The sequence below is a fragment of the Glossina fuscipes genome, unplaced genomic scaffold (genome assembly GCF_014805625.2).
Source record: "Glossina fuscipes isolate IAEA_lab_2018 unplaced genomic scaffold, Yale_Gfus_2 1, whole genome shotgun sequence".
Taxonomy (NCBI): Eukaryota; Metazoa; Arthropoda; class Insecta; order Diptera; family Glossinidae; genus Glossina; species Glossina fuscipes.
Genome location: NW_023998415.1, coordinates 8,433,944 through 8,506,032, shown reverse-complemented (window position 1 = coordinate 8,506,032; position 72,089 = coordinate 8,433,944). Strand labels below are relative to the sequence as shown.

The window sequence follows — 72,089 nt, the reverse complement described above, 5'->3', positions numbered from 1 at the left end:
GCGTAGCATGGTGGCGGTCAGTAAAAAGTGGGGGGAGGGGGGGGGGTAAGGTATAGGGAGGTGGTAGCCGCAACCTAATGATTGTGTGCAGTATTTACTATTAGCTATGACGACTTGAAGCCGCGAACACTTGCTTGGTAGTCACGATTCTTACCTAATCGGCTGCTCATGCGGATATGCGCTGCAATTGAAGATTTCTTTTCTTAACTGTGACGGCTGTAAGAATTCCAATGAAAACGAAAGAGAGAGAAGCGCTCTTTCGGAAAGGCTTAAGTAACAAGTTGATAAAAATCGAGCCATAAGAAGTATGCTAAGTGAAGGATAAACTTATTACTAATAATACCTGTACGCGAAAAATGACTGCTTATAAGTAAAGTTGAATGAGGGCGCGCTTGGGTCGGGTTTTTTAGTTAAAAACATCAATATATTTGTGGATCCTTATGTGTGGATGTGTTTAAATGCAGTGCAGTGTAAGCTATTTTTTTTTTTTTTTTTTTTTTTCTTAAGTTTTTTATGTGGTGTGTGTATGTTTGGTAAAGCAAACAATTTTCACTTTCACCAATGTTGTCAATATGTTGCTGTTACAACAATTTGCATTGTTAACGTTAAACATATGTGGGGGCATATGATATTTGACTTTGCGGTTTTCTTCTTTTTTTTTTTTTCAAAGCAAGTATGCTTTCTAACTGCACAGGCACAGGTATTTCTTTTTGTTGGTTCCTCTTGCTTGTCCCTCTCTAAAAATGCTTTTTCTGTTCAAATCTCTATTGCTATCAAATAAAGTACTGTAGCTGTCATATTAGATAAACTTGAAGTGTTCCCGTCTTTTTCTGCCAAGCAAAGATAGATGGAGCAGAAGTGAAGGTGCCTCGATGATTTTCGTTTTTAGAAAAAAAAACCTCTATACACGAATATAATATAATATGTTCGGTTACATTATTTCTATTATATTAATTGTTTTGTGTCTTTATCATTATATGGTTATATGTATATCTTTGCCAACATTCCTTAATGATGATTTCTTCATTAATTATAAATCGTTATGAATGGAAACTTTAACAGTTGTCTCAGCATTTAGGAATTTAACCTTGTTTGGTTACATATGCATGTATTAAAATATTGCAAACTTGCTTGTGCTTGTGGCAAGAATATATATATATATATATATATATATATATATATTATTACTGACATGCAAGTAACTAAACAATACTTGGGCAACATCTGTAAATTGCTTGAAAGATTTCTAAAGAGCTTTTCAAGTTTTCTCATTCCATACAATCACTCTTTGTTACAATCACTACATACTACGTAGTTATATATATATATATATATATATATATATATATATATAAATGTATGTATGTATATATATATTAAACTGTAAATTAAAGAATGAAAACAATAAGAAGTAAATGAAACTTATGTAACAACACTCTCTATTTACAATTCTATAGAAAAAATTAAAATAATATTAATAAGAATATAACTTAAGAGAAAAAAACAAAATCATTATTAAAATAAATTATGTATTAATTCAATCAACAAAACTTATTTTTCTAGATTCAAACCTGCTTTCGAAAGCAAGGCATTTAAAGTCTCTAAAAACAAGAAATTCACTTCGCAGTAATTAATACAGTATTGATATCGATAGCTAAGAAGGCAATCTATTCCTCTTCACTTTCAATAGCACAGCAATACGAGTTCCAAAGTTTCCATCAATTTGTGCCTTCCTTCTCTTTGGCCACTTTTTTCATCCATCGCTGATTAGCGATATACCGACGCCACATACTTTTTCTGGCATTCAGTCATTTTGTGATTTAATGTTGAGTAAGACAAAGAAAACAACAAGTGAGAAAATTATATTCGGTCGTGACCGGATCTTTTATACTCATCACAGTTATCCTACAAAAAAGATTAGAAAGAAAAGGAAGCGAACTACATGGTCACACTCCATAATATTGGCTGGACGCAGTTGACTTTTTCTATTTTCAGCATAAGGGTGGAAATTTATATGTGTGAATGTGGTTGTATTTAATGGGTAATAACCAAAGCACATCGAAGGCAAAGGTATTCACACACAGTTTTCATTACACGGACATGTAAGCGTTGTAAGCGTGTCCTCTGATCGGTTTGGATCATTTTCAAATTCTTTTGCAAGTTCTTAGGCGATGTCTTTATTCTTGCGAACGCGACAATGCTTGCCACCGATAGTACGCGATCAAGTACACGGACAGAGGAATAGGCCAGCCCATCGCCCATAGAGTAAACGTTCAAATTTTTGCAGAATTATCTGTTTTAGGTGATGAGTAATGAGCAAAAAACCAATTGTTTATTGCATTTGAAAACCGGTTTAGTTTACGTTGCACTGTGCGTGCTTCCTTCGACCAATATTACCCATTTTCGGTGTCAATCTGCGTGCAACAATTTCCAGTGTTTCTACTGCATTTCCAATTGCGACCAGGACAATGTTTACGACAAACATTACACAGATGGACGGACGGACGGACGGACGGATGAACGGATAGACGGACGGACATATGTGAATCGATTCACATCCTTGATACTGTTCAAGGATGTATACACTTTGTGGAGTTTCCCTGAAACTTCCGTGTGGCCGTTGCAAACATTTTAACAAAATTAATATACCTCTCATTCTTCGGTTATGGGTATAATAAAGCGTACAGTTTTACTACAAATAATTAAAAAATTAATAAATGCTGCGTTTGCTTAGTGTTTATTAAGTTATAAAAGATCTCTTCAAAAATTTATTACCTTTTCAGTAAAACGAATCTTTTTTCTTTTTCTTTCTCAATAATAATCAATGATTTTGCTGCGTTAACGATAATATCGAAACAATAGGGGCTTCAGACTTGCCGTTTTCTTTATTTGTAAAGCTTGTGGTCATAAAAGTTGCGATGGAATTGAAAGCTAAAGCTGAGAGTGATTGCTTATTTGTATAGATTAATTTTTAAAATAGGCGTGGCCAATTCAGTAATTTGCTAAATGATTGCATCAAATTTCTCAATTATTTATAATGGATGAGTTAGTTCATCACAAACTTGCCATAAAAATTGTTGGAAACAATTCATGCTGACGGAATGTCCATCAAAGGGCAGATGCCATAGTTTAAGAAAATTTTGTATTTGTTACTTCAGCCAGACATATTTTTCACTTCCAAAGACAGGATATCCTATACCGTTTGTGGTACAAGAGCATATTATGTTTGTGAGGATGTTTAGAACACCCTGAAGGAATTGAGATAGACCCGCCTTTTATTATACGAATTTAAGCTTGTCCGTCCGACTGTGTTTCTGTATGTCTGTCTTATTTTCTTGCGTTTAACCTGCAGGCCATAATAATTCTTCTTCTTTTTTTTTTTGGTACACTGAGATGTTTTGACTTATCGACGAACGCTATTGAAAATGATTCGGATCGGAGGATCATATAATGCGGCTCAGTTTTAACAGCTGATATATAGATAACGGTAACGTGCTAGAATAGGATAGGATATGTAATGGCAGTGTTTTTTTCCCTATCTAATCTATCGAATTTTTTATGCCCTACATCACTTGCGGTAAATTTGGCCGGGTGCATGCAACAATACACAGGAAGTATTTGACTTACCCTCCCTCTTCTATTATATTAATTGAGATTGATGTCATTTTTAATGTTCTCCTACGAGAATTAATGGAGCATTGATTCAGACGAATTAGTCTAATGGTCGACCGTACTCGACAATTTATTTGAAAATGTTTGCATCTCTTTCTAAATTAAAAAAATCAATCAAAACGTATAGGAAGGATGGTAAGATGGAAGAGGAAATTCCTTTCATAATCCTTCTGTTCAAAATAATTAATTAAAATTTTTTTTTATTAATTTTATCTTTTCTTATTCTTCCTACTCGCTGTTATTTGTTCATTTAATTGTGTATAGGATAAGAAAAAAATTTATAAAAACCCGGAAAAATTAATCCATAATAAAAAATACATTTTTTTTTTCTTTTTTTTAATTTTTTTTTTTCCTTTTTACAATTTTACTTATGTTGGATTTTATTTAATAAAATAGATATTTCCCGCTTAATCATGTTGTTATCGCATTAAAAACAACATAAATTTCCATACAATATTATGATTGCAAATACACAAAACAACATCGGCATCAACATCGACAATTTCTTTTTATTCAAATATGCATTTGTCCATAAATTTTATTAAATTTAATGGCCATCACAACAATAATAACAACTAAGTTCATTCCGTTGGTAACATGTTTTCGATAAAAGCAAAATTTTGGTATTGTTGTTGTTGTTGTTGCCGTTGTTGTAGTTGTTGTTTTTCTCTCTTGGCATTTTTCTTCATTTCTTTTTTGGGCATTTCATGTCATTTACTTGAAACTAATATGCAAAAGGAAATTGATTGCAAATTAAAACCGACTTTTATGTATATTATATACGTGTGGCTGTGTTATTTTCAAATAATTAAAACCGAGATTATGAAATCTTTAATTTAAATCAATGCATAGATTTTCATGTTGTCAACTATGGTACCCCGGCCGCCCTTCATTCGAATTGATTAACGAAATAAACGGAAGCATCGTCACAACGCGTTCTTTTTTTGTTTCGCTAATTGTTATCTTCATTGCCTTATCTTAGGCGTTCGTTCGTTAGCCTTTCCTCTAATATCATTGAAAATGTATTAGCTGTCTCTGTGGGCAGTGCGCCTACCATTTAAGCTAAGTAATCATTTGAGGACATTTTTTACTTTATTTTTTGTACCCATATCTGAAGATATGAGAGTATACTCGTTATGTCATAATGTCTGCAACATCCAAAGGGAAGCCTTAGCAGAAAGTAATTTTCTTTAGTCTTTTGCCGATTACGTTACGATTATAATGGAGATGTCATTTTATACTGTCTACTTCGAAGTGATCTTGTCGTTCAAGTAAAGATATAAATGCTATTCTAGCTAACTACTGCGCGCTCCCTTATGTTATTCCGTAACGTGATCATGTCACCAGTAAGGGGTGTGTACATTTTTGCGAACGATCCCCATATTTCTCTGTTCTATCTATAAGTCAATGACCCCAATGCTTAAAATAGTGTCGATGCTGAGGAATTCTATGATAACAACACGCATAACAGTCGTCTTACTCCACTTCCACTCCACGTACTTCTCTCAAGCTTGCGATTTTTTTTTTTTTTTTTTTTGAAAGGGTTCTCTTTGCGTTCATTAAGCGATAGCCCGATAAACCGATATTTCATGAATTTTAGTTCAAGTAAAAAAATGTTTTCATAATAATAACGCTATCATTAATCAGCTCTTGAAATACCCGCTGGATAAAATCAAATTAACACTTGTTAAAATTTTAAAGTTTCTTTATAAGCAAATGAATGAACTTATTTAGTAGCAATTAATTAAAAACTATATATCAACTGGAAAATTTACTTTCAATTTTAACATCAGAATGTGCACATCTATCTACCTACCCATATACATATACATACAGGTATTATACAGGGTGTTCCAAACCGAACCGATTCATTCGAATCTCTATTGTATTGATATCAAATTTTTTTTAATAATAAATATAAAATCCTATAAACCACATCTAGAACAATTTAATTTAATTTGTGTAACGAGTAACGTATTATGCCGCGAGCAGTCAAGAATTATCTGCCGAAAGTTATAAGAAAGATATTCAAACTAATATTGTTACCATGTCGCGGCATTTATATAAAAATGTCTTGGAAAATTTCATCATAATTGTGAGCATCGAACGTATCCGAGGACGGTGTCCGTCCATTTTGCAAATATTTCCCATTATTTATTATAAAAAGGCAATGAATGCCGTTACAAGAAGGCAAAAAGTGGCAAGGAGTGGACTATGTATATCCAGTAGCGAGTAAGGTACAAATGCATTTCATTCTGATATGAATATATCGGGCAATTTCGGAACACCCTTCAAAAAGCTCAAGTACATATAACAACAAATATTCGTGGAGCACAATATTTCCTTTTATTTTGTTTTGTTCTCTTTTTATGTTATTTTTCCTTCTAAGCCAAGAAAAACTTGTTTATGTTGCGATTTTTCTGATGAGGAAAATAAAATACTAAAATACTAAAATACCAAAGTAACACACATACACACATACATACACACATACAGACAGATAAATAGTCAGCCAGACAGACACGCGCACACATAAATATCACCAAATCAAACATTATCGAAGAAAAGAAATAAAGCCTAGAAGAAATTATGTAGAGCTTTAACCGAATCTCGGAGCGTTTCTTTTCGAAAATAATTATGAACGTACAATAATCGCAAAGATCTCAACTGTGAAGATCATTTCGTCATTCCATATATTAACTCATACATAGAGTATAGAGTCTCTTCATGGGTGCGAATTTTCATATCTGCCTTTTATGGGTGGAGCAGTTTACTTTTCAACAGTCTTCGCAAAATGTCATAAGAAGATTTACATCATCGCGAGATCATGTCCTATGATGGTAATGGTCTATTGCCTCTTTCAAATATTCACATAACTGCCGCGTAATCTAATCTAAGCTTGGAGCTTAATAATTTTGAAAACCTAAAAAAATGGATAAGTCCAACGGGAAGAGAACAAAGAAACAATTCAATATCTTACGTCCATCATCAGATACATGCTTATGCTACAGCCCGGCCGAATATGATAAATGTAAGTATTTCCCGATCAAATGGATGCTTCAATGGAACACTGCCCGACTCAAACGGAGTTTCGAAAGGCGAGCATCTGTTCAAAAAGTTTTTCGCCCTTCGTCTTTCTTGCCTACTTCTTGCAATCATTGGGGAAATAATTTGGCAATTGGTTAAAGCATGTTGCAAAAGGCGATATGAACGCGGTAAGCCCCCTAAATGAATGGAAACTTTCAGCGTAGAGTATGTGCGTTTAAAAAAAAACAAAAAAAAAAAAAAAAGAAAGAAAAACAAAAACGTATGTTTGGTCAGACGTAATTAACCGCAAGATATTTGTAAATTGGTGTACGGCTGGTATTCAAATTTAACCATTTTTAGACTAGTGTTTCTATTTTTCGATTTCTTGTTAGTTTGCCAACAACAAACTACCTAAACTACCTGTTGCGATCGAGTTGCATGCATTGCACATAATATTAGACAGCACGACTATCTATCTATCCAAAGTCTCATGTATGTGATAAAACTGCTAAAACACTATTAAAACGACAACTCTTAATAGCAACTGCTTTAAATAACAATATTAATAATAATAGCAATTTTTTTGTAAACTTAAGGAATTTGTTTCAACTTATAATAAAAACAAGTTGAAAAAACAACAAATAATTTTTTTTGCTTTTATCTGTCTTTCTTCAAGATTAGACCCAATTCTCTTCTTGTACTCGAGTGTTCGAGCTTTATTGGAATTGTTTCTTAACGGTAGCGGTTTAATGATTATCTTTGTATGTGCATTGTTTTATTTTTTGTTATAGTTATTATAATCGGACATATTTATACATTTTTAATTGTTTCACATAGGCAGGCCTGCGATTTTTTCATATTACTTTAGATTGATGATTGCCGATGACGAATTTCTAAGAAAAAAATGAACCCATTTACTAACGTGCGTACAAGTGTATATATATATATATATATATATATATATATATATATGTGTGTGTGTGTGTGGATGAGTAGAGATTTCTGGTTATTGTCGCATTGCTACTAACTAATATTTTCGTGGCATAATAGGGCGACGCAAATGTCTAACGATAGCTTAATTCGGTTTTGAGAAGAATCGCAATTACTTATGTACTTCTTGTTGAATACTTATTTCAATAAATATCAATATATAACTCGTTTATAAATTTTTCTTAATCATTCAATTGGATGATGGTAAATATAGACAAGCAACTAAATAAATAAATTACACTTAAGCAAGTGAAGACACTATAGTGTGATTCGGCCTATCATTAAATACCCTAACTAAATTTGCTCAACACAGTTATTCATATAACGAACTTTCAAAATATGACTTCATACGGGGAGCGGTCAAAAAACTCGTCCGATCCGAACCATTTTCAATAACGTTTGTCTCTGGACCGAAAAGTCTCGGTATACCAAATTTCAACAAAATATTTCAAAAATTAAACGCAAACGGACGGACGGACAGACAAGCTTAGATCGATTCATAATCACTTTCTAAATTAAAAGGTGAGTCTATCTCGCATCTTTTTGGGTGTTGCATACATTCGCAAAAACTTAATATGCTTTTGCATCACAAGTGGCGTAGTGCATAAAAAATGTATTGTATTTCGAAGAACAATTGTAGGGAGTTAAAAAAAAATACAATATATCCCCCTGATACTTGGGATCTCTCTCAACTGTATCAATACGGAATAAGTGAAAACATTTGGGTCGGCGCCAAAGCTGATTGATCATTAAATAGGCTACGCTATTTCTCTCAACACAATTTTTTTTTTTTATTTTTATGCTACAATGTCCAAAAATATGCTTTGCTTCCGTGTAAAATCATGCTTTCGTTGAGTGCCCTTATATGAAGGGAAAAAAAACGTCTGCTTGCATGATCTTTTCACCAATCTTATTATTCTCTAACTGTTCCCATCCCATCCATTTGCCATAGATTTGCCGCTTTTTATGAGAGTCTTCATAGCGAACGGCATCCAAAAAATAGGTCCACCTGGTCTAAAGTCGATAAAGTTGACATATAGAGATTCACTTTTCTTAGCAACGGACATATGGAAAGACTTCAAAAAACTGATCCATCTATCAACTCAAAATTTTCTATGTAAATTTAACACTACTACGAAATACTTTTAGTCAACAGTTTTTGTCAAGATATTTTGAAAATAGCAAATTTTTCGCATATAACGACATTTTCAATGTAAGACGCTATATGTCCAGTTCAATCCATCCTCAATAGAGCTCGTCCGTGGGACAAAAGAAGTTGGTACAGAAGTTGGTTGCTTGAACGTAACGGTGCATAGAAAGATGTGAGGCGAACGGAAAGACAGACGGACTAATTTAAATCGTTTAAGAAAATGCTTCTGAATCGAGGGGCATAGCAGAACATAACTCCATTTTAAATCCTTTTGCGTGCTACATACATTCGTACAAACTTTTATTAAGAAGGTTGTAAAAATGCAATCGAAACGTACGCCAGGCTTCAAGAACGCTCTCGTTCGTTCACAACACCTAGCATATGTTCTTCCAAGGTGGTCTATATGTCAATTCTTTATATGACAATAATTTGGCATATAAATGTGCTATGATTTATTTGGATCACATGGATTCATTTCTGGAACTCTTTCCCTTTGGAAAGTGAGCCTTCCTACGGGAACAAGGTTTAATGTTAATGTCAGATAGGATGTTCGATATATTGCAGCGGGTATGAGTGAAGTATTGTGCTTGGCGACATGATATAGGGTATTTAATAGCCAACCTTGCCCGACTTTTACGTTTTTACTTATTTTCACCTTTGCAATATGTCGGCATAAGATAAACAAAACCTGTTCGAAATTTTGATTCGCAAAAAAAAAAAATAAATAAATACAAAGCGTTGCCGCTCTGATGCACTTTGATTCACTCTGTAGAGCGCAGGGAAAAAAGTTGTTCCGACGCTTGAGCATTTCTGCAATATTTAAGTGGACTCGTAAGATCATTATATGTCACAAAGTCCAATATTGAGAGAGCGACAAAAGAGAAATTCACTTTGAATAGGATCCAATGCTTTAATGCTGATGTCCGTTAAAGTAATTTGCAATTGCAGTTTTACCGTTAATTTTTAAGGAAACAGGAATAAGAGATCAGGTGGCTTGCAGTTTTTTAAAAATGTCTTCACGGCATCAGAAGTCATAGGCGGAAACATAAAAACACATTCTCGATGTTTTTCCAATGTTGTCTAATCTATTATGGGCGTGCATGTGGGCAAGTCACAATTATTTTATATTCGCGTTTTTCAGCTTCTTATCTCCCTTTTAGGGGAAATAGGCACATGGGAAACACCGGTAGTTATAATATTAAGCATGCCTCTATATTCGTCTCTGCGATATCTGTGCAAGGATCTACGTCATTTGTGGCTGAGTATATGAGAGTATATTAAGTTTGTGCGAGAAGGAGTTGAGATAAACCCACCTTTCGTTATAAGAATCGATTCAGAATCATTTTCTTTCGTGTAGCCCGATTTTTTTTTTTTTCTGCACTGAAATATTTTGTGCAACAAACGAACGTTATTGCAAATTGCTCGAATCCGATCACTTTTTTGACCGCTTCCCATATATATATATATGCATTTGATCTAAGGACGAACTATAACCATTCCGGCCGTATCGAATTATTTTCATGACCACTTTTTAAAGTCATTTTTTTTTTTTGAAAAAGTCATTATATATAATATATAATAGATTTACGACTTCACCCTCCCCCTTAAAGGTTTTTGCAAAAAATAAGCATCTAATGTTTGCCTACGAGATATAGGTGGTGATGGAAATGGCTGAAGAATTAGATTAAGCACAGTGTGGCAGGATATTCAATCTCTTAATGTGTTTTATATAAATTTTATGATCGCAAATTACCAGCACTTAAGTTTAAGATTTGAAAAGAAATTTTTTTTATTTTTTTTATTTTTTTTTTTATAATAATTCGGCAAAGAAAACCGGTGGAAAAACTGTAATACGCCATCGATAACAGCATATTGGACCAGAATTGCATTATCTATATGTCTGGTAATCTATTAAGTCAACACCACAAAGGCAGCAACATGTCTTAGCAGTACTACAACAAATTATTAACATTCTTTAATACAACAATGCATGCGAGTACGAAATAAACACGCCTTAAAAATATTGTTAATAAACACATGCGCAAAATCATTTTATAGCTGAAGTGTGTGAACATACATATAAATATGGCTATGTATGAAATATACATAAATACTTGTCTATATACATATATAAACGAATGAATGTCTGATTTTAAAACTAAACTTAATTGCCGATCAGAGCGCGTACAAAGGCAATAGAAAAAAAAGAAAAGAAAAACCATTAGATTTGTTAAGAAAAAAGATATATATATATATATATATATATATAGGAATATAAGTAAATAAAAAGTAAAACACAAACTCTTGCGCTTAGAATACGAGTTTTATATATATATATATATGTATATATATATAATATATATATATATTTTTATTTTTTATTTTTTCTTATTAGAGAGAGAAACTTCGCAAAACAATAAAAAAAAAAATAACGAAAATCTATGAGACATGATTTGTGGTATTAGATATACATATATGTATATATGTGGCGACGAAAACACAATGCTAAACACGTACACTATGACGTTGCATGTGCATGTATGTTAAGATCATAATGCTGCAAATATATATACAATATATGCACATATGCAAAAGCCTATCTATGTAGATATATATATATCTATATATATATATATATGATTTGTATCATAAAATGCCGTCAAGTTAAACTTACAGTAAACGTGTGCTGTTTGGTCAGTGTTGATTTTGTTATATTCTTTTTTCCTTTTTTTTTTCTTTTTTTCTCTCGACAAACTTTACATTTAATTATGCCGTTGCTGTTGTTGTGCTTGTTGTTGTCGTACTCATATGTCTTGTTGTATTCTTGCTAGCCAACATATTCAAGACTTGTACACTTGTTATTGTGCAATTTTATAATAAAAATATAAAAATTGAAAAAAAAAAAAGACAAACGTTCCACAAAACAACTTATCATAAAGTATTCTACAATTTTTATATGTTATATACACAAACATACATACACATACATACATACATACATACATACATACGTACATACATAGACAGGCTTAGTTAAAATCTACTAGAAGCCATAAGAGAGAAATTAGTGTTTGTATTAAATATCAAAGTTCACCCACACACAAACAAAAGTTTTTCAACTTTTATAAGTAGTGTGTTTTTCGCACTCTATCTACATAGAGTTCAGGCAAAGAATTCGATTAAAAACAATATACATTCAATTCATAAAGAATAAACATTTCGAGGTAAGCTTCATTTTTGCAAAGCATCGAATTTATTTGATTTTGAAAACAAAAGTAAGTAAAAGCAATGTAACGATAATTGTACTTTTTTTTATGAGAAACAAAAAAAAACAAAAACAATTAAAAACATTATAATGGGCCACAGCGGTCCACACCAATACGTTCCCATCGCCAAGCATTCAACGAGTTTTTAATTTTTTAGAATAGTAGTCTGACCCGAATCAATTTCAATAAGGTTCGTCCTTGAGCCAAAAAACACGTCAGCGTATTAAATTTCCTCTAAAAATTGCGATTTGTATGTTGAACACAAAAATGCAGGAGGGACGGACGGACAGATGATCAGACAAGTTGCATTCAGAATCGCTTTCTAAATCGATTGGTGTAATAGAAGATGGGCTTACCTCAAGTCCTTCGTTATATACAACCGCACTGAATATACTCTTGCTAAAGTGCTTTTTTTATTCCTTTTTTTATCTTCACTTAAGCCTTCACGTAATCTTAGTAGTCTTACTTAAATCAGCTTAACGCAGTTTGTAGCCAAAAAAATCGAAATACTTTTTTTAATAACGGAAGTATTTCTCTGTCTTCATTGCATGACTTTTCTTATATCTTCTAAAAATATGCTTTGTTCGTCCGCTCTTTCTTTCATGATAAATGCCGCATGCTTTTTGCGTACTATGATTGTATCCATAAAGCAAAAATTAGATATCATTGATCAAATTGGCACAACTTTATATAAAATCACATTTGTACCGCAATTCCCGTATAGATAATAAAGAGCGGGAAAAACACCAACCCTTCCCCTCCCCCATAATAGGTTTTGAATTCGAATAGCCTTAAAAGTGTCTTTATCGATTAATCTTCAATCTTCAATTCTGGCGACCCGCTAACACTCCAAAAATTGACTGCTTTGATCTGAGCCAGGCCTAATCAGAGAGAGAGAGAGAGAGAGAGAGAGAGAGTGAAAGAGAGAGAGACAGACAGATGTGGAGAGTAAGCCGCATTTGGAAAATATTCCCATCCCAAGTGGAAAATCACCTCCTCGATTGCTTTTGCTGGAGACGGACGGACGGACGTATGCTAGTATTTCATCGTTTTCAAAACAACAATATTTTGCACCAAACTTAGCAAATCACTTTCTAACTATTTCATAGCTTGCGGCATTGTTGCTTTAAGCCAACTTAATCATTTAAGCAGCTTCAGCGGCATTGCCTTAAACAACATCCATCATTTTTTTACATACACTGTACACTGTAAGCACAACTATCTAAGCTAAGCATATTCAAGCATATTTCGTTATATACATTTTATAAAGTCATCACTGTCAAATTGTACAACCAATAAGTTCATCGAACACTCGGGATAGTCGGCACGTTTGTTACATACACTTGACAAATATGACATCCTTTTTGTAATAGAGATAGGAAGCAGTGAAGAGAAAGAACCGTGAGAAGACATCTACCCGCTAGCAAAGTTGGTACACCTGCGTATAGTGTCAATTTACAGGTCCATTAGAGATCCATTTCTCTTTTGTAACTCTTTGGACTTCACACGATGCACAAGGGCGATATGGGCGAATAAACTTAATTTTTTTTTAGCATGGATCCATTTAATTCAACGCACACATTTAAATACGTTAAATGCGTCTCTCGGTTTAATGACATAGGATATGAATATATAGACAAACTGTAAGTCGATAAAGTTTTCCATTATGAACGTAAGCGTTGCATGTCTCGTTACAAAGAATTTTATAAACAGCTACTGAGAAGTAACTACAAAGTGAATTTGGTGCTCGGTAAAGAGAGCAGTTAGTTATTCACTCATTGTATTAGAGACATCGCACAATGAAGCCGACTACCTACAAACTAAATCAATCCTTATGCGAAGGCATTAATGTTGGTTTTTAACGCACACTTATGTTGTGTTAACTCAATAAATAAATTGCGGAGAATAAATGATGAAAATTAAATTTGCTTTTCCATGAGATCCTTTTAAATATTTTTATATATGAATCTTTGTTTTTAACGATCATTTTATCAAATCCCCATTTTTCATGCAATACCCATTATCTTTTCATTGTTCGGACCTTTTCTTTTCAGAATATGTTTAAACTTATAAATGGAATGAATTAGGATACAAAAATTCATTAAAATTATGATTATTTGACTGAGTATTCAATATATAGACAATCGATTTTCAACAACGGACTCACCGTACAATCATCCCCTACTCTGCTTATGATAAACAGAGTGTTATGGAGTCCTATGGATTTTGTCTATCCGCCTCATGTGTGTCCATACATGATATTCCGCATGAAATTTGGTATAGTGACATGTCACCGCACATGCAGTAGGACTCAAATGAATAGATATTGTAATCCAATGAAGAGATATTGTAATCTCAGCATAATAGGTCTCCAAAAAATAGATTCAAGATTGCATATATATGTTAATAAATAAATCATTTTTGCAACTACTTCGCATATATAGACCCCCATTAAAGAAAATGGTGTTATATGGAACAAAGTTGTCATTTTTGTTCTAAGCATATTTCTCGACAAAAGTTGATGAAAAATACTACTTGTATGCATAAATCTTGTAACGTAAATCTTCGAAAAATAAGCTTTTATGTGGCAACAATATTTGAAATGAGATGAAAATTGATTATGAAATTTAAAACCCATTAATTTATATTTCGGACCCTATTCCCATAAGCATCGGACAACAACATTTATCGATTCTAACTCCACGAACATTCACGATTTTACCGCCTTTTGCCGTAGACGGAGAAATTTGAACAAGTGCATGAGTCTTTTGTTAACATAAGTAAGAGAGAGAGAGAGAGAGAGAGAGACGATTTAATCAAATCAGCCTTCCTTCGTCTGTCTGTCTATCTATCGGATATTGATGTTACTACAAATTCAATTCGTTTTTTTGATCATCATCTAAATATTTGTACAAAAAGATTATCCTAAGGCAACGATTGATAAGTTAAACGAACAATGAAAGCTATGTTTGCATATTTCTACTTTACTCGATAAGCAAAAAAAAAAAGTCGTGTACAACTTTCCCAATTGTTACGATAATGTTATGATTATCACTGACAAATGATTTTTACATAATTACTCTATGTATACATGTCATAATTATTACCAAATTATTTCTCAAGTGATTTATGATTTTCATGATGGTGTTAAGATGCAAAAAGTATTCGGTCACAGTTATTAAGTTCGCAATATGCAATCGAAATGGACATGAAGTAGTTATGCTATTAATCTATGATATTTTCAACGTATTTTCACAGTAGTCAGCTGTACCAGATTTATAACCCATAGGTTGAGATATACGCCAACTATGTACGCATGTACAGCAAATTTGTTTACGGGCTTTAAAATATTGTTATAAATAAGGAAATTGAGCTAAACGAGTCAATTCCTAACATATAACATTGGGCGGGACTAGAACGTTTTTAACCGATTATTATGTAAAATGCAGTTAATTAATAATGAAATTTCAATTTAGGCCATCGTCATAGTTTGAATACTTCACAAAGCTCTCTCATGAACCAAACAGAGATAGTTAAGCTTTCAACGATTCCGGTCTCCTTTTGAAATTAAGTAGCAATTGCAAATCGCACGCATGGCCGAGTTGGCAAAGGATCTGGACTAACAACTCGATGGTTGTGAGTTCAAATTTCAAGTTTGCTAAAACCGATAGGTGTAGCCTTAGGAAGACTAGTGGTTTAAGACTCTCTAAATTAATAATAATAATAATAATAATAGTAATAATAAGCTACAGGTGCACATTTATTGAAATTTTCCTTTTTAATGAAATCTCTGAAATCACTCCGCTTTCCGGCATCGGGACTGAGATTGGAATTAATTTAGTATAAGCTTTTTACTACACCAATTCAATCTGTTCTTAACCGTACACTCTCTCTGAAAATTAACTCAACTATGGATATACATACCTTAGAAACAGCGTAGCATTAATTGTGCGTTAAATGCCGTTAATTATACGAACAAAAAAAGGAAAAACTTTTACATATTTCGAAACCACTAAAAGAACTATCCATGCGCTTCCATTGAAAATACTTCAATGCCCGATAATCGGTTTAGAGACTTTTCAAGCAAATTGTTCGAATACAGTTTTGGACTCAAAAAAAAAAAAAAAATCTTAAAAATTTCATCCAAATATTTAAGTACTGAAATGCAAAAAAAAAAGAACGAGGCGAAAAAGAATATGAAAACTTTTTTAATAATTTGCGTATAAATAAAATATATTTTTAAATGTTTTCAAACAATTTCGTTTCCTTTTCTTGGCACTAAAATATTACTATGCGTTCATAAATATTTGATGTTGAAATTTCGATTTACAATCTGCAAATTTTATTGTCTTCATTTTAGTTTTGTTTTGATTTGTTTTTTTTTTTCATATTATTATTATTATTACTATTATTATTATTATTAATTGTTATTATTATTTCGTTTTTTTTTTTTTTTTTTTTGTTAAAAAAAAGTTAATAAATTCATTATCTTATTTTCTGTTATCCGTTACACTAAACATTTCACTTTCAAAACCGATACTCGACTGTTACCGCAAATCTAAACTAACAAAACACGTACTCCATGATAGCTTTTAGATATGTAGCAAGCAAAAAGTACCTTTTGCTATTATATTTATTAAACGTATCTTTTAAGATCTTTTCTTCTTTTTTTCTTTTTCTCTCCCTACCTCTCTCTCTCTCTGACTCGCTCTCTCACGATAAAATATACTAATTCTTTCATTATGTTTGTAACAACCCAACAAACATATATATGCAACAGATTATTTGAAAATATCTCCCATTTAGGAGAATAGCATCCACTATCGTGTCTTACTAAGGACAGCTTAGCTTAATTCATCGTATAAATGCTATGTTTTTCCTTTACGTTTTTAAGAAGGGCAAATAGACGCAAAATTGATTATTTGGTTATTTATTAAAAGTTGATATATATATATATATAAAAATCCATAATATAAAAACGCTTAGGTAGGGCATTAAAGTTTCGCTTTCAAAATAAATCTCATATTCTCACAGTTAAGCAATATTGAGAAGCTTAACAGGCAGCCGGAAATTTTTTAATGCTTAAAGCTTAAAGCTGTCCCTTATCGAGAGAGTAAAACGCCTGAGAGAGTAAAAGTGCGTTTTACACTGACTAACACTGTTTTATTTCTCTGTTTTGTTTGTTTTTTTGGTCATGGTAAACAGAAAAAAAGCTCATTTCTAATATGAAAGCTCACTATAGAGAAACTATGAAAATTTCTCCTCGAGAGAATAAATAAAATGAATTCTTTTTTCTTTTTTTTTTTAACAATATTTTTCAAGTCTTCCATCACGTTTGCATGATTTGTGTCTAAAATTTCCCCCGGTTTGTGTCCGAAATCATACACATATATTTCATCTCATCTTACACACATCTTACACACACCATTGGAAAATCAAAATTTCATATGTGTTAAGAGCTAAACAAAATGAATTTTGCATTTGCATTTGCATTATGTGTATTATGTGCATTACTATAAGCATAAATGTTTTTATTTTCACATTTTGCTTCATCTCCGTACCACTATCAATAGATGACTACGAAATATTTTCAAAGCACAGAGTCGCTTATAATAAATAAAAATATTTGCCAAAAATGGTTGAGCGCCCAACTAACAACTAGAGGCTATCAGCCGTTTTATACCTTAACATAATTATTCGTTTTGCAATTTACAAAATTTTTTTAATTTATTTAAAGGTACGGCACCCCGAACTTCTATAACAAAAAAAAAAAAAAAAAAATGTAAAAAAATAAAAAAAACAGTAGTTACGGCAGAACAGAAAATGATTTCACTTAAGATACTTTAGAGTAAATTGTCAAAGGGGAGGGTTACGGCAAATTCATACGGTAAGTTCATAAATTAAAATGCACCCTTCTTCTCATCTTTCATTGAACTGAAATTTCCCAGAGCAGAGCAAAGACAATTTGTATTGCATGCATACATACCCCTCTTCTTGTTTTCCTCCGATTTTTTCTTTCTTCCCTCGTATGGCTTATGAATTAAAATTAAAACAACAATTAAATAGAACAATATGACAGACATTCCAGAGTCCAGATTCTAAATGACTTAAATATATTTGTCCTTTGCTTTTTATATTTGACATTTTTCATAATTTATTTCTCGTTATTCCTATAATTACACACTTCTTTATCTATGTAGTTAATTTAACAAAACTTTCACTAGTGTAACTAGTCCAACATTGATCTAAATCATTTTTTCTTTACATTTAGTTTTGGTTGAATTTATAAAGGTATGTAGCGATTAAAATATTTAATGACGTAAAAGTAATTTAGCATTAATTGTATTTATTTATTTATTTATTTATTCATTTGTTTATTTCTTAATATGTGCATTAATGGACTACAAGTTTAGCAGCGATAAAATGTACAAACATACCTTTATTTATTTTATACATAAATATATTTACCTATACCTACATGCGTGCACGAATGCAGTCATATATTATATATATATATATTATATATATATATATTACATATATATTATATATATATATATATATATGTGTATTAACACACACACACACACACACACACACACACACACACACACACACACACATTCACACGCGCATTCACTCACACATTCACATCCATACACATACACGCATATTCACACATCCGCATACAGGCACACACGCGCGCACGATGCACAAGTATTTGTTTATTCTCTTTCCGCTTATGTTAGTTCATGTATCTACAAATTTATATAGTTAGGCTTAAATAAAAGAAGATCACGCCTACGTTTTGCATATTAAAGCTAAAGATGTTGGCATAATAATGTATACTTAAACAAGAAGACGACGGGTTATTATTATTGTTGTTTCTTTTTTTTTTTTTTTTTTTTTTTTTTTTTTTTTAATATTACTTTTAAAATGCAACACATACTCTAAATAATGCAAACAATGATTTCTAGTGCTAGTATTGTACATTTTATTTGTTTTCTTTTCTTTTCATTTCTTTTGTTTTTTTCTTTTAGGTTTAGTTTGAGACTTTGTTTGATATGATGATATCTTTAGATAATTTTATCAATTTCGGCAGTTATTATTTATTACGAAATGTAATAAAGCAACAATTTTTAGTAAACAAACAACAACAAAAAAAACAAACGAACTTTTCAACTTATCAAATCGATTTATTTGTAATAAGCCGAACGAAGAAAGCGAGAGCGTAAATTAAGTTTTGTAATGTTTGTAAAAATATTTAGCTTTAAAAATTTGTTGCAAATATCGGTTAACAAGGGAAAGGGATTGATTTAAAAATTATACGGTAAAGTTTTCAAAATTGAATAAACTTATAAAAATGTAAAGTCCATAGTTTCACTTTCGCTGTTTAGGAAAACTGCAGACATAGGAAAGTATGAGGCAAGATTTTCGGAGAAATGCTTAAAGTTTTCTTTTCAGAAACTCTTCAGTTCAAAGTGATTTTAGAATTGTTGCAAGACGCACACACACACTCACTCACACACACACACACACACACACACACACGCACATTTTAAAAGGAATAGTAAATTTTCTTTGAAAATTTTTGGTCTACTTCGACCCATAAAATAGGTGTTTTCGAGTTTTATCTCAATATTGTTGTGTTAACCTTTATAATTGCAATGTGCTTATGGTTAATAATTCACGACAGGGCTTTAAACAAATAGTAGCTGTTGCGGCAATGCTTGATACTTGGATATAGGTAATAACGCTGATGAGTATCGTAAGTTTTTATGTATTGGCTATAAGATAAGGAAGGAAATAACTGTTAGTTTATTTATAGTAAATTAACTTTAACCATTTTTAATGATACTTTACTTTAAAATTATTGTATTCTATCAAACTGAAATTTTCCCTAAAAATTGGAAACGTGATCGTATACTTGATAAAGTTTATGAATTGAAATGTAAGCATTCAAGGATGAAAAAGTGTTTTTTCCCATTTATGATATTTAGCAAATAAAAGTTTTCAATTTTTTTTTGCAAGATATTTTCTTGTGGCTTTAAATCCAGCATCAAAACTTATAAATAAATTTGGTAAAATTATTATTATTTAGCAATTATTGTGGCCTTAAGCATAAATCAGATATAGGATAAGTAAGTAAGTAGCTCATTGAATTTATGTACCATGTTCAGTATCAATTTGATTTTCTCTTTTGTTACTCCACATTCACTTCTCATAGATTTGATTTTGATTTTTATAATTGAAGTGCGAATAAATTGATTGATAGTATTCAGCAATTAGATATGCTTTTCGTTTACCAACTCCCAGAAAATGATTTGCGAAAATTTATTCTCGATCAAGGTGAAATTTTAAAGCAGTTTAATTGTGTCCGTTCGTCTGTTCTCTCTTAAAGGAACATTTATGACCTTAAAAATTGATATAGAAATGCTCGAAATCTCTAATGTCAAGGTGACATTAACGTGATCGAGCAACTGGCCCACCAATATTGAAGAGAATATTTTGTGATGACAATTCGTTGGTTTCATTCAGGGAATATCAACGATTCACTTAAGATCAATTTCACTATATTGTTTGCTCTTTAAGGAAAAAAACTCTTTATATCTATTCTCAAAATAATACTCACTCAAGTTATTTGTATTATAAGCCTCAGGTATGATTAAATTGTAAATTTAAAAAATATAAACGTATGTTTTGTTTTTCTTTCTTTTTTTTCGCAGACTCTTGCCAATCCAATAATTATAGACGTTTCGAAAAACGAAGATGTTCAATATTTTTGTTTAGCGTTTTTCCGCAAAAGTTACCCGGAAAGCCTTGTACGGCTTTTTGAAATTCACTTTTAATTTCTTTATTTTTGGAATATATTCTTTTATTCTTCTACTTTGCACTTATAATTTTGCGAAAACAAAACTATATATAATGAAATTTACAAGTGGGCAATTTACTGCAATTGTTACCAGTTTATTAAGGGGTTTCTTTGACGGCAAAGCTATCTCACAAGAGTAGTTATTATGAATGAAGCTCAAGTACTTTGGATTAAAAGTAAAACGTAAATAACGGAAATGATTTATTTTATTTACGACTGGAATTGATAAAGTGCTTTTATCAAAGGAACGTTAGCATAAGGAGCTCACTGAAGAGCTAAAAGTGCAACGAGAAGGACAAAGGATCTGACTAAAGAAAAACTCGGAAACGTATAATTCACCGATAATTTGATATAGAGAACTTTTGGGAAAATCTATTGTCATTTCGAAAAAACAAAAAAAATAAATAAATAAAGTCGATGAAAATGTATTAAGGAAAACATTTTTGAATATTAAAATAATTCCAAATGGAATTATTATCTGCGATAATAATAATTCAGTGCCAAGTTAATTCCTTAATAACATACTGTAAGCCAGACCACCAGGAACGTTTTATAATAAGTTTTACTGGCTTTGAACTATCTTTGCTAGTATTGAACGTAACTTACCGAAGGAACTTGTTAAAAATTTTGTTACTAATTAATTGATAATTGTGTAATGACTAGCTTTGTCGCCATATATTGTTCGAATTTTATGCTTTAGGTATATAATAGTCGGCAGATAAATTATTTGCAATTTCCTGTAAAGTCGAGAAAATATCATGTTATATAGAAGCAGAATATTTGTATCCACACTTTAATCAAAAATTTTCATTCAAAATTTTTTAAAACAAAATCTTTGGTAAATAGAAAATTTAATATAATATATGAGATTATTCTATATAATGTAACAGCTACCGGCGATGATAGATAGGACAGATTTGAATGGTGAGTCATTGTTTATACGTATTCGATCATTGTGGAGGAGGACACTTTACCGTTTATATTTTTGTCAAAAATTATCTAATCATCATTTGCAAATCGCGCATAATTGCTACCCTGTCATGGTCACTTTTTATGTGAATTGTGTGTTAGTAATAGTTTTAGGTTGTAATGAAAATGTTAACGCGAAAGAATAAGAAAATAGTGACAAATGAATTTTGTAAACAAAGCTCGAACGCATCATTTTTGTGTGTGATGTTTAAATCTATAATTTGTTAAAATTAACTTTTTTTCTTCTTACAGTTTAACGAAACAAAAGATCCTTATCGTTAACTAAATTTTACTACAGCTGTGCCAGTGAATCTGAATGCATTAGGGGGCTGGTTGGTTTGGGACCTCCCTCTATTTCATATTGTACATCCAAAGAGACCCCTTTTCAAATGTAAATAACTTCATTTAAAATTGCGAATGTAATAATTTTTTGCCTTTTTGGACTCACGTTTCTTTTCAATTGGAGATCTACTGTTGAAACTATATTCGCCACGCACTTCTGGAATAAAAAGTGCAACCAGTATGGCCAATATTACCATAAAACCGCCGAACATAAAGGGAGGTCCTGGTACTTGAAACCATTTACCATCCGTAGAACTTCCTGCTGTGTTGTTAGCAGCTGCATGTTCATCGTTTAAATCGACATTAAACAAGTAAAATATAACACCAAACATCGCCGGCCCCAGACCGTTGCACAGGCCGCGCATACCAGTCACCATACCTTGGACAGCACCTGCAGACACGAAAAATGGATTCTTATATATCTAAATATTTTACTTTCATTTCTTAAAAAAAGCTGTATGATAAATAGTTTCAATCGAATGAAACAATGCACTTTTAAGTTTTTGGTTTTTTGTTTGAAAAAGATCTCTTCTTTGACAAGTTGTACGTTATTTCCATACGTTTTTCTAAGAAAAATTTTCCCTTCGCACTTCTGAAAAAGCTAATCGTTTATTTTTGGACACAAAGGGAACCAAATCTAGAAATTAAAATTGATAAAAGAAGTAATTAATTCAGTAATTAATTAATGCAATTTATTGGTATATTATTACGTTGGAAAACATTGTACAAACATACTATTTGGATGTTTCGTTAATCCAAACTTTACAGACATTTTTTCGATTAGGAATGACTTTTAAACATATGCAAACAAAGCTTATAGATTATTATGCGGTACAGTTTCGCACTATTGCAACTACTAAGGCATCTAGCTTGCTATAGATTTATTCAGTACCTAATATCAAAGAGCTTCCTGATAATATCCCCTGCAATTACTTAAACTGAATTAGACGGAGATTTTATATCAAAAACTTGCATCAATATCTATATCTGACAAGAGCCAAACAAATTGCACGGTACTTATAGATGAGATGAAGATCGTAATCATTTTTTCAAAATCCTCCATCTTTTAATAAGAAAAAACTAATAATTTGCTTAAAAAAAAAAAAAGAAAAAAATTCAAAAACATTTGGAAATAAACCCGAATTTTCGCGCTTTAAGCTGACATAAGAAGAAAACTTGAATTGATTGCATCACAGTATATATACATATATATATACATCAATTAATTCTAATGTTTGCTGCTCATTTAGAAGGGATTTTTATGATTTTTAGAAGCAATTATTTATCATATAGCAGAGATAAATCAATGTTTGATTTGTACTGCAATATACAAACCTTGACTATCGGCTGTTGAGTGAATTGACACGAACGCACTTATAGCAGGGTAAGTAATAGAGCCTAAAGCAGCTAATATTCCGGCAGCCCACATCATCCTTTAAAGCACATATATTCATAAATACATTATTCTTCCCCCTATCTCTCTTTCAGTCTGTTTGCAATTTTGCCATAAAACTTATTATTATGCCCTTCACCAAATTTGTTTTGTTATTATTTCAATACTTTTGGTAATCAAATAAATTATATCGATTACCTGCATGTCTTTGTTCGGAACGCTTTGTTTGACAATTCACTGTACGTCTCAATAAATGTATGTTCAGTGATTAAGATAATCTAATTTTTAGTTTTAATTTTTCATAAACTAATGTTCGATAATACATGCATATGCATTATGTATGTATGTATGTATATTGATGTTCCTTTTTCTCCTATTCTCAGATCTTTATTAATATTTTTTCTATAGAGAATAGCATTGGTGGAGGATATAAAAGATTCGGCATAAGCCGAATGGCCAACTTTTGATTCTTGTTTTTACCATTTTTGACTGCCGAAGCCATACCAAAAGAGCTGAGTCATTTCCAGTATTAAACCCAAAATGATTGTATGCTTTGCTCCTATCCTCCTAATTTATGCAACAGTATTAAGAGATACTATGAAATAAGTGATTTACTCAAAGAGTTACAGCGGCTTACCGCATTAAATAGCCTAAAGTTACTTGCACGCTGATGCTCAGTATACCAACAACAGCGATAAATATTGCCACTTCCATTGTATTGAAACTCATTTTCAATTTTAAATAAACAAAAATACACGAATACTGGCCGGCTTCTGGCAAATATGATAATAAAACTGTCACACATTGCATCAAAATTGTATGATCGGTACCGACTTTTCTCAAAGCCTGAAATAGAAGCTTTTTTAAAATATAATAGGTTTGGACAAATATTGCTTACCGCAAATGGATCAGCCTGTTCCCAATTAATTGGCGTCCCCCAAGACGACGGCCTAACTTTATCTGGTAAACTTTCAGGTACGGCCACTAAAATGAAAAATACATCTAGTACTGCTATCGCTGTAGCCAAAGCGACCACTAAAGTATCACTATACTTTTCCATAAGTGCAGCTCCCAAGGCAGGTGAAATTACCTTTTGAAAATGAAAATTGAAATCAAAATTAACGTAAAAATTGATATATATGTATATTTAACACAACAAACATTAAATGTATAAGATATAAAATAATGAATGTTAAAAATTATATATATATATATATATATATATATGCGTGTGTACATACCAAACTAGCAGCGAAAGTTGCCGAAACTAAACCATAAGCACGCGAACGTTCTTCTACTGTGGTTACGTCGGCTACATAAGCAAATACCACTGAAAATGTGACTGCAAATATGCCGCTTATTGAGATCATTGCAAAGAACCACCAGGTATTTATTGTCATTAAAGGTATGGGAGCGCAGGTGAAAAATACTGTTATCAATAGGAAAAACTTACGACCCCAAATATCTGACAAAGCACCAATTAGGGGCGCACTGAGAAATGATAATATACCTTTGATACCCATGACTAGACCATTCATCAAAAAAGTGTGATCAGGAAATGTTTGATTTAGCACCTGCAAGCAAAAAATAATCATCATCTTTTATGAAGAAAAAAACAAATGCAATAAAATTTACCGCAATTACGGGCATCGTTAAGAGACCCCAAGCGAAGAACTCTAAAAATATCACAACCAATGCATGATGTACGCTAGGTTCACCAATACCGGAATTCTGAAATTGGAAATCCGGTTAACGCAATTCTCAATACTTATATATATATATATATATATATATATTTATTATGTTCCATTTCAATCAATTCAAAATTTCATGTACATGCATATGTTCGCCTATAAAAATTTATTAGATTAGCTGCCCTACTGTTCACACAACAAGAAGAACAGAAACTTTTTCTCATATTACTATCCTATCATTTGTCCTTTGTGATCGTATGTTTCGTGTAAAATGAAAGACTCGAAATACTCGATTTTGCACCGTTTGGAGTTTAAAGGGAAAACAATTTTGATATCTACGGTCCAATTCGAATTCAGTTGATTGAATTGATTTCCATCCTTTGTAGCGCACATAAGAATAAATACTTGGGCAAATGCGTGAGAAGGCCATTACGAATACCGGCCTAATTTGACGTATAGTGTGACGATTTTCAATTGTTCTTTTCGCGTATTTAACACTACGGTAGCGAATTATGAAAGAATGTTATTTCATACATAATTTTCGTTACATTGACTCTCTTGAACTTGCAACGGAACGCCCAAATGAAGGAATTCATTTTCGGGGCTTTACAGTTTCCAAAATATTATATATCAGATATGGATGGACGGAATTTATTAAAATAGAAAAAATATATATTTTTGAAAATCGTCAAATTTTTCGCTTAAATCACTATCAATCCACTGGTTTTGATGAGAACTGGGACATTTTTTCTTTTTTTTTTTTTTTGTAGATATCAGTGGTTTATGATCAAGTTAAACTTATTCTTATTATTATCATTATTGAAATTTACTGTTGAAGATCACCGGTCACCGATCGTTCCAGCTTATTCTCACAACGTAATCACGGAGAGACGAGCAAGCAGACGTATACAAATCTAAACAATGGACTTGAAAGCCCATCCGCGTAACATATCTCTGTTGCGTGTATTTCTGTATTTTACTAACACTGTAAAAACTTTTATCGGACAAATTCGTCACAAAATAGCCAAGGAGTGTCCTATTCTTGATCTTCCTGCGAATATTCGGAATTAATATAACATGCATAGGATATGTTGAGTGTTTGTAATGCGGAATAAGACTCAGCAAAACGGAACAACGAAACCGCAAAAATGCCTTCATTCTTAATTCTAAAGGGTATTGGTATCTATGACGGTCTTTGAAACTTTGAGGCAAAACATTTTAGCGCTACTCATCTTAATATATTGACATTTTTTTTTTTTTATTTATTTATTTTTTTTTTTATTTTTTTTTTTTTGCTGCCAACGTATTAGATACATATATATAGGCATTTCGAACAATATGTTAAATAAGTGGTTAAAAATTGTATCGAGTTCAATACTGGGTTGTCTGCGTCATTCTATTCTTCTCTATGATTTCGCGTTTATCTATGCCCTTGTTAATGCATCTAAAGCACGAAAAGAATGGATAAATGTTTCATATGATTTGAAAACATATTTTTGCGTTCTTCCTGCTCTTTAATCGCCAGTTTTTGTGTTCAAGTGTACAGTAAAAAAGAGAAATTATGTTCAATTTGAGTCGAATCTTTTTTCACTCATCACCACATGACCAGGCGAAATTTGCCTAAACATTTTAGAAACTTGCGCATATGCTCTACGCTCGATGTGGATTAAACACATTTGAAAAGTTCAAAAGGTATGAAAAACGTACTTTATTCGCCACAAAATCAATAAAAAAAATCATTTTCAGTCCATGGATTTCTTGAGAAATGAATTTCTTTTCTTTTTCTTTGCATTATTAATAAGTAAGTAAACATCTTACAAACATTTTAAGGCTAATTGTAGCAATTCACCTTTTAGTTGGAGCTGTTGAAATTGTGTACTGGCTATGAGCTTCTTAGGTTAGGCCGATTACAATCAAATATAGAAGAAAGCTTTGTATATTAATCCATCATTGTATACATATGTATATATATATATAGAAAAATTTGAGATTAATTAGAAAAGCATTTTAAAGCTTGTAGATTCAAATTCCAGCTGGGCAGGGTGGTACATATATCTATATGCGTTAGTTTTGTACAATTATGACCATGATAAAGACATAGACAGATAGATTCAATGTTAATCAAAATTATGTAGGCTCTTCGATGGGGATTTCAGAGAGAACTACAAACGGTATCACAACATTAGTAGATAACATCCTCTGATGGAGGGCATTAAAAGTAATTTGCTCTAACATGATATAAATACAACTATGTGCAACATTTTCTCATATGTATTTCATTAGAAGAACATTGTACTGCTTCTAAATGCATATATAGGTATGTATGTACGTAAGAAATCCAAGCAAGTGAACCATCATAATATATATTGAATTTTAGTTTTACACACTAATTACAAGATTTTAGCATTTTTTTTTTTTTTCTGGGTATTCACCTTAAGACATAAACATATCCATTGAAGGCAAGACCAAAATTTACATTTCGGTTGAACTGACAACGAGGTATTGACTGTGTGTGCGGAAAATTGAGAAACTGCAGATCGATGCGAAGCAGACGATAATGTACGTTTGTGATGATGACCAGCGGTGGGCTTCTCTCCACCAATAATATCCGTTTGCTGACAAGCTGCGCTTGGATGCGTTAATAATGGAATTGCCGCTGTACGGGCTAATGAAATTGCATTGACATTACTTTGTAACAACGTTAACTTTGCTGAATTGGAATTAGTTGTTGTGGTTGCTATATTGTCCAGCTCGACATCGCTTGCTGTTACAGTGGTTTCTAGAGAATCAGAACAATTATCATCGGGTAAGATGTCGGCGACAACAGATTCGGACGTTGCTCCTTTAATCTGTACAGTTTGTATTGTAATCGCTTGCATATGTGGAGCCGGCGTTAAGCGTTTAACATGTTTTGCAATAGCAGGATACACAGCTGTGGCCGTCGTGATATCGGCAACATCTGCTGTCGTAGGCGTTGAAGAACATGTACGAGATCCAGACGTGAAATTCGACTCATTATCAGAGTCATCTTTATGTATGACATGAGGTGGTCTCTTGTAATGATATGACGATGTTATGCCCGATGATGTGCTGGCTATATTAATATCATCTTCGTTCGTCGGTGTTTTCTCATAATGATTATTAGTATCTTCTGAGGCTAATTCATCATCATCAGGCTCATCGATTTCAAAGCTCGTATCGTTGTCATCAGTAATTGTTGCAAACTGGCGACAATCATTTTCAGTGGACGGTATGGAATTGGAGGAATGTGTCATGACGTTTTTTATAAAAGTAATGCGCGAATGCTTCCCGTCTATTAGCGGGTGTCGTCTTCGAAGGCCTTTAGGTACTTTTTGTATTTTTTATTTATTTTTTTTTATTATTTATTTAATTATGTATTTTTTATATAAAGAATTATTAGGTTTTGTTTGTTCAATTTTATGGATATTTTCTGGTTCATAGTTTTACAGAAATAAGTTGACATACACCCAAACATATATACTTTCTATAAGACTTATTTATATTTTGAAACTATTTTCTTCACACACAAGTTAGCCAATCACAGTTCAATTTTTCAAAGAAAAATTCAGCTTTTATTGTAATTGCACGAAATGCGTCACATTGTAAATAAAATACTGAAATTACATATATACATATATAATTGAACATAAAATAAAACAAAATTTTGCATAGACTTTATTACTTCCACTACTAAATAAATAGATGTATTAACTTGTCACTCTTTTTTCTAAAGCACACACCAATTAATGTCGAGGACGAAATTCATTTTCCGAGCAATGAATTTCGAGAGTTTTAATAGTCTCGGAGATTCCGATATTGAAGTGTGATACCCGCAAATGAAAAAATCAAAAACAAAATTCAAAAACACGTAACTCTGCATATATATTACGAATCGTATATGCTAAGGGGGAAGTGAGGGTGGGGGCGTGTGGGAGGGGCTCATTATAATTTCGAACGTATTTATCCATTTATTAATGTTTTTGTAAATGTCAAGTCATTGTCACGAAATACCGGCATTGAAGAGCCACTAGCGCGAAATCTGACTTTCACTTGTAAGGAGAATTTCTTATTACGAGAAAGCAATAGATATAGTTTAACGAACGCCAAACTCTCTCGAAGATAGCAAAAATCTTAATGGGTGATATGAAAATACATTTACGCTCTGTACAACAGTTGACATCACAATCGTCCCAATTTGGATTCTGTAAAGAAATTTTGACTCGAGTAGGATAGTGGAAAGTTTGGGAAGGCTTATATAACGAGTATCACGGTAGATACATTATATGCACATAGGAAGCAAACAAAAAAAGCATTTTTTTTCATTTTCCAAATATTTCTTAACAAAGCTTTCCTCTAATTTTTCGATCCTAGTCCAGCAAAATTTCAAGACTTCACTAAAACATACAACATCGAGAAAAAAAGTTAATTTTTTTTTTTTTTTTTTTTTTTTGTAAAACAAAGGCAGTTCTTAGTATATATAGCTCGGCCAGTTTTGATGGGGTAAGAATCATAGCAAAATAAGTTTGTCTTTTGCCAAATAGGAACCATATCGAGACAAGGCATGAATTGTTCGAGATAGTAAACGAGTCATATTTTAATTATAGCGAATTCATTATTCATTTGTCGTCACTACAAATTGATAGAAACCGCTATTAAACAATCAAATGGGTTCGTTACACTTTTCTCAAATGCAGCATTATTTTGAGTAGAGATGTTTGCAGTTTTTAATAATCATTATTTTTGTGGTACAGCAACTTTTTTTTGTCATTTTATTTGAAGCAAACAGACATCACGTCGCATTCAAACTGATTAAATAGATACTTGACGGAGTTCAAGTAAACGAGCTCCAAATCACTGCCTAGCATTATTATTAATCTCTTGTGCTTTTTAAGTCAGCTCGTTCGTTTGTTTTGATTAATTTAAAAACAATATTTTGTGGTTAGTCTATCCATCCGATATTTTGAGAGAAAGTTTTTATATTTTGTTTTGCGGCAAATATCTCCATCAGACTATAATTGGCGTTAGGTAAATTTCGATTTGGAAGTTCGAAATTTTCCTAAGGAATACAATTTTTCTTATATGCAAAAAGTAAAGGACGGTAACGAAGGAATTTCATTTTGAAATTCCAAGTCCAAGACTCCCAAAGGAGTTATTAGGGGAAGGGACGGGGTCAAAAATATCAACTAAAATTGAATATAGCATCTCTCTCTCTCTCTTGGTCACTTCTTGCTTCTTGCTCACTTTTGACGTTTTTTTCTAATAAACGATATATGTGTCTCTCCACTTTATAATTTCCCTAAAAAGTAAAAGAGAAAAATATTCGGTTCAGTTATAAAAGATTAAAACTAAACGATAATACATGGTATAAAAGTAAATAATTACACATACCCAGTAGACAGCAGATGTCCTTAGGTATAATACAGTTTTCAAATGCCTGAGATTCAAAAATTCTATATTTGATCATATTAAAATTTGAGTATTATTTATGTATTCTTCCGCTAAGAGATGGCTTAGAAACAACGCATGAACAAATTGGTATAAAACACTATTCAAATTATTGTCAACACAACGTGGATCCAGAGTATAAGAAGCTTGTCACACTATTTCTAATGGCACTTGCAGGCATCCGCGCGCCGTTTTCTTGTTTATAACTTCGTCTGCACACTAGTACGAGATTGATAAATAAATCAATGAATGATTCATTTGGGGGAAAATTTATGCTTATATCCCTAGAACACAATGGGGAACTTTTCGACGTGCAACTCATTGCATACTTGCTTTGGCAGAGAGCTGCTTGTTCGTATGCCTTCTTATGGCAGAATCAAAAAACCCGAGAAAATATCTTATAAATGAATTTAGAGCAATAATGATTGTGTAAAGAATTTTTACTTTTGGAATATGTACGTATTGCAGCCACTATATATTGATACTAGATGGTCGATGACTTTTTTTTTCTTTTTTTTTTTTTTTTTCTTTATTAAAATGTATTTCTTTCGACTGACTTTTGCTTTACATCAATTGACATATAAATAAATTAGAAATAACAACAATGCAAAAATTAACCGTTTTTTCGTTTAGCCATTTATTGTCGTTTGGGTTTTGTTTGGCATTCCCCTCTTTAAATAGTACAAGATTGGCCAATTGACGGATTGACGAATTGACGGTATAAAAGAACAAAAAACAGGGGCAGACATACACTTTATCGCCCAACGACCGACTATTAGCTCCCTCAACTATCACCGTAGAACCAACACCAAATATAAAAATGACACCGTATGAAAATTTAAACATAATCAGTAAAAAAAGCTTACAAAATACAAAGTAAGCATATACATCGAAACAAATATAAGAAGAAAAGAGACAAATAAAATAATTTATATTAAATAGAGAAGAATAAAACAATTTTTTGTTACACATATATAAAAAAAAAATATACAACTGTCACAAGATTCTTTCTCCTTCTTTCTCTGCTTTTTTATTATTTTGTTATTTATAATAATGGGAAGTGCACCTAGTTGAGCCTCTGTCATACACAGTCATGCAAAAAACCAGATGCTGTTAATCTTTCTAAAATCTACTCAATCCATTATCTATTTATATATAAATATACGATCGAAACACACTGAGCTCACAGTATATATGAGTTCCTTATCATATCGATGTGTTTAGCCGTACTGCCCCTTGCATCGAAGATATACTATATATTTCCCAGACCTCTCGGGAACCTCAAGCTCGAAATAAATAATTAGAAAGACGAGACTATATATTTGCGTAATTACAATTTATAATTTTGATTTTCGATGGATAAAGAGCCAAGAGCTTGTCTCTCACGTAAGCTAAACTTTGCGAACGAATGTCTGAAGCTACAGGGATATCATAGAATTTAAAACAATTTTTCAAGTTCAATGCCCGTACGTGCTCAATGGTATAAATGGTATAACCGTAATGAACACAAGGCACCTTTGAATATATGCAGGCAAGAAAGTGAAGGCGGAACGTCTGTCTACGAAGACCATGATGCCGTTATTGATAAACGGTAAATGGACAAAAAGAAGCAATGCAAGAAAATTCATCATTGTGATCGTGGCTACCTTGATCCACGAACTCCATAGAGCTTACAAATTATTCTGCTAACTAAGGGGCGTGTCAATAAATCGACCGAAACCTTTTTAATATTTATCTTTATAAGATGACGTAACAAACTGTTTTTGACCAATTTCAGATTAATGTGTGCCATGGATCACAAGTAACAGTTTTTTGCTTATTGTAAGACTGATTATGAGAGCAAATCACATTGATTTCGAATATCTACCAATCTTCAGCTTCCTATCGCAATTTGTGTGCAACAATTAACTTTTAAAATTTTTTAATAAGATCCATAACCAATCTTACAACGACAATAACATATCTGCTTTCTATGAAGATCTCTAAGGTTTTACAAAGAAGCAATGAAATTTTTAGGACATACAAAAAATTAAATTAGTTGAAGTCGCAGCTAAGATCTGTCATAAGTCATAAACTGTACTGTTAAGTTGCAATAATAATAACTGACTGATTGGCAACAAAAAGAACAACTTTCAAAAACTATGATCAACCTTTAGGTGACGATAGTAAGTAGTTTGTTTTTCCAAATTTTAAAACCAATACTTATTTTGCACGATTAGTAGCGATTTTTTTGGCTTATGAAAGCGTATTTTGCTGGAAGCTTTTAAACTTGTATTGCTATGAACGTTAGCTATGAAAATATATCTTCCAATTACATATATAAGAGCAACTTTGAGAAAGAAGGTCATCAACTGCAACCAGACCCGACGAAGCAGTATAGCAGCTTGAATGGGACCAAATCGACTCAGAATCGACGCTGAGCAGTAGAAGCAATAATGTAAAAATGATAAAGAAATAGCAAATGCCAGTGTACATAACGATTGAATTCAATGATTTTGACCTTTCTCTACCTCGAATAAAAGATTTCCAATCAATATTACTGAGTTATTTAATGTAAGCCGGGGCTAATCAAGTGGCGCCCAAAATTGCATTTCCGACCTTCATTGCTTTTGTCGTCTAAATTAAAAAAGTATGTTGCCGAAGTCCACCAAACACCGTTGGTTGTCCGTTTTGATTCGAACGATTTAAAAGTGACGACACAAAGTGACTGAAAATGCCACTTTTTGTCCACTGATTGCAAGAGTTGCCAAGGGTACGTTGTTGCAGCTTGAATGAGAAGTTTTTCCGCACCCAGCGTGCCCATCAGACATAGTGCCTTCTGATTATCACCTGTTCGGATCGATGCAGCATGGCTTGGCAGGTACGCGACTCCGCAAAATTGAAGAATTGCGAAAATGGATCGATGATTGGATCGCTGCAAAATCATAATATAAGTTCTTTGGACACGACATCACCATGTTGCCAGAAATATGGTAAAATATGGTTGCAGAAAATGATGCAAAATATTTTCAATTAATACAAACATTGTACCAATTTTTCTCAATAAATGACTTTTTCAAGCAAAAAGATTCGCAAGATTAATGCAAGCACATAATAATATTTGCAGTCAGCATAAATATGAATATTCATCCTTTTTAGATATATATTTCCCATTATTTAGATTAATAGATCGGTACACTTGAAAAAGAATACGAATAAATAGACAACAAAAGTGCAGATATAATATTTGTATGATAGAAACAATTGTAATCAAAATGCTCTTATATCTATCACCGAAGGATCCCTTTCGCCAAAATGTTTGCAACGACCAGAAGAAAGCTTTAGAAACCCTGCAAATTAATTATATTCTTGATCAGCATCAAATTCGAAATCAATTTAAGCATGTCCGTCTGTCCGTCCACATAACATTCTCCCGGCTGCAGAACTAAGACTATTGACTTCAGATAGAAGGCAGGCACTTTGAAAATTCTGGCACGCAGAACACGCCTACCGTATTACGTAAATTGCGAACACCTCTGTTTTGCAGAAATGGTAAAAAATTATTTTTTTTGCTCATTTCTCATAAATAACAGTAAATAAATTTACGACAACTTGCACGTATATTCTATGGGCGATGGCGCACCGATGCTTGTAGAAAAATGGGAAAAATTGGTCACGCCTACGCTATATTATAGTGCACCAAAATTTAACATTTCTATATAGTATATAAATAAATTCCATAGTATATAAATTCTTGGCCAGTTTCAATTTCGGAAAACATCAAAGTATGTCGTCTGTGTGTTTGTCTATCTGTTTGTCTGCACAACTGCGTAGTATTTGTGGTAAACATTTTACCGTTAGCGAAAATGAAGATATCGCCTACAATTTTGCAAAAGAATTTTGAAGGGACTGAAACATTTCTAAGGACACTTGCTTGTTGTTTTAATTTTTCTTTTTTTTAGGATCACGGCAATGGGTATCAAAGATTCGGCCACGACCGAATGTAATTTTGTCACTCGATTTTCACCAGAAACTTCATGTGGGCTGGAATTCAAAATATAGACCTACGTGGTTCAAATTCATTTAAGTTAATTTTTATTTCAAATAGTAATTACGAAAAAATTTTCAACGCGTTTGTACCATGCAAAGATTCCGAATCAATTTATTTTCCCGAAATGCCATTCTTGTCGTGAAATTTGGAATATTGAAATTTTTTCCATATAACACCATTTCCAAATAAAGGATAATACGGGGAGTGGTATGAAAAGGTGCCGCAATAGGAATCATTTTCGATAGCGTTCGTTCTTGTACCAAATTTCATCAAAATATCTTGAAACTTGCGCCAAACATACATGGGCAGAGTTCAGATGAACTGATGGACAAACCGGCAGACAAATCTAATAAAAGTTGAGAACATTTTATGGCTTGTTGGGCGTTACATATGCCCGCATAAATTTAATATACCCCTTATCACAAATCACTCCGGACATAAGCATCTGCGGCACAATATTTTCAAATTTGTGATCACATTTTTCGTATATCCATTAATCGTGAAGTCATAGAAAGAATCTCTAACTAAGTCTTCATTATGGATTTGGTAAAGAAAATAAGCACAGATGAAATCGATTTTGGGGACGTAATTGTGAACACCTACAAACTTACAAACTGGACAAATGACAGTGAAGTTTGCATGCTCTTCATACATACATTTCACCCAACAATAATTGAAAAGAACTAACAGCACTTTACGATATTCTGGACTTTACTTTGTATTCCATTAGTGCAAAATATAAACTTTTCCAAATTTTTTAAAGACCAATCCTAAATTTGCCCGTTTGCTTATTTTGTGAGAATTAAGCTCATTACGAAAAACTGCATTTCATAAAACGTCCAAGAAACATTGCAATCGTTCAAGTCCATACGGAGCTACAACATTTGCAATCAACAACATGGCGGCCATATTTTAAATATCAGAAGTGGTATATTTGTCACGTTCTTCCAAGAACTCGGATAAAGGACTCAAACAAGGATATTGCAAGACTTATAGCAATATATATATTAAGTGCTTTTCTTCATCACACTCTTTGATATATTTGATATATTTGTAATAAGCCTTCCATAAATTTACTCCTTTACTTTGCTGCTTCTCATATTCATGATTGGCATATGTAGTTTCATCCATAAATTGAAAGGTTGGCAGCTTTAAACAATCCGGAACAACTTATATAGAAGTGTTACGTGTTTTTTCAAATAAAAGCTAAAATAATTAAAAAATTTATGAAAACAATGTTGAAATCAAAAAATGAAAATTTCTGATAACATTGCTATACATCGGCTAGTTTAATGCATAAATTTCGATCCGTACATCGGTTTTCAAATGCGGATTTGCTGCTGGATAGCCCAGATAAAGTCTACCTTTCAAAGGTCCCAGGGAAAATGACGCGATGCATTCAAATGGCAAAATGTAGATGACCATTCAATGTCAAAATTTCGTAAAATTAATTGATCTGGAAACTTTCCTTGCGATAACTTAATATTCGCAGTTGATAAATGTCCTCTAGCTCCAGGCTATTGAAAGTAAATTGCATTGAGGGATGTCAATTTATCACAGACAATTCTCATTGGCCGCAACACCTCGTTCAGATGCGTTTTCGAATAAGCGACGACCAACTCACACCAAGCATTTTCCTGGGTACACTGTTTTCTCCTGAATTATACGTGAATTATCTTTACTTCAAAAGTGAAAAATTTTGGTTTGCCATCAAAGTTATCCGATGCATGGGTAGAGGTCATATTATGTGAGAAATGAATATGAGACTTCTTTCGATTTGATCACGAATTAACGGATCGGCCGCGAACATGCAATGCTTTGCGCGAAACTCTCCAAACATTCGACATACTATGCCTAATTACGTGAACGTAGTCGGGTTAATGCAACAAATAAAACTATTTTCACCACCACGAACACTTTTTTGGGAACACAAAGGCAGGCCTTTACTTTTCCTTTGCTAACCTTTCAATTCTTGACTCCTATGAACGATTTGCAACACTCTGACACTTTTAAAAAAAGAGAACGCCCAGGAATTATTTAACAAAGACATTTAATCGCAAAATCGTTTCGTCCGTGTTCGCTGTCTTCAATAATTTTTGCAGTTTTATCAATTTACGGCAATCATAATCGGCCACTATTGGTGCCCATTTTTGGTGCGATTCGATTCGATTTCGAAAACCCTTGTTCCTTACACAATATCCCCATGCCAATGAAGCAAAGAAGTGATCAAGCTGAAAATTGAAATTTATCGAATTTAAGCCCATTTTCAGCAATTGAGATTCTTGCAAACCTCCAGTAGAGGATTTGAGTCTATTTACTTGCAAAATTGTTCTCGTTCGTATTAAAACGTCGCAAGGGTCATGAAATCGTTGATTTTGCCTTGGAATATATCGAAAATGATGGTGATCCTTTGAAGAAAATCATCTTCTCATGTTTCATATTGATTATGATGATGGTGATTCAGTGAAAAAGCAAAATTGTCATCCTTAGTTTAAAGTCGCAAATTATTTACAAACCACCGCTACACTCCGTTAAGAGACCGTTTGCCGGAATTATGGTACGACCCGGCGGATTTTATTCTTTAAACATAAAAGTGTAGTATACGGACGCCGTGTATGAAGAGCAGTGTACTTTTTCTTGGCCTCAAGCGGAAGACGTTGATTTAAACAACATCTGATTTAGACAAGATAAGGCTACATGCACGCAACGCGTCAAACAATCGATTTATAACGTGTTAAGTTTGGTGATTGAACACTTACAAGTATTTGCATTGTCGAATAGTCTCCAAGGAGCGTTCAACGCGTTAGGACTACTTCTCCTTGTGGCATATGATTCTATTCGCGCATTAAAAAAAAATATTGAGCGAGCTATCGTGAAACTAGTCCAAAATTAAGAAGTAAAGTATTTGAAAATTGGATTCGTCATCGTGCTCTCTTCAATATGTCGTAGGTCGTACCGACCATGCGAATGATGTCCTATGAAGAATTTATTTGCATCGAACATGATTAATTTTTCACTCTTTAATGCTTCTATTCTTTTCTTTTTAACAGAACGTATCGCTCTTATTGAAAACCGCTACAGTAAATAAGATACGTGTAAAATTGCACTCGCCATGGTGCGAACCTTCAATATGCATCAAGTCAAAGCAATGTACCGTAATTGCGAAAAAATATCCTTTATAATATATACTATGAAATGCGCACGTGTCAGCTGATTGACCAGTTTATGCGGGTTTTTAGTTGTTTAGTTTTAGTTGACCTTAAAAATTATCATATCATTATTTTTTAATTTCAATTTGTTTTTTTTTTTTTGTAGATCATCTTTTAAAATGAAGTCTTCTCATAGAAAGTGAAACTAATGGTAAACATGCATGAAGCTTGCATTGATTAAGAATATTCATAATCTGTTGAGATACATATTCCGGGCGGATGTTACAAGCGAAACCAGAAAATAATATAACACCATCTCGTATGCCAGATACGAAGATGGAGGAGAACAATTTTGCCTTTTTGCACTCATAGGTAATGATGATAAATATTTGCACGAAATTTCCTTGCCATATCTGCTATAGGATCTATTTTTTGATCTTTGTCTACTGTGGACGGACATCGTCTATTTCCTTGATATAAACTTGATCCATAACTATATAAAGTCATATATAATGTATAAAATTCGATTAAATTTCAATTTCCTATATAAAATTTTCCGATTTTTCAAAGATTTTCGAAAAAGAGACGAATGCAGTCAAATCGACTACGAATAGTACGCTCATCAGCAGCATGTAGCACTACGAAGTTTGTGATGTTTATTTCCATGTTTTATAAATAGAATTGCAAATCTAACGTACGTCCATACTTTAGTGATGGCTAACAAATAACGTAGTCATAGAGTTTTTTTTTTCAAAAACTTTTCGTAATTATTAAATTTAAAATGCTTAAAAGACTTAAGTAAGCGATGCAAACGATTAATTCATGCTTGATGAAAAGTAAAATATTATATGAAATTAGATTTAAAGTGACAATTGTAGATGAAACATGGGACATTTAAATGATAGCCTAATGGCCTAAAAGTCCGTTTTCAATTTATTCGATGCGTCGTATGCAGTACAATACAAACATATAGCTAACGCAGCGTATGAGTCACATAAAAATAACAAAAAAATCGCTTTCCCTCGTTGGTGATGAAAATGGAACTCGTGTCCTAATGCTTATTATAATTACTATATTGTAACTGAAGAAATGATTAAAAATAATATCAAATATTTACATTCCTTTGACCATTGCCATACATACATGTGTACATTTATAATATATGCACACACATATATATAGAGTCAAAACATAGGTTTTTAGATTATAGGCTTCCATTTCAACTGTTCAGTGAATGCTTGCATTTTTCTATACGAGATTTTTATTAATGAGAACTTTCGTATTCAAACCGTTTTTTCTTTAGAAATAATAAAAAAAAGAAAACAAAAAAAGCTTTCAAATTTTTACATTAAAACGACAACTTCATCGGGATCGTTAGTGTGCAATAAGAAGAAAAAGTCTTAAAACCTATTAAACAAAAATCAAAATAAAACCAAAAAGTTTTTCAAATAAAATTTAAATGTAATCCCATTAATCCGTCCCATTGTCGGAGGTATTTTTAAGTTACAAAACCATACAACCAACATAGGTATCACTCACTACTTTCATTACTTTCTATCGATTATTTCCATTTTACATAATCACACTTCTTAGCATTGATTTTAGTGATTTCTTCTTTTTCCTTTTTACATTTATTAGAATTTATTTCTTTATTATTTTATTGCACTCAATATTGAAACAAACTTTGTCTGAAAATATATATTTTTGTTCTTAACAAAAAAAATCAGTTTCAAATAATAATTATCGTACAAATGATTTTTTTTCTTTTTTGTTTCTTCAAAGACATATTGTTGGATTACTCATAGCCACCAAAGGAAATATCTCCGAACGCCAATACAACTTGATAATGCATTTTGAGTAAATTCGTTTAAATCTGCACATGTTTTGACTTTATCTCACAGCAAGGTCTGCGGAAACTGTATGTGTTTTGTATTTTCTCAATTTGTTGGAACAATAAGCACGATAAAGCTTTTGCAGGCGATAGAAAAGCTTATAGCGTTAAAAACATTTGCCAAATATTAAGCAAACCGAACTTCTACGACATTGAAAATGAAATTCTAATCAATGGCAAACATGTTGCGTGTCCGCTTGCTTGTCTGCCTGCCTGCTTGCCTGCTTGCCTGTCTGTCTGTCTGCCTGCTTGCCTGTCTGCTTGCTTTTATACGTTTACGAGACAGAAACATAACAGAACATGAAAAGCATACATATCGATAGTTATACGAAAAAAAAAAAACTTTTTTTTTTTTTGATAATAAACTACACTTGAAACATATTTACCTATTTGCATTGCATGGAATGAATGGGGATTATTTTTCCCCAATTTAAATATTCAACTTTCACTTTCTATCATCATAACGTGGCATGGCATCTTTGGAAACAAATAAAACGTGAATAAACCGCTGCTTTCAGTTCACTTTCGTGTATACAAATAAAACACTTTTCGCTTTGTGTGTTAATGGCCTACATACCTATTAAATAAGTGGGCTAAGAATTTCCCAAAGCGACCCTCACAAGAGCGTTATTGTTTACACTTTTTGTATGTGCAACGCTTTCCCGCAATTAAACAAGCTTTAAGCTCTCAAGATACTTTATTAATAAAAGCGATAACTACTGCTGTCTGTGTTTTCTCTAAATATGGCAGCTACTTTCAGAACCATTTCATAAGTGACATATATTTTAAATATAGAGAGAATTTAGGGGAAAATTAATAATACTACAAGCAGATTATATTGACAACTTAAAAAAGCTAATACGAAATAAGAGGAAATTTTGTCCTTGAAAATCTAAAAAATAAAAACTTACGTTGACCGTAACATTAAAAAACTAAGAACAGCTGAAACGTGAAAATTGTTACAATTTGTGATAATGTCATAAAAAATACAAGCTTTCCGTCACTTTCTGGACAAAAATTTGAAAGACAATTCGTACGATTTGTTCTGGCAGGTTGAAAACAAGAAGACCCCCGAGAAAGTGGAAACTGACAAATGTAGTCAGTCAATAATTGTCTGAAGAGAATCCGTTTGGGATATACTACTAATTTAGGCAGATGGCGTCCATTTTCTAATCTAACTAAAACCTTTTAATTTTACATATATGACATTCGTAAATTATGTCAACCTCACTGCTAATGTACTTTATTACTACGACTTATATAATGCAGGTGCGTTCAATCTAATTGAATAAAACTTTCTCATCCACTTTTTGATTTGGTACGATGGTCATAATCAGAGGGTAGGAATAAATTAGTATGACCACAATGTGGATTGTCCTTTAAGGACATATTGAAGACATCATCAAATGTAAATTCATTTCATGTCTATTCCCTATCTCTATGAACAAAAACGTATATCAACGCAACTTAAAGATTTGCCCACAAAAAACAAGAGATTATTTTCCTTTTATTATCACTCTTCAATCCTTCGACTTTGTGGATAAGCTTTGCCACCTCCAGATTTCCCCTTTGTTAAAAAAACAAAAATTTGCGCATCATTCAAGCGGGCTCCTGGTACCTGCGTGGTACTATCACGCAAGTTCTGTAAACTATTGACAGCAATGAGAAGAATTGGTACTACGTCGATTAAGGATAATAGAAGCAATGCATACAACAACAACAATGGAAAGACGCAAGCCAATCCCAAATAAAAATTAAATGGAATTTTCAATGGCAATTATGATAGGAAGAAAATGGAATAAAAAACTATGAAAATTTAATAAATATATTCAAAATCATTCATTTTTCTGTAATATTTCTATTGCTTATTATTTACTATTTAATGTCTATTCCTGAAATGCGTACATATATACGTATATATATTTTCAATATATGATTGCAAGGTACAACATCCATTACCAAACAATAGGATAAACGGAACGCTGGAAAGTAAATTTTGTATATACTCCGCAAGACCCTCTTGTTTTTCTAACAGTGGCGGTCACTGCCAAGCACAATTTAATCTAACGGCAATGATAGCAACAAATTTAGAAAGATGTAGAGAAAAAGAGGCTGAGACTGTTCATGTTAAATCGTACAATAAGTATTTTTTAGGCATAATAAATATTTGCTAATATGTTCATTCCATAATATATTGAATGTAGCACATATAAAAGTAATAAAATTGAATGAGAAGAAAAATTTTTAATACGAAAATAATTCCACGTTTGTTTTCGAATATTCAATCAAGGTAAGGTACATACATGATATATTGCCATAGATGGCATCGAATGGTGCGGATTTCTTTCCATTGTGTATAAGGTCTTAGCCAATATTTCGCTGTAAAGTTTGATATCAAAATCCGCTTAGGATCGTAAAACAATGAGTTTCTTTTTTAGAATTCTCTGTTAGTTTGTTGCCAATTTTTAAAAACTTTTGAGGACTTCAGCAACTTACAAATATACGTAACGATTTAAAGTACAAAAATATTCTTAATTCAAATGCCTTCGCGAATGACGAAAATATCAGAATACTAGTTTCAAACAATTAGCAAAATTATATTCATATTGTAAGTAATTTCTGATATCCGTCGATTGACATCGATCAAGAACATATTGACATCAACACTTTAAATGTGTCCAACTCGTAGGCTTTCGGATAATATCACTTAGCGATTATATGGTTTTCTATCTGTTCTCCGAAATTTAATTTTTGTCCATCAGTTAACAATACTTAACAGTGCCAACTTTGGCTTCCTATTCCATTTTTTACACGGCAAGCATTTCAAGCACAAACGGATGCACACATTGTAATCATCAAAGAATTATACGTTACTCAGAAATATACGCACGTTATAAACCATATTTCCGAATGTTATCTTCAGTTGTCCTCAGTCGTGTACGTAAATATAAAAAGTTTGCTATTTACTTTTGAAAATCTCCTGACAAAACGGTTAAAGCTTGGTTAAAGTGGAAAACTACATTTTACTAAATACATTATCGGTCCGCTATACCAAATCGAATTGGAAAATCCACGTGATCCCAAAATGATTCTAATGAGCCTATTTTCTACAACACAAAAGAATAAGCATTTTTTTGTAAATTTTTTTTTACTTTTCAAGCTATTTTATATATCCTTGTAGGCAACGATAAGAGTGACGCTCCGCTGTGACTCCGCTTTTCATAATGATTTGGTGAATAGTTGTACTTTGAGAGATTATTATTAATTTTTAAAGAGCTGCATACTGGTTACTTTGCAATTCCATTATTATTAAATAAAGAAAACAGGTAAATACACTCCTTTTTTTAATCATTAACCGAAATGTTTGTTTCCACTTTTTTAGGAATAGTAAATAAGGACTACAATATAATATCGATATACTCCGAGCAGAAGGGATAAAAACTAATTGTAGCGAGCAGCTTGACATGCGAGGTCTAAGAACCATGAATATACAATAAGAAACATTTGCCATTCGCATACTTTACACAAATCATTTGATTTTTTGCACTTCAAACAGTGTACAAACGATATATAAGTTTGCGGACGGTTGTTTCAAAAAGTTGTGAAGAGAGTAGTTGCAAATATATAGTCGGGATTATGTGGCATTGCGTTACATGTTTCGAAAAAGACTTACCGTTATAACAACATCCTTAATAGTATTCCGATTTCGTATCACCATACTGGCAAGAGGTTTCTTCATATATATTTTTGGCATAATGGCATTAAGATATTAACGTGTATATATAATGTCTGCGGTGGTTTTTAAGAAAATGTTTTGAACACGAATAAGAAAACGTGGAAATTATAGTAGAATCCTTTTAGAGACATGTGGATATATGCATTCATATGTATATGCTCGCGTCGTCTTTGCAAAATTTGTCTAGCACTCACGTATGAATATTAATAATAAATACGGAAGAATTTAAATAAGACTTATTCCAATCAAATCAGTTTATTTCATGTTATGATACAATATATTTGTTATACTTTACAATTTTTCTCAATGTTATTTTTTTTATTTCTTTATTACCATTTCTTTTCTCTTTTTTTTTTTTTGTTTTTTTTTTGTTTTTATTAAACAGACATCATTATACCAACAAAGTAGTTGTAATGTTAAAATCTGAACAATTTTAGCCGTAATTAATTTAATTTCTAATTTGAAAAAAGATGAAATCTATTAATTATTTCATTTTACTACTATTTATTTAGCAAATTTATTAAATTTGATGAAATTTTTAATACACAATGTTGCCACATAAAGATTGTTCGGTCTGTAGTTATGATGGTTGGTTTTTGTCGGAAAATTGAAGGAATTGTTACTTTAATTAGAGATGCCAAGCGAACTTTCAATACGCGAGATCGTATACTTCTTTTGTAGTTACTTCATTATAAAAAGTTTTTCGCGAGCTGTGCTATAAAATACTTGAACATACTAGTTATCCCTAAACAACGCATTCCCGAATTAAGATAAATAAATTTTTAAAACTCAAATTTATCTATAAGTAAAAATGATAATTTCAATATTCTATGAAGAAATTTTGAAATATATAAAGCCCTTTCGTAATAAACAAAGTAAGTAGTAAGTAAGTTTATTTGACGGACACATAAAAATAAGATTTATTCACTGATTCTATCATTACATTACATTAATAGCCTTTGAAGACATTAATATATCTTGAACTTCTAACCGCGTAAAACTAACTACGGCTGATACATGTAATCTTAAAAAATAAATTTTTTTATTACTTTCAACTGTCATATAATAGCAACATCGACATTTTTATGTTTTTTTTTTTGGTTGAATTCGATTCTCAAAATCTGAGTTTGTGATCGGAATTAACACATTGACGAACATTGAAACTTTGAGTGAGATAATGAATTTATTTAGAAATTTCTTGTGATATCCCAAATGCAATTAAATATATAGTGAATGCCATAGCATTCACGATGATACTGATACTATTTCTCAACTAGTTATTGTTAATATATTAAAATTAATATTAATATGTTTTTATTAATATACAAAACTTTATTTATTTACTTAGTTTTTTTATGTTAAATTAGAGTGGACCCAGCGAATAATTAGACAAAATTATCATATTTAAGTTAAAAATTGTCTGTTCATATTTGAACAACTGTATATTTACTTTTCCATTACTGCAATTGACAAGTTTTTCATTTTTTAAAATACAAATTTTATACTCGGCATTATACGGTTTCATCTTCAATATCCTGTTTCAGGATATCATCACTATTATCTACATCTGATCCAGTATGAATTTTTGATGAAAGGTTTTCTCGAGCTTCCTTTAAGTTATGTTTTCGTCTTAATTGTAGTTTGTTTAATTTAACGAATTGGCCGGTTTTCGTTAATGAAAATTTGGAAAGAACTTCATTCGCTTTTTTCTTCAACTTCAATGCGCGCTGCTCGCGCGGACCGATGACGTAAGGGCATTCTGCGGGAGGATCAGCCAAATTAACGTACAATGGCAAAGATGACGTTCCTTTTATATCAATTTTTAAATGCATATTACGTATGTTATTTAATCCCCCTGGAAATATTGCCTTCAATTGATTAACAATATGCAAAATATTTTCAGTTAGCTCGCGTGGCGAGAATCGATTGTTTCCAACAGGAATAGTAAATAGATTTCCCTTTTCCAGTTGTCGATAAGCGGTTCGTTTCAGTGAGCGTTCAATTTCTTTTTTGAAAAGTTGCGGATTATTTAAGCGGACAGAATGATACGTTGTCCGCGATTTTTGAAATATTTTGCCACAAAAACCATTTACGTGGCCTATGATGCGTCCATCACACAAGAAATAATCGTATGTATTAGCCAGCTTCCGAAGACTTTCGAATGTTGTATATTCTTTCCGCAATTGTCTAAAAGGCATAATTTTAAGCCCCGTAATTTCCATTTTATGAAAAATATCTTCGTAATGTTGAATGGTAAGTTCAGGATCGCCTCCCCGCTTTAGATCTGCGACAATAATAATCACATCGTCTTCGTCAGTATTAACCAATGGGTGTTTCAGATTCCTAAAATTCATATATATAATTAATGAAACAAAAATCAGGAACTCCAAGCTTACAACTTAACCATACGCTTTGGACAATCCGCAATTTTGTAACTAGTCACGTTCAGCAAGTAACGATAATCATCAAAGATACTCTTTTTCTCATCAACTTCCTTTGTAACTAATGTTTTGAGAGCCTTACATATCTTTTGCACTTTGCCGTAATTAACAATAGAGTTAAATTTCTCTTCAAGCTCTATCGGCTCAACCTTTGGTAAAACTTTCGCTTTCTTTCCGTTATCATACTGTTCATCCGTTGTATTCTTAGCCGCTTTTCTTTTCTTCGAGACTGTAGAATGTTTTGTTTCCTCGTCAAGTTCCTTTTCTAAGTTCTCTTCATATTTTCCACTTTCTTTCGTGGCTACTTTTGATACTGTTTTGGATTTATTTTTCTTTCCTATTAGTTTTCCTTCAGTTAGCCGTTTTGGCACCGCAACTTTGGTTTTGGGTTTTATAGAAACCTTCTTCTTTAGAGACTTCAATTTTTTTCCTTTATGTAGCTCTTCCTTTTTGAATTTTTCCATTTTAATCAACCAAAAAATAAATCGTATTTTTCACCGCTTCAGTCTTGCTGGTAAGCACGTGCTTCATTAAAAAGAGTTGCTTAATATTGTATTACTAACAGACTGCTGGGACGGGCTGACACAACAGCCTTAACAAAATAACGCGTTATTCTGTTTCGGGTTAACAACTCTCAAGTGAAAACATAATCAGAAGCCGCACTACCATACTATTTTAAAAGAAACGATAAAGATTCGTTTTAGATATAAACAAAAACATATGGTTTGAGCAATAAAATTGAAGAAATTAACGTAAATGTGACAACAAATACATGAAAAACAACGATTAGAAAATTAATGTAAAAGCAAACGAAATTTCTGTTTGACTCAAGAAATAATGAATGAACCAAAATAGTTTAAATGTTTTGATTTGATATATATATTTAAAATTGTAAACAAACTTCCCTCATTGCTTTAAAATAATATGGAATATAAACTAAAATTTTAAATCGTATAACATAAAAGCGTTTAAAATTATACAAAATAGACTTATATATGAGATAAATAATTTCTAAATTTAAAATATATTGTCTGTACTTCTTGCGCGTTACATCCTTTTGCTTTATTTGCGTGTACATGTGATCAAACTTAAGCAGATTATGCAGATTAACAAAACAATATCTCTTCAGTCTAATTAGCAAAACTCAAGACTAAGAATTATACATTTTTTTTATGTTTATGTTAATTTCTTTATTTTTGGTTCTAAAACGATATGCTTTTGTTTACATTTTCCTGCAAAACTATATGGCAGCGCGGTTGCCCACTGTGTTTAACACTTGGGAGTTTTTAATCCGAAAACGTAAAAGATGCCACATTATCAGTTCCCTATATCCTTTTGTTACAAAACAACTGTAGGGAATAAACTACTAAATGTAAATCCTCGATTGCTTTCGTTTTTTGGCTGTTTATAATACCTGGAAATATGTGTTTTGATAGAAATACCAATGTTATCTTTAATTTGTCAAATAAAAAAATGTTTTAAAAAATCTTAGCGTCCATCTTTGTCTTTGACATTGAATAGCTTTCATTAGGAGACGTGGCAACAGCGTTTATTTAGAAAATATTTGAGCGAAAGATTTTAGCTTAAAAATATTTATTGTAAAAAATGGCTACATCACCTCCTATACGTACCAATTTTCATCCATCAAAGAAGCATGGTGACGTAGAAAGGCTAGTACTATTTTTGAATGCGGCCAATTGCCTTGTGTTAATTTTAAGTTTTCGTCTTAGATGGATTTGCATTTATCCGGCCTACATAAATAGTAAAAAATCTCGTCAGGAAGGTCGGCGCTTGGCTAAAGAGGAATGTGTCGAAAATCCAACGTGTGCAGAAATAAGAGACGTGCTCTCGGTTACTAATTTAAGGGTTGGAGTAGAAAATAAGGAGTACAGTAGAGAGAGGAGCAGAGTTAATAAACTTATTCATCATTTTTTTTTATTTGTACTAATCACATATTTTACAGGAACCGCAATACCGCGGTAGAATACGCGTTCAAATGCGTAATGATGATGGGTCATTTTGCAATCCTGAATTTGGAAGTCGTGAAGCGGTTTTGTTATATGTATCCAAAAAAATACCGCAATTGAAATCACGTCAAGTTAAGTCCGGTGCTGAATGTTATCAGCATTCCCAGCAGAATCATCAGTCAAATCCGGGCGGAGGGGGCGGCAAAAAGGGCAAAGGCAAACGTCGTTAAAATAAAACTAACTCTTAAAAATGCATATTTATGCAAAATATATACATAAAGCAAAATTTATCAAATGCGATTGGGAAATATTGTTTATTATTTTTGTATATTACCTACCTATTAAAGGTGATTGAAATCTTTTCCAAGTTCGCTACCAACTCGGAAGTTGGTTAAAGCCTTCAATGCTTCTCGATGGTTTAAGGAATAAGAAAAATATCATATGCGTGGTTTACTGCCGGTTATGCGTTACCTTCAATTAATATATAAGCATCAACGTGTGCATGTGTGTAATCTATATTATTTATGACATTCAAGTAGAGCTTTCAGGGACATATCAAAAAATTTCAGTTAACGTAGTAATTACAATACAACAGCCTACATTGCACTTTTTCTTTACTTCGCTAAAGGGGTTTACTATGTTTTTCATTTGGTTTGGAACATTATTGTATTCATCGCAGACCAAATATGGAATCAAATAGGCCTGTTCGTGCGTGGATTCTTCGTTAAAATGTTTCAGTCATCTCAGAATGCAGAGAGCAAAACTACCAAGCGAGGGAAAGAAATTTCAAAAATGCCTTGCTTTAAATGAAGTGTGCGATTATTGTTTAGGTTTTTGTGAATAGTGGCCCTACAACAATCAACTCACTGTTCGTTTTTGGCTGTAAGAAACATTCTTGCATAAAGTTGTCTTATCGAATTCTTATATAAACTCAACAACAATGTATGTTAAGCTTAATTTTCGGTAATAAAAACGTAACGCCGGATGGCCAAGTCATAGATCGTCATATTTATTGAAATATATACGTGTTTACATATATAGTGCAAAGGCTTTGATAAGCATTTGTGTGCGTTACGAGTCCGTTGCCCAACTAAGACCATTCCAATAACGCGAATAAAAATTGGACATTTTTATGAAAAAGTGTTGCTTCTTATGTTATACACACACACATACAGCACAGTGATTTGAAGTGATTTTACATATTGCTGGGTTACAAGCCTAATATGCATAAATAAATGAATATTTTGGAATCTAAGCGGGATGAATATTTAGTACTTAGCATTTTCACCCGGGCTTGGTGCAACAATTTTTAAGTATTTCTCGTTTCTTTTCATAAAGTTAAACTTGGACTGTTCGATTGCTTAATTGTAAAAATGTACGCGATAGCTGCGCTTAAACTGGATGTTTGTGGGCCGCAACTTCTCTTCCGGATTATTTTTTTAACAGCAATAATTTCAGTGGTCTCAAATCGGAGTTGGAGCGACAAGCCTAATAACCATTCAATTTCTGATTTGAAAAGTAAACAGAATTGCAAGATATTGTGCGACTGTTGTAATTGCCTAAGTTTTTATTGTGGTGAAGAGTGTCTCTGCGAATGCAATAAGGAAAATTCGGATGTCGATTGCATAGCTTCGATAAGGAACATCTCTAGCAAATGGCAAGTTCAGTTCGCGGTGCTTATTCAAGGACCAACAAGCAACCAATTTATCCGTCATATTCTAAATTCAGAGCAATATAAAGATTTCGGAACTTGGAGTACACGTAGCCAGAGGTCGACTATCACCATTTATATGCCCACCAGGAAGCTTCGTAAATAAACCCATAAACTTGTCGGCAAAACTTTAATGCGATCCTTGCCGAGAAGCTTCTTAAAATCCATGCGAAAATAATTAGGTTGATTAGAAATGTTAGCGAAATGCTAAATATTACTAAATGTGCAGCAAATCGCCATTCATTACTTTTTCACTCATTTTATTATTTGGGGTGTGGTGACGATTCATTGGACTTGTAATTATTGGTTTTATCTTTTAATGTTTTTAAACTTTATTATATTCCAACTTATTTTTACCAACTATATAACACTATAATACATATATGTACATATGCATGTTTACTTTTCCTTTAGCTTGTAAGACATAAAATAAAACAATTTATGTGAAAAAATTCGTGCACGTTTGCAATATTGTTGCAAGCCGAAGAAATGTTTTCATTAGATATGTTGGATATTGTGGCAGCTTCGATATGCACATACATATGTTTAAGTTAAAAAAAAAAAAATAAAAATAAAAATAATAATTTACAATGAGTGTGTATATATAATATACTGTGAACAAATTTAGATAAGAGTACCTTGAACACCTTCATGTACATACGTACACGCATATGTACGTATGTATATACATATATTGCATATACAAATGTTGGTTAAAAATTTTAATTCGATTTTAATCAATGAATTATCACAGTTTTGTGTAAAAAAATATATTTTCGTAATTTGACGGACTACTGGAATGTTTCGCTGGAACAAAAAGATTTCATTCGGGCAAGGCAGTGAATAATAGTGTTAATAATAATAATAATAATAATAATAATAATAATAATAATAATAATAACAATAATAATTATATTTGTGAAAATCTTTTTGTTTCATATTTTGGCAGTTTTAAGGCGACTACAATTAAATAAAGTTCACTCTCGCATGCACTGCAATGTATATGCGCATTCATACATATATATATATATATATATATACATACATACATACATACATACATACATGCATACATGTACATGTTAGTATGGATATATCTTTTAGGTAAATAAATGTGTAAACATATGTCTACGTCCTTTTTTAATTTTGAAATTAACGTCCTTGTAATAAATTGTCTGAAAGTGGCTACAGTTTAAAGACGAATGAAGGCATCGATAATAGTGTAAACTTGTTAAGTTGATATGGAAAATATTTGCAAATGTTGTTGTAGCTTATTGTATATTTTAGGCAGGAGCGTCTGTGGCTACATGACAACCTTCCACGTTTTCAGGCCAATCGCATACATTCTCTTGTGGGTTAAAAACGAGGTTCGCTGGACAAGGCATGTGATGTTTACGCTCACCCTCGCACATATAATAATAAGAACAATCATTCCAATCTTTGTGGTAACTTATGTGGCCATCTTCTTCTTCGCAGAAAACTTCATGTGCTACAAAAAGAGATAAATTTTGCATGGGTATGTGACAGCATTGGTATTAAGGCCAGTATATAGGTAATGGTTATGCACTTACGGTCTTTCGTTGTATAGGCACCACGGGGACCATGCGTTTCATACGGACCATCGTATTCTAATGTTACTTTGTATCCTTTAAGCTCATCGTTTAGGGCATTTAAAAGCGGATATTTACCACTACCACAGCGTCCAGAAAAATCATCCATGTCAATAGACCAAACCATAATGCCGCCGAAGCCTTGCGCTTTTAACCATTCCATCTACATAGATGGTGCACGAATTTAATTTGTAATTCAAGCAACATATTAAAAAATATTTTAATTTACCTTCGTCTTCAACGAGCGTTCATCATCAAAACCTACCCACTGATTCTCACGATACGCAAATGGTACTTGTTGTTCGGAATCCCATACAAGGGTTGTGTTGTCGGCGGCTAAAAACGAGCACACTTCGTAGTAACTCAAGAAGCCAGCTTCGTTAGTAAATTTTCCGGGTTTGCCGCCTCCTGACGCCGGAGCACCAATATCAAATTGTGTTTCGTTTACCAATTCAAAGGTTCGCCCGTAGGTCGGCATACCGATTAACAGTTTCTCTTTGGGTGCCCCCTGCTTTACCCATTCTCGTGCACTATAATCGACAGTTAATTTTTTCTGGTATCCAGTAGCCGACTCTAGGGGAAAGAGTGGTGAATTATGCCCAACAGTTCGTTCCCATTGCCCATGGAAATCATATGTCATAACGTTAATAAAATCAAGATACTTTGATATCTCAGGAACATCATAACCAGCTGCAATAGCTTCAAAAGAGGCAGGAACAGCAGCTGTTAAGAGCAACCGAGGCAGACCTGATGATTTTGCTTCACCTTCGAAAGCTATGCGAAGTTCACGTAATATATTCGCATAAGCGGCGCGGTCGTCAGACCCTCTAGGGTACTCCCAATCCACATCAAGGCCATTAAATTTGTAGTCTCGCAAAAATTCAATGGCTTCGTATACAAACTGGTTCGTACGAAATACGTTAGACGTGAGTTCCTTGAATGGCGTCGAGCCGAATGCCCAACCACCAATTGCTAATAATATTTGTAAATCTGGGTTCGTTTCTCGCAAAGCAATTACTTTTTCATAATTCTCCGAATCCTCGTCGTTAGCTTCGGCTAATTTATGATCTTTTAAAGTAGCAAAGGCGTAGACAATGTGTGTACATAGTTTGCTATCGATGCTACTTGAATCAAATTTGCCGGCGCCAGGTCGCTTTGAAGACCAACTAGTTAAATAGCAGAAGACTTGACCGGGTCGAGCTGGAAAAACAATTGAAATAATATCGACTCGGCCGGACGAAAATTGGGGGTTGTCGAGAACTTACAGTTTTGCTCAACAGCAATTAATCCAGACTTAATTTTTTGCTTTTTAGCAGGCTTACGAACTTTAGCAAGAATTTCTTCAACAGAGATTTTGATAGGTTCAGGTTTTTCTTCCTAAAATCCATTATTGTAAGTGGGTGAATATATTCAGATCATATAAATATATGGATCAAGATATGCTAATCATACAAACCTCTTCCAAGTCTTCGAACGTGGCTGCAACCTCTTCCCAGTTAACATCTTTAGCATCCTTGCCTCTTGATATTCCAAGTAATTCTTCGCGCATGGCACCGATTAAAGGATATCTAACTTGGCCCCCGCACACTTCCCCTTTAAAATCATCCATATCAATGGTCCACACCATTGCCCCTCCAAATCCATTCGCTTTAATCCAGTTCATTTTCGAACGTATGGAACGCTCGTCGTCAAAACCTACCCATTGATCGCCGTCAACTAAATAAGGAACTTTCATTTCGTCATCCCACACATACACGGCGCCGTTAAGAAGCATTTCACAAATCTCGTAATATGCTAAAAAGCCACTCTCCTTTGTGTACACACCTTCGCGTCCACCACCAGTCGCTGGAGCATTGGGTCCATGTTTCGCTGTATTTGATAACGTAAACGAACGCCCATAAGTTGGCATTCCAATGATTAATTTCTCTTTTGGAGCTCCCATTTTCGTCCACATGTTTGCTGCATTGTCAACTGAAAGTTGCTTGCGCCATTCCGAATCAGATGATGGAGCATATAATGGTGCATTGTGGCCAGTTTCACGTTCCCATTTGCCATGGAAATCGTACGCCATCACGTTAATAAAGTCTAAGTAACTGGCGATTGCGGGAACATCGTATCCACCCCGAACGTTATCTGGACCAACAGGCACAGCAGCGGACAACAGTAATCGGGGCCTCTTCATCTCTTGTGATTCTGCCTCAAAAGCCTCTCGCAATTCTTTAAGCAATAAAACAAAATTCTTTTTGTCCTCAGATCCTTTCGGATACTCCCAATCTAAGTCCAAACCATCAAAACCTCGTTTACGTAAGAACGGTATAGCGGAATAAATGAACGTTTGGCGAGTGTACCTGGTTGCAGACATTTCCTTAAATTTTTGGGTGCCAAACGACCAACCTCCCAAAGCCAATAATATCTAACCAAAAAATTTAAAAAGCTGTAATAGTGGTTCATCACTAAAAAAAAAAAATGGTTTACCTTTAATTTTGAGTTCGCTTTCTTCAAAGTCATTATGCGGTCGTATAAACCGGGAACGTTATCTTTGGTTTCGTCATTGGTTTCGTAGGAACTTAATTTTCCCTTTTTCAACCAACCGAAAGCAAAAATGACATGTGTGCATAGGTCGGCAGGAACGTCTTCGGGCACAAATTTCCCAACCTTTGTTCTATATTGGGACCAATTTGTATAATAGCAAACAATTTTTTTACTGCCATCATCAGTTTTAGTCTTTTTGCTTTTCAGACTGGAACCACTGGCCACAAGTACACTACTAGCGGCAGAAGCACTGCTGCGCAGCTTAGATTTGGGACGCGTGCGAGATCGTGTTACTGCTATAGTTGACGAGGATGTGTCTTGATCAATGCGTTTCTGCGCTACATCTGTTGATCGATTTGTTGCTTTCTTGGCGGTAACTCTGGTGCTGCGCGCAACTGGCGTAGAATCAGACGCTGCCGATTCATCAGATCCATTAGTTGGGCGTCTAAGTCTTCGACGAGTTTTGGCTACATTGTCAACAACAACAACAACAATCATTCAAATATTAAGTTCATACACAAAGCCATTGTCAGTTGGCGTTCAGCTCGAAACTTTTAAAATGAATCTTAAGAACCGTTACTATTTTTATTCGCATCTAAATTAAAATCTTATGATTAAATGACATAGTATAAATGTAGTTTCGTATTAAATCACTCGGTAGATTCGTCTGTGGTCGCTTGAAGTTTTCAAATTCAATCTCAAAATAAAAATTGTAGTTTTGGGAACAACCGAATCCGCGGCGTTAAAATTATTGACTTTGTGTGATAAGACCAATCACTCAGAGAAAATCACCCTATTTGTGGAACTTTACAACGTGACCATCGGAAAGAAGTGTGGAAAGGGAAGGGAGCGAGGGACGAAAAGGAAATGAACTTACTTTGAGCACTATCCGTTGTCGGCGAGAGAAGTACTACAATCAAACATACCACATATAAGAACTTGAATGTTCCGGCTAATATCTGAAATGATATAAAAGAAACAATTTGTTACAAACACAATTTATATTTATATGATAAAAAATAGATTTTCTCTGAATGGGTTTGTCAGTGCTCTTGCCTTATGTTGTGCAAGTACTATGCACCTTCTAATACACCTCCGTGTACACAAAACTTGTAAAGGGCCCGCAAACGATCCACTGGTTATCATTTTCGATATGACATGACAGAGATATATTTATTGTTGTGGCAACTGAAGATAATATTTTCATATTTTTGAATTGATTTGATTGACTTCTCGCCTTCTCCGCCTTAATGGTGAGAAGATAATTTTTAATAAACTGAATAATTGTCCTCTCTCTCTCTTTCTCTCTCTCTCTCTTTCTCTCTCTCTCTCTCTCTCTCTCATCTCCTTCATATTAGAACCTCACAGAGGAGTCGTTCATAATGGGCAAAAGATCGCATCTGAACTTAAGTAAATTCGATCTTTGCACTGCAAACCATTATTTAAGAAATATATGCTGTTAAACAATTCGGCTCAAGCCAAATATAACTTTGTTCGTATATTTATAAAAAAATTTTTATTTATTTATTTTGTTTTTTTTTTTACATTCATCATTTAAGTTATATAATTTATAAGTTTTGCATGAAGTTTGCATGTTCTCAAGGTCAAGCAAATTTTAATTTTCATAAAAACTTAATTGACGGCAGTTTGGTAAGTGAACGTGTTATAGGAACTTAGGAATAGCACACAACAATTGGAGAATTTTTAAAGCATTTCTTTATACTCTTTTCTTGGGAGCATTAAGGAAACATAATGAGCGACTTAATCTGGCCAGCTTAGTTTAGAAGGTGGGGAAATGTTATTGTCTTGCGCCAGAATAGAAGCCCCATCCAAACTGACATATATTATTTTGAGATCATAACAAATATATTTCGCTTAGAGACAACTTATCTATGATGAAAATAATTAGTGATTAGTGATCCGATCTATTCGATTTGTCCTGTCTATCTGATGATCGATCTACCACCACTATCAACACATTATCATTACATATTTATTCGAAATAGTGAACAGATAATGTAACCGAAATTATTTTGCTTCAAGAAGTATTGAAAAAGTGTCTCAACAACAGCAACGAATCCATAGTTATTCACAATTATTGTTTTAAAGAAATCATGCTTCCATTTCCACCTTAACACCGTATATGATTATATTGCCCTCACGGATATCGATGTGTCTTTTCAATTCTCACTTTGATATCATTTAAATAAAAAATACGAACAAAATCAATATTATTTTCTTGCTGTGTGCTATGCATCGATTTGGAGAGTATTTCGTAAATGTGTTCATACTAAAGCTTAACTAACATATGAATATATGTATATGTATTCATCAATAATTAATGCTTTTCTCGACTAACATTTCTTTTTATCGGTTGTTGTTTAATAATTATGTTTTAGGTTCCAATCGAATGGCAAACACAGCATTGTGCTGCTTGTTCGGAATGCTCGGTTCGGACCTTACTTAAGTCGCAGATCGCTACATTCGTAATTCTTGCATAATACAGTGTGTATTATATATGTAGCTTAGACCAATCAACCGTGCCATTATGTTGATGTTTATGTCTTAGGCATTCATTTAGCGTTTCATTATACAAATTTTTTTAAACATATTTAGCAACTAACCGAGATTCGTTAAATGATTTCGCAGCCTTTTATAGTTTTATCGTTGTAATTAAGCTTTTGCAGGCTAAGCGTCAATACGCTTTTTTACATCGTTGTCGCTAAAATGCTCTTAATATTTCTTATAAAATTGCAAATGCACTTGCATGTATATTTTTTTATATAAGTACATATTATATATAAATAGGCTATTAGTAAAAAAAGATATATAAAATATTAGCAAAAAAAAAAAAAAAAAAATGGTTAAATGCATTAATGTTGATAGCATTGGACAACAATACGTCTCGAATCTCAATATATAACTGGATTGACTGAAATAAATAAATAAATATTTATATATATATATATATATATATATATATACATATAATTTTGACCTCCTGAAGTTTTAATACTTTTTAGACAATTTAATTTGTATGTGTATGCATGCATAGTTTATATACGTAGGGAAAACATTAATTTTGTGATAATTGTGTGCCACTGTGTGTTTTAGCTCAGATTTAAATGCTATGCTGTGCGCTTTGTATGATCGTCATTTTTCTGCGCAAAGCCGCAAGGTCATCTAGTTTTTTTTAAAGATTAGCAAGCTGTCACCTGTTTCAAACTATTTTATTGTATTTGAAATTATCGCAGCCAATCAAATCAAATTGGAATGGATGCACTTTATCTTTAGCTATAAGCGAACTCGCTACCTGCGTGCAATACGCGTTAATATGCGAAAAAGGCATCAACTTGGTATTTAGTGCCTTAATGTATATAACATTTTTAAAATAAATCCAACACAGGGGCCATATTGGACTTACCATATGCTTGGCACTTTTAAAAGTCCGTTCGTAATTACGGTCAAAAAACGTTGCGAAGAAAGTTCGCCCACTTCACTTTCATCAGTTTTTCAAAAAACTTGGAAATTTTGGTAATTATGGACGATGACAGTACACATATAAATGTAATTGATTCTTTGACGACTTTTTGTCTATAACGGGAAAATGTTCAATGTTTGTCAGTGGAACATAGTTCCACAGTTTTATCTTCAAAAAAACTAAATAAATATATATATATATATATATATTATTCTTCTATTACTAATATAATATATATAATATATATATATATACACAGTTATATATATATATATATATATATATAATATATAATGTCAGCGTTGATTGAAGGAAAAAAATTTGTCCTTCACTCTGCATACCTGCGACAATTTTCCTCCTTTTCCTTGCAGAGGAGGGTAGCCGAAGTATGTAGTGGAGTTGGAATAGGATTGGTCAACCCCTCATATTACTTATATACTTATATACTTCCATCTCTAAAAGACGAAGCAAAGTAAAAAAAGCAGGCAGAGTCGCGTGGCCCGGTTAGACAGGAAAATTTTGTCTTATGGCCTCGATTGCTTTTCACTTAAGATGAACTCATGTGTATGTGCAATATGTGTATATCGGTGGTTCGTTCGTTCCTTACTAATCACGATTCTAAAAGTGTAACTAAAAGAACAAGCTTACTTTTGAAATCGTTTCTTATTGTTTGCAACGGGGTCAATTCGAAAATCGATAAGATCCACGTCGATCCATAATTCCGTTTGCAATTAATCTTAAAATTGTGAAATTTTTCATTTATAACCTGAAATTTTGTATTGAATTTTTTCTTTGCTCAGCTCGAAAGTCCGCTAAATCGAATCAGTTGTTCGCTCGCAAACTATGCATATTATATTTATATATGGGATCGTTTTTAGTTTGGCTAACCGGCTATATGATAAGACATACGAACGATATATCGAATGACCGGAGGAATCTCGATTCGTCTTGCAGTCAGTCAATGCAGCATTGGATATTAAAAGATTCGGCTCAAGCTTCACTTTTAGTTGTGACTTATATAAAAGTTCAGCTTCAGCTTCAATTCAGTTCAACCTTTGACGTTTGGATAATAGCAAAAATTGACACAAAACACATTTACTAATGCAATTAGCGCATACATATATATGTAATTTTTCTCTTGCCTTTCAGTTAATAACGATTCAGCTATTGTTTCCATCTTTAATCCAATGCTAAATCTAAAGCGCATCGCTATGAAAGACGATGTATTACATTTTTGATATGTATAAAATGTCAAATAGACCTTTGCATCGTAATAATAATAATACATTTATAAACAAATTTTATTCATTTGTTTAGTTATAATGAATAATTTTTCGTCACATCACCATCAACACTTCTATTATGAGCGCAACTATAAGCGATATATTTTAACCGGTTTAAAAGTCAACTTATTTTTGAAAAATTTAAAAGCTAATGGATACGAATATGCTTACGACATGAATCACAATTTGAGAAAACATTTTTTCAAAATTCAAAAACTCCAAGCACGGTCTTCTTATAAAGTGCCAAAAGCCAAAATGTCATCAATCTGATAATACGAGCAACTTGAACTTATTCCAAATATTTCGAAAAATCGAAATTCTAATAGCATTTGATAATCAAAATTTATTTAGGATAAGTATGGATCGCGTACATTTACTTTTCGGATCTCATCCAATAAAACGGTTCTCATCATCAAAGTAAGTTTTCATATATGTGAATAAATTTTAATATTTAATATGTTAAAATAAAAGTGAAGTGATAATCTTTGACATATTTGACCAAGATCGGTTCACATTTCAGACCCATTCTCGTGAAAAGCAAGCGAAAATAATCAAATAATTGCATTCAACGCAGCAATGTAGGGTATTTAATGATCGTCTTTGCCGACAGCGATGTTTTCACTTATTTTTACACTATCAAAGCAACAACGACTTTCGAAACAATATCAATCCGTATTTATCCGTATATATATATGTATATATATTCGCGGTGTTTTCACCTATTTTTCCTACCATCGTAAGTACGTAGCTATGTACGTACGTATTAATCATACTCGACAGAATTTGTCATACAAAATATATTAAGCTCACACGGTATTTATCTGATATCTATCTATGATGTTTATTTATATATATATATGAAAGTCTTTTCATTCAGATCGGGATCGTTCTTACCATTATTTCCTATATGAAGCCTTATTTTGAAAATGTCGTTATATAAAAGCACATTTTTCCCGACAAAGATCAGCGACAAGTAGTGTCTTGGTATACTAAAATAGTATGGAAACGGTTTGTATACTTTCCTGTGCATAACATAACCTCTTATTATTATTTTCTATATAGAATATAAACGTTTAACGTGGTAACAAGTTGTATTTGTTAGCGTTGTCTTAAATTCCTAAGTTTTGAATGTGATAGGCCAAGTGATGCAGGATAAACCATAAATAGCTCCGGATAGTTGGGCGAAGTAATTGCATCAATCACCTTTGATTGAATATCTTTTTTAAAAAAAAAAAGACAACATTTCTTACGATATGGTGACTGGATGAGAGGGTAGAGTTGTTTCATAAGCGTGGTCTGCACGTGCAATACACGATACATGGTTGTACGGCCGTACAGGCGTAACTCCATAAATGATTAACTCGTTCCACATGATCTATAGTTGGCATTATTGAAAGCATGAGCATACGAACCAAATCAGTTTAGTTAGATATTGGATCTGAACTTTTCAGTTGGATAGACTAGTGGGCCCTCAACGATTATTTTCATCGTTTTGAAAGGGAGGAGAATAGTTATTTGTACATTGGTATGTAAAAATGGATGAGACTTGATTTGACCTTTACTTACTTTAAATCGCATCAGCAAACCGCAGCTTAAGCACGGCTTCGTTCTTTCGTTTGAAAGCAACTAAGCCGATCAAACGATCGCGATGAGAATGGATTATATCCATTATGTTATGAATTAAATTTGTAGTAAAAAAAAATAAATAAATAAAATAAACAGAAAAAAGGCAATAATAACGAGAAAGAATTATTTATGCAAAATGATCGAAAGAAAATTTGCCCCCAATTGCCCGTCAAGAGAAGATGAAGATGAAAGGACAACCGTACGGACATAACTAAAAGCGATTACTCTACAAAATGTTGGTACACTTAGCATATTTACCGCAACGTAGACATGGTCGCGTTGCAAATCGCAAACTAATTCACAAAATCTGCAGAGATAATTCCATCCGTCGTCCTATGTTAGAAATTGGAATTAGTAAAACTTGAAACGCGGATGGCAAACTTGACATTTATATTCGTCGTTCGTGAGTCTACAAATCAGGTTTGCGAATGCGAGCGATCCGTGAACGTCCAACTACGTGTAAAATTGATGAAAGGCAAGAAAACAAAAGTCTTCTCCGAATGTATTATAAAACATGATGCGAATATTTATCAAGGCCATCTAATACTTAGATGCGAAAATGCTCTTAATCATCTTAGTGAAGACTCGATAAAGGTGAGACGAGTATCCAACCTTTGCGTCAATATGACTTTCGTTACCGTTATTGTTGTGATGTTTCTTTTGCTATCACATATCCATTCCCCGCATTCATCGTCTCAGCGAAACCTTAGAAATTATTGTTTTTCTTTTTGGTTTCCATTTCTTTTATTTTTTTTCTTTTTTAATTTTTTTTTGTTTGTTTTTTCTTTTTTTTTTTTTTTTCTTTGAATATATTAGAGAGACTAAACCGGATTGTGATTAAAGTGAAAGGCAAAATAAGTTTATAGCGTTTCAAATTTCAATCGGGAGGGAGGGAGGGAGACGATTAATCCATGGAGGATATACGTAAATATGTGTATAGTAATAAAGAAAGAAATGCCTGCACATACTTACACTCTGTGTGAACATGTGCAGGGTACGTGTACTTGTATTGCAATGCAAGCATTAAGACACTCACTCACAAATCGAATAGGAAGTGGAAATGTTATTTGCATTTTTTGTAGAAAATCAGGTTTTTATTTCATTTAAGTGTATATGCAGCTAAAGACGCTGATATACATGCGCTGACTATAGCTACGTACAAATGAATGGCCATAAGTCATATTTGTCGATGCGAGAGAAGGCGAGAGTCTTAAAATTTAAAATCTGGACAAAGAAAATGTATAATGACTGGTCCCACACTAGCCGTAGCAGTTACCGATCAATGACGATTAAAGCGATCGAGAATTCCAATAACCTTAACTTTTCTTTATGTCGTTCAGTCTTTTTCTGATGCCGACACACTCTAATTTTAAACAAATAGAAGGGTCAATATGTTCTCTTCTTTGTTACTCTTAAGCAAATTGAAAAGGTTGTGAGGTCGTAAATGCTAACTAACTGTTGCCACTAACTGATTGATCAGTTCTGAATAAAATACAAATTTTTCTATTCAAAAACGTAAGCAAGCACTTGTGTTACGTTGTTATGTATGTTAACATGTATATGTAAAAATGCAATGCAGCTTACATTTCGTCAAATTCGAATCGAATTGTTAGCGAGATAGCGAAATGGAAGCACGCCACACGATGCTGCTCGTAAATTTTCGAGGACGATCTGTAGCCTACAAGAAAAGTTCCAGTCTTTTGTACTCAAAATATCCCGCAAATCATGCATTTCTCAAATGACACTCATCTTGGAGTAGACGACTAAAACACCGCATTAAAATACGATTATTCTTAGTTATGCTTGTGACTGCATATATATATATATATATATATAACACCACACATGCATTCAATGCATCTATCAATTCATTACATTTTTTATGTTTAAGCACAAGTCTACCGATTGTTCGCTATTTCTTGCTTTTTGCGAAATTTGTATTTTTGCTTTGTTGGTTATGTTTACTGTGGCTATTTTTGATCTCCTACCCGTCGCCGGAGTATGCTCATCTTGTCATTTCGTTCAGTGCGAATCTATTCGATCTACTTCGATTCGATACCTCCCCTATCCATATGGCATTTAGTTAAGATCGATCACGCCATTATGCCCTCAAAGATGTAACAATTGTTGCAAAAATGTCCATTAATTTATGCGCCTTCTGTCACTTGTCACTTGTCACTTGTAAATGGCCCATGCAGCGCTGCAAAGAGAATTAGCCGTGTGTGCTACTTGGCTACTGAATGTATTCTGTAATCCGGTATGTCGGGCGTGAAATGGGATGCGAATGCTTTTCAATCGAAAGTCAATTTTCCCCAATTTGTCAATTTTCTAATCAAGAATTTGATGTGTGCGCGTTAGGCTGGAAATCTGCGAATATCTTAAGAAATACATTTTAATAAAAATTCGTTTAACGGACTCAGCTCCATTACTAGATGCGTGAATAGGTGGGTTCGGTGCACGTGTTTTTACTAATACAATTATTATTCACTATAATTTATAGTCGGCTAACTGGTGGCAATAATGGCCTCACCTAGGACATTATCCGCATGAGTGTCTATTTTTTTTCCTCATTTTTTTCTTCGTGTCTTTGTTAAGACGTCAATCATCTGAAATTCGTCTTAAAACGAATGAAATTTTTTACGTATGTTTTGTATTTTCTGACCAATTTCTGAAAGAGACACCAATTCGTGCGCACACATACATATATGTATACATACTTTCGACGCTTTCAAATGTTTGTTTATCATTATAAGCAGACATACATATATATGCATTTTTGAGCGAATTTCTAATCAAGCTTTAGGTGTTCGCACATTGTTCACTGTTGCGGTATGCTGCTGGGTAAGTATAATGTATGCTACTAATATGCCCAATAAAAATCGATCAGTCAACAAAGACACGTACATTCGTGTCTGTGTGTGTATGTGTGTGTGTGTGTATGTGTGTGTGTGTGTGTATGCGTGTGATACATATTTTCTGTACGCTGTCACTTAGAGTTCAATAATTTCTATAGATTTGAGTTCAAATCAAATAAATATATATATATATATATATATATATATATATACATATGAAAGTTAGACTTATTGTCAACTTCTCCTGAGTATTTCTTTTCAAAGGCTCGCTCACAATCTAAGTGCTTTTTAATCATTTTTTTAGAATGCAAATCCATTTCTAAATTCAATGCGATTCAAATGAATAATAGCAAGAAATTATTTTCCTTTATTTTTTTTTTTTACTATAACCAAAAGAAAATCTAGGGGACACTGGTGAAGGAAGTAACAACTCATGGAATATTTCGAGCTATTTGTAGGTTTGGTGGGCTTGGATTTTATTCGATGGAAAATTGCATTCTTCAAAAAGGCGGGGAGGGGGTCTATTTCAGATTTGTGGACTCCTTGTTAGCCTCCTTCAACACTTTTCTTATTATATTGCCATTATACTTAATCAACATGAAGCAAAATTTTTCAATTATCATTTTCTTTTCTTTTTTTTTTTCTTTTCATTGAATTCAATCAGTGATAACGATAATCGTTTTATAAGATAGGTCGAAATAGTGCTATTCATATAGTGTTCCCTGGTAGACTAACGATAGGATATCTGTAAATAGATAAGCTTATGTCTTTTTTTATCACAAGTGAAAAATTTTTTTTTTGAATTTCGAGTGCAATGGCGATAATTATTTTTTCAATTTTCTGGGGAAAAAATTTCACGATATCTTTATTTATGCGTCGCAAGAAGTATCAATGTGAAATGTTTGCTGGGTACGCTCATTACCGAAGTTCATACTTGTGTCCGTATATTCGGCTTTGTATTTAAACTTTTGGATATATATATATATATATATATATATACATATCTGTGTGTCTGTCTGTGTGCAGATATATGATGTGGATATGTTTTCATTGAAAGCGAATGTGTTTCGAAATATTTATATAAACATTTATATTTACATATACACATGTCTGTATTTATATAAAGATATACATATATATGTGCATAAAATGTATAAATTTGAAAATAAAATTGGTTAACGATTATGAAGGGAATGTGTTTTTTATTTTTTTATTTTTTTTTTGGTTAAGCGGCATCATTATCTCTCGCCTAGTGTCCATTATTGACGATCCCGCCATCTAGCGGAGATAATTTATTAACTTCTTAACGAATTTGAAATATAAAAACATTCAAAAATTATATTATTATCATTATTATTAGCTAGTTTTTTTTTTTCGAATTTTTTCAAGCATAAATAACAGAAAACTATTCTTTCTTTTCCAAGCACTGTTTTAAAAAACAATTTAACTTTCAGCAACAACTATGTACATAGTTACTCTTTGCAGTGCCGAACGGGCTCGTGTGTCTCGTGTACAGAAAAACAATAATTTATTGTGTACTCAGTGCTATGTTTAATGTGACACACTTTTACAAAAACTGTCGATTTAGATCTTAGCAATATATACATGCATATATATATATATATATATATATAGATCTACAGATATATATATATATATAAATATGTATATATATGTGTGTATGTTTGTAACTGTACATACACTATATGAAATCCTTAATTCTTTGTTCTGAGATTGCGAAATGAAAAATATTTGCTCTAGCAATGGCAAGAACAACAATTTACCCAAAGCAATGAATGATTTGGAAATCAAATAAAAAGTGGTATATCTAGTTTAGCTAGATTTCACTTTTTATGGAAATGGAAAAACAGTGTTGGAACTGTACACTCATTTTTTTAGTATTTTTAATTAAAGTTTCTGCTATTTTTGCCCATTTCTTACATTGTTTCGTCCAACTTACCATATTATTAATGGTGAATACAAACGGTCTATAAGAGATAAGTAGGAATGCTTTGCTTTTATCCTTTCCGAAGCTTAAGTAGTTTATAGAGACTTTCAAACTGCTCGGAATTCTCAAAAACCAACAAAATATACACGAAATGCAAAAGAACACAAAAAAAAAAAAAAAAAAATATATATACAAAAAAAAAAAACAAAAACTTTATACTAAACAAATCGAATTAGAGTTAATAACATTTGAATCTTGAATTAGTTTTTATGAAACTTGTATTTTATGAAATTTACTTTTATGAATATGAAATGAAAGACTTAATTACAATAAAAGCTTCAGTTTCTTTTTTCACTTCTGGATCAACAATAATCGTTGCTATGATCCCACCGACTGAATCGAATGTTTAAAGCAATGATTGAACACTGAAACGGTAACACTTCACAGCAAGAAATAAATTGTCAGTGGTGTCTTGAACAAATGAAAAGCTTAATGCATTTGATGTGAGCCAACATATGAGCGTATGCAGAGTTTTTTTGCATGAATGTGTATCTAACGAGAGCCGGGTGCAATACACAAGCCAAATAAATGTCTAAGGCGAATGGGCGATAAAAGCACTCGTGGTGGTAGCTTTTCTCTATTTTTTTGCAAGATCTCTTCAAGACGGCGTGAGTTGTATTTAAAGCCACGCTTTTACATAAATTAATCGATTTTCACTCCGTTTAAGCGCAACAATGTATACGTTACTGAGTCAACCAGTTTTTCTGCGTACGTCCATCTGTCTTTTGTCAGCGCTTTCATTGTCTCAACCTCGGCTTGAATTTGCAATGAAAAGAATGGAGCTCGAATTTCGCCAAGATAATAATAATCTAAATAACGCACTTCCATACGTCAAGCAGTATTCTAAAAATTTTTTGTCTCTTAGTCATTTTAAAAAATATCTTTTAATTTTCATAGCAGTGCTAAATATCCCCACAACATAGAATTTAAAGCAATATTCTTTCTAATTGCTCTTTGTCGAACGACCTTAAAAGACTCAAGAAAGAAACTTGGTCATTATATTTTTTAATGCATACATTTTCGCGATTTTGGACACAAACCGGGTGGAATTTTGGATACAAACCGAAAGGAATTTTGGTTATAAACCGAGCAAGCCAATGACAATTTTTTTACAATATATTACATATTTTGCAGCTGGCAACGTTTCCATTTTTGTTGGGCACATACATGCAAAATTCTTGATAATTGTATACGCTTATTCTCAAAGGGGCACAATCCATGCAAAATGATTGAGAACGAATATGCGTTTATTCTCTGGTAGCCAAACACCTGATATTCACAATTACTACAAAGATGTTTATGATTAAAAATTCTACATGAAGACCATAGCATGATTTTAAAAAGGATTATTATTAAAAACAATAGTGTTATACAAATAATCGTACAAACACCTTAAATTAGTAGTATGCACGCAACTTTAACACTTTAGCCGAATCTAATTGAACGTTGCTAAAAACGACCCCAAAAATGCAACAATGTTGGATAACTAACTAATAATTATTTTTGTGAAAATGACTACAACAATTTTAAAGGTTTTTAAACATTGATTTAGTCGTGGTTCCCACAACTTACGCATTATAGAACAGTGGCAGCACATAAAAACGTATGTATTTACCTTAGAAACTTATATTTTCTTATGGGCCAACTATCGACAACATTCCCACCGACATAAACTTATCTTAAGGATTTCCTATTAAGCGTTTACTTTTTTTTATTAAATTTGCGTATTTTTACCTATTGCGCTCCAATAACTTGAAAAGACATTTTGCACTTTTGTAAATAACTTGAAATATTCCTACGTAAGTATATTGATATAAAATATTCGCCTAGGGTGAATCCAGAATACCCCCAACGTAACTAGCCGAAAAACGTCTAATTTGCGTTTATCGAAATATCTTTGATTTAAGATCGATATCAGTTTTTGCCGGTAAAAAGCGAAGTTTTAGAATTTCATTTGCCGATTTGCATAGTATTTACATTATGTATATTAATTACATACCGAAAAATTTTATTCGAAGTCTTAAGCTTTATATAGAATGGCAATCAGTGTATTACTTGTTACCACCGGACATAAAAGAGGATTTCGTCTAGATGCCCAAGTAGTTGATAAATAATCAATCAATTTAACGTCAACATATCCTCTATATTAGGAACCTATTATTAATACTTTCTAGCGGAAATACAATACAATACAATACAATACAATAGGTAGCATCATCATGCGCAATCTATCTACGGCTTTCGGAATATTAAAATAATAACACAAAGCCTCGAGAATTAGGAAACAATTTCGAAAATTAAATAAATAAATGATTTCTGCATCATACAGTAAAAAATAAAACTAATTATCGTTAAAGCTTTATAAATTTATTTATTATTTAATATGCGACTGAGAGGACATTATATTATTTGCAATAATTATATTTGGATTGGTCCCTCAGCAGATATAGCCATTTCGTTATATTACACAGCTGTTTATTGTAGTGTTGCAAAGTTCAATTCTATAGTGTTTTGTTAGGTTTTTTTTTCTTCACGAATGGGAAATAAGTCTGACAGATAAAATACAACTATTAAATTTGGGCGAATTTAATATACGGCGAAATAAAAATGGAGTCGAAAATTAATAATGGCGAACGAATGTCTGAACGTCTTAATTGTAAAATAAGAAAAAATTCATATTTAAAGTGAAAAAAATAAACCTTTAACTACAATAAAGCAAATAAATCACAATATTTTTTGTTATTAGATATTTCGGGATCAGCATAAAAATCATATCAAAGAAAAAAGTCTAAGAGCGGCTCAGTTTTAATAGGTGATAAAAATTTTCGTGGGAAAGAAAACCGAAGAAGCAGTAAGAAAGCAAGTTAAAACCATGACCCAAGTAATTAAAACGTGTATAAAAGTAAAGATTGCTCATTAAACAATATAAGTCAGTGTGGTTTTTCTTAAAGAAAAAATATGCTATGTTTGCTTGTCTATTCTGAGCAGTTCATGAGGCTGCTGGATGTGTGAGTGGTTAAAGCAAACCAAGTTAAACTATAAATTGATCGCAGTATTTCGTATTCCGCAAACTTTGTCGTCATCACTAATGCTACTTATTGTTCAATTATGAATTGGAAACAATCCTCAATAAAAGCGGTCAATTATGGCGGGAATTAATTCACGCTTTCTCGTGGTGTTTTATTAAAATAGTCTACATAACTGGATATATAATATTGCAAAAGGCAAGCGAGTAATGAAGTAAAAAAATATTTAAAATATAGATATGTTAATAATATGATATCACTATGTGCTAACCATTGACAATCTGCTGCCATCAACTGCGGCGAAATTATAAATTACATATATATCTTTGTCCTCACTTATATTTATTATTTAGTAATTTTAATCAGTAGAACGCATTAATGGACTGGCTGTAAGGAACATATGTATGTACATGTTATGAATCCTACAGTCTATATCCACAGGTTTTCGTATTCCCATTCTATTTGTGAAGTATGAACGACAATGCTGATGGGCTTTTTGTTTAAATAAGGTGCATAAATTACGGTTGGAGTACTTCAAAATTTTTGTGAGAGTATAATTCCATTAATTTTGTGGAACTTTCTCAAAAATATTAATATAGAATTAACTAAATTGGAATTTGTTATATGCAAGTATGTTTTTTTTGTTTTCTTTCCTTTTATTCTGTTTTCACACTCTTTCGTAAACAAACGTTAATATTGAATTACGGTCGTTCCGCAATGACGATATAAGGTGCTTAAGAGTTCCCGAAATTACGAAAATTGTTGTTATAAAACGTTCACACACACATTTGCAGTTCTCAAAATTACGATAACTATGTATCTGGCCGTTTGTTTGTTTGTTTTCTTTGTTGGTTTGCGTCTGAGCTGTAGCGAAGTGTCATTTTTGTGAAAATAATGTAAGCGAAAAATGAAAAAAAAATTTTTTGACAGAAAAAAGGAGTAAGAAAGTAATAGAAACAATATCCAGAGAACTGAAAGAATTTGCAAAATATTATAACCTTCAACAAAACCTAAAAATTGTTTAAAATTTATAGCGAATTCAGTAACAATAGTTTTAGAGGAGCCAAACAGAAAGGCAGACAAGCGTTTATTTAGTTTTGTCTGGTAAAAGTTTAGTGGTATACGTTGAAAATCATTTCAGTATCATGTGTGTGTGTTTCTGTGTGCCAAAAATTCCAACACCTTGATAATAAATGCTTCTGTACAAGCTTTGGAAAACTTCTTATTTCAAATAACACTAAAGATTTAAGAAAAGCATATATTGTGAGTGAAAATAATCATAAATAAAGCCATAAATAATACTTATTGTGCGTGGAAGGTATAATGAAAATAAAATACACATATACACACACAAAGACAGAAAATATATGTTTGAACGAGCGAATCTTAGTGCACAACACACGGCGAAACTGCCAAGCGAATATAATGAAAAAAAATTAATAGAAATCATTCAAAAATTGCTTTTGTAATGAGAAAAAGTCTTAAATGTAAGTTTTTCGCCTATCCCAAAAACTTGAAAAACATTTTAATGTAATTTTTGGCATACCGTCACAATGTTTTTGCGTTGTAAACATTATGAAAATAAGTATCAGAAGGAAAGTACACGCCTTTGCGCATTAGTGCGTTTGTTGCACGCCAACTAAACTACCACTTTAGAAGGAATTTTGGGCGGGGAGGGGGAGGGTGGCGGGATCTGAAAGATGAGTTTGTATGTGCAAAATAATAATTAAAGAAGGAAATAAATTTGTAATCTAGTGAAGTAAATAACTTAATTTACCATGTTTTGTAATTCCTCAACAAGTTCTTAATTTACACAGCTCCCAATTTTTATTATAGAGGATATTCGCATTATTGCAGGTCTAAAATGAGGTTGTGAACAAAACAGTTTCCAGCACTCAAGACACATACACCAAGCAATAGAATATTGCAATATAACGAGGAGGAAAGAAAAGTTTGTGTTGCTCTAAACTAACAACAACAACGGCAATAATATACATACATGTGTTTACAATTTGTCTTGTTTAAAAAATGTCACAAAGAGGTAAACGCGGCAATCATTTGCATCATTCACGTCTTGATGTTGAGCCCCAACCGCCTCCCACGAAACGGCGCAAAGGCCGGCCGCCTAATAGTGGTGGCGGCGGCACAACCGGAGGACTTAATGGGGGTGGCGGCGGTAGTGGTTTAGGGAATAATGCAATTAGCAGTGGCAACAGTGGCACATCAATAAATTTTGGCAATACTAATGAAATCGGTGCGCAGACACCGGGAGCAGCTGTTGGGGTTACAGACGAGCTGCCCAGCTCAGCAAAAGTAGCTGGATCTTCTTCAGCCATTGCATGGCAAGCCCGCTCAGTAGCTGATATTAAAATGTCAAGTATATACAACCGAAGTTCCACAGAAGCACCCGCTGAACTCTATCGGTTAGATTTTTATAATTACATTGACTATATGTTCCCTTTTTAATATTTTATCTTAACTTTCAGGAAGGATCTCATTAGCGCTATGAAATTACCAGACTCTGAGCAATTGGCAAATTTTGAATATTTGGTAGTTAATGACCAATGGAAACAAGAGTGGGAACGTGGTGTTCAGGTCCCCGTTAATCCCGATTCTTTACCGGAGCCATACGTTGAAGTTTTGTCTGAACCTATCGTACCAGCCGCTCGAGATTTTAAGCTGTAAGCCTTAATACTACTTACATAAATTTTTGTAGTAGTTTTTATTTATAAAATGCGTAATTTGAATTGTAGTCCAAAAAATCGCTTCCTGCGCATTAGCAAAGATGATACGTACTCACCGGAGTTGCATTGTTTGACCAATGTGGTCGCATTAGCTGAAAACATTTGCGCTTACGACACTGATCAAGTTGATGAGGCTTGGCTGAAGTTGTATAATGCAGATCGTGCCCGATACGGTGCCTTTTTAATCAGTGAGACGCAGTTTGAACGCGTCATAGAAGAGCTGGAGGTAATTTCTAAAGAGCAATAAATTTTTCATAAATGTACATTTATAATAACTTTCCTCCTCAGATACGGTGTTGGGAACAAATCCAAGTAATTCTAAAGAACGAAGAAGGCCTTGGAATTGAGTACGATGAAAACGTGATTTGTGATGTGTGTCGATCGCCCGATTCAGAAGAAGCTAATGAAATGGTTTTCTGTGATAATTGCAACATTTGTGTACATCAAGCATGTTATGGTATTACCACAATTCCTTCAGGTAATAGCATAAGAAGGAAATATTTTTCGGAACATAAATAAAGAATTTCCTACTATAGGACAATGGTGGTGCCGAACGTGCTCGATGAAAATTAAACCAGAGTGTGTGTTATGTCCAAATAAGGGTGGTGCAATGAAATCAACGAAATCTGGAAGGCATTGGGCTCATGTGTCCTGTGCACTCTGGATACCTGAAGTCAGTATTGGATGCGTGGATCGTATGGAACCAATAACAAAAATCTCTAGCATTCCTCAAAGTCGTTGGCATTTACTTTGTGTTCTTTGTCGAGAGCGTATTGGTGCTTGTATACAGTGCTCTGTGAAGACATGTAAGACAGCATATCACGTGACCTGTGCTTTTCAGCATGGTTTAGAAATGCGTGCGATTATTGAGGAGGGTAATGCTGAAGACGGCGTCAAATTACGCTCGTACTGTCACAAACATAGCGTTAGCAAAGGGAAGAAGGAGACCAACAATCAACATGGCAGTAGTTCAGGTTGTAAGAATAAAATTGCATCAGGCATGGGAGGTTCCGGAACTGAAGACGACGATTACCGCCGACGCAAGAATCGTAAATCAGATATGACTTCGGAAGAGCGAAATCAGGTTCGAGCACAACGTTTACAGGTTAGTATTTAGGACTAAAGCATATACCAACTATAATTTTTTAAATTTATAAA

At 32.8% G+C, this 72,089-nt stretch overlaps 5 protein-coding genes across 8 annotated transcripts in view; 2 read left to right on the top strand and 3 right to left on the bottom strand.

Moving 5' to 3' along the window:
• Positions 1–18,993: 18,993 nt before the first annotated feature.
• LOC119645070 (hippocampus abundant transcript 1 protein) lies at positions 18,994–44,012 on the bottom strand. Of its 4 annotated transcripts, none has more exons than XM_038044931.1 (11): positions 39,560–40,088; positions 27,808–29,010; positions 25,317–25,412; positions 24,923–25,255; positions 24,580–24,771; positions 24,319–24,527; positions 24,162–24,248; positions 23,624–23,721; positions 22,395–22,679; positions 22,197–22,327; positions 18,994–19,892 (listed from the first exon to the last, which is right to left on the bottom strand). In XM_038044931.1, exons 2-10 carry the CDS (start codon positions 28,648–28,650, stop codon positions 22,239–22,241), a joined length of 2,232 nt encoding a protein of 743 aa, XP_037900859.1. In that variant the 5' UTR covers positions 28,651–29,010; positions 39,560–40,088; the 3' UTR covers positions 18,994–19,892; positions 22,197–22,238. The 4 variants fall into 4 exon arrangements, with proteins under 4 accessions (XP_037900859.1, XP_037900860.1, XP_037900858.1 ...); XM_038044932.1 differs by lacking the exon at positions 18,994–19,892 and adding an exon at positions 19,899–21,714 and having other exon boundaries at positions 39,560–40,089; XM_038044930.1 differs by lacking the exon at positions 18,994–19,892 and having other exon boundaries at positions 21,721–22,327; positions 39,572–40,086.
• A 983-nt stretch (positions 44,013–44,995) lies between these two features.
• LOC119631649 (ribosomal L1 domain-containing protein CG13096) lies at positions 44,996–46,649 on the bottom strand. Its single transcript, XM_038024044.1, has 2 exons — positions 46,044–46,649; positions 44,996–45,990 (listed from the first exon to the last, which is right to left on the bottom strand). The coding sequence occupies exons 1-2, from the start codon at positions 46,550–46,552 to the stop codon at positions 45,159–45,161; spliced, it is 1,341 nt and encodes a 446-aa protein (XP_037879972.1). The 5' UTR covers positions 46,553–46,649; the 3' UTR covers positions 44,996–45,158.
• A 783-nt stretch (positions 46,650–47,432) lies between these two features.
• On the top strand, positions 47,433–48,341 carry LOC119631937 (signal recognition particle 19 kDa protein). The gene is made up of 3 exons (XM_038024536.1): positions 47,433–47,758; positions 47,819–47,996; positions 48,052–48,341. The coding sequence occupies exons 1-3, from the start codon at positions 47,694–47,696 to the stop codon at positions 48,283–48,285; spliced, it is 477 nt and encodes a 158-aa protein (XP_037880464.1). The 5' UTR covers positions 47,433–47,693; the 3' UTR covers positions 48,286–48,341.
• A 2,659-nt stretch (positions 48,342–51,000) lies between these two features.
• LOC119645129 (probable chitinase 10) lies at positions 51,001–65,551 on the bottom strand. The gene is made up of 8 exons (XM_038045066.1): positions 65,114–65,551; positions 54,786–54,867; positions 53,852–54,375; positions 52,833–53,789; positions 52,642–52,753; positions 51,606–52,576; positions 51,338–51,539; positions 51,001–51,255 (listed from the first exon to the last, which is right to left on the bottom strand). The coding sequence occupies exons 1-8, from the start codon at positions 65,114–65,116 to the stop codon at positions 51,050–51,052; spliced, it is 3,057 nt and encodes a 1,018-aa protein (XP_037900994.1). The 5' UTR covers positions 65,117–65,551; the 3' UTR covers positions 51,001–51,049.
• A 3,824-nt stretch (positions 65,552–69,375) lies between these two features.
• Positions 69,376–72,089, top strand: part of LOC119645147 (PHD finger protein rhinoceros) — a 13,080-nt gene continuing 10,366 nt past the window's right edge. Inside the window, exons 1-6 of the mRNA XM_038045108.1 lie at positions 69,376–69,674; positions 70,045–70,610; positions 70,674–70,868; positions 70,941–71,157; positions 71,220–71,409; positions 71,468–72,036. Coding sequence (XP_037901036.1) covers positions 70,216–70,610; positions 70,674–70,868; positions 70,941–71,157; positions 71,220–71,409; positions 71,468–72,036 — 1,566 coding nt within the window. The 5' untranslated portion in view covers positions 69,376–69,674; positions 70,045–70,215. The remainder of the gene's footprint in view (positions 69,675–70,044; positions 70,611–70,673; positions 70,869–70,940; positions 71,158–71,219; positions 71,410–71,467; positions 72,037–72,089) is intronic.

Coding starts and splice junctions, on each gene's coding strand:
- LOC119645070 (XM_038044932.1), bottom strand. CDS start 28,650: ATGACACATTCCTCCAATTCCATACCGTCCACTGAAAATGATTGTCGC. Junction 25,256..25,316: donor TAACGATGCCCGTAATTGCG/GTAAATTTTATT, acceptor TTTTGCTTGCAG/GTGCTAAATCAAACATTTCC. Junction 23,722..24,161: donor GGCTTCGGCAGTCAAAAATG/GTAAAAACAAGA, acceptor TGTGCTTTAAAG/GATGATGTGGGCTGCCGGAA.
- LOC119631649 (XM_038024044.1), bottom strand. CDS start 46,552: ATGGAAAAATTCAAAAAGGAAGAGCTACATAAAGGAAAAAAATTGAAG. Junction 45,991..46,043: donor CCAAAGCGTATGGTTAAGTT/GTAAGCTTGGAG, acceptor TATGAATTTTAG/GAATCTGAAACACCCATTGG.
- LOC119631937 (XM_038024536.1), top strand. CDS start 47,694: ATGGCTACATCACCTCCTATACGTACCAATTTTCATCCATCAAAGAAG. Junction 47,759..47,818: donor AAGCATGGTGACGTAGAAAG/GCTAGTACTATT, acceptor TTTTCGTCTTAG/ATGGATTTGCATTTATCCGG. Junction 47,997..48,051: donor ACAGTAGAGAGAGGAGCAGA/GTTAATAAACTT, acceptor CATATTTTACAG/GAACCGCAATACCGCGGTAG.
- LOC119645129 (XM_038045066.1), bottom strand. Junction 53,790..53,851: donor AAGCGAACTCAAAATTAAAG/GTAAACCATTTT, acceptor TTTTTTGGTTAG/ATATTATTGGCTTTGGGAGG. Junction 51,540..51,605: donor AACGCTCGTTGAAGACGAAG/GTAAATTAAAAT, acceptor CCATCTATGTAG/ATGGAATGGTTAAAAGCGCA.